The 72,089-nt window shown below is 39.1% G+C and overlaps 1 protein-coding gene across 1 annotated transcript; it reads right to left on the reverse strand.

Annotated features, from left to right (window-relative positions):
* Positions 1-22,444: 22,444 nt before the first annotated feature.
* Positions 22,445-59,962, reverse strand: MTNR1A (melatonin receptor 1A). The gene is given in 2 exon segments (XM_021694169.1): positions 22,445-23,313; positions 59,737-59,962. Coding segments are annotated over 2 exon segments (1,095 nt in total).
* Positions 59,963-72,089: the final 12,127 nt, after the last annotated feature.

Raw genomic sequence — 72,089 nt, forward strand, 5'->3', positions numbered from 1 at the left:
GGTATTCATATAACTGGAATCCTACAATATTTGTCATTTTATGCCTGGCTTATTTCACTTAGCTTAATGTCCTCAAGATTCATCCATGTTGTAGCATAAGTCAGAATCTCCTTCCTTTTTAAGGCTGAATGATATTCCATTGTATGTATAACCACATTTTGTTTACCCATTCATCTGTCAGTGGATACTTGGGTTGCTTCCACCTTTTGGCTACTGTGAATAAGCTGCTGTGAACATGGGCATTTAATTATTTAGGACACCTACCCCAAAATGGAATTGCTAGATCATATGGTAATTCTATTTTTAATTTTGTTTTTTTCATAGTGGCTGCACCATTTTACATTCCCACTCAAGGAAAAACTTAAATTTCCAAGTAAAACTGTCAGTGAAAGTAGAGTTGATAAAAAGTATATGTATGTACATATTATATGCACAGCTCTTTGAATAATTCTATAGTCTCTAAATTATTCTAGAGGAATAATCAAATTACATAAACTAAGACTTAAGCAATCATGTCTTTAGGGACACTCATTGAAGCAAATCCAATTTTTTTAAAAAAATGAATAGAGTACATGGATTCTAAGAACACTAAGATTCTCGTGCAGATGAATGGAACAGCAAACAGGGCCTCTGTGCTACACTGGGGAATTATACATGTGGGAGATTGGCTTTCCTGGGAGATGGAGGTTGGTGTGCAAGAAATCTTAAAGAAGTATGGTTAGAGGGGCGCCTGGGTGGCTCAGCCGTTAAGCGTCTGCCTTCGGCTCAGGTCATGATCCCAGGGTCCTGGGATCAAGCCCCGCATCGGGCTCCCTGCTCTGCGGGAAGCCTGCTTCTCCCTCTCCCACTCCCCCTGCTTGTGTTCCCTCTCTTGCTGTGTCTCTGTCTGTCAAATAAATAAATAAAATCTTTAAAAAAAAAAAAAAGAAGTATGGTTAGAATCAGCACCTCTGGGTAAATGAAAGAAGCAGGAACGTGCACTGAATTAACATCACAACAAAGGCCTTGGGCAACCCCACAGACGGGGGTTGGATTTGGGATGGGCCTTTAGAATAGTCTCAAGTTGGCCCAAGGGACCCAGGCCTCTGTACTCCAGCAGTCATAGGACTTGGGTTGTGCTTCAGGAAGAAAGCATAATAACGGGTGAGGCCACCTCTCCTTAGTCTATGGCATGGACCCAAAAAGAGAAGCTGCTGAGAAGTGTCAACTGCTACACTGCAGTCTCAGGATGGCATGCTGCTTGGCCCACCTGACCTTAGGACCCAGTCAGTCACAGCTCCTGATGAGCAGTTCTGGGGGTGTTGTCTCTGGATGTTCCGTGGGCAGCGTGTCATCGTTACTGGGGATTAGTAACAGGCCAGGAGCTCTTTTGCAAAAAGTATAGTGTTCTGCACTGCAGATAGCCTGGATATGCTCCAGACCCTAGGGGTCTAAACTGTAATTATCCTACTGGGGGCTGCCATAAGCTATCCTACTGGGGGCTGCCATAAACTACGCCAGCTCCCTGTTTTTTTCCACACCAGCGGTACTTCTGCCATAGCGTCTGCCAAGTTGTATGACCCTCACAGCAGAATCTCTGGTCCTGGAGCCTGGACCTGCTAGAGAGCCGTTTTCTGCTCTGGAAACCACACAAAGTTGGCAGGCTTGCTTGTTTATCAACTCGTGTATGGGGTAGAGTAGTAGTCCCAAGTAAAAAGTGAGCTGCCTCCAGAAACCGGAGTTGTGTTTTCTTCTTAGTGGTGAGAGTTGCAAAGTGTAAATGTGTCCTGTATTATTGAGGGGATGTCCTAACATGTCTCAGACCACTGGACCAGTAAAATCTTCACTTCTGTGGTCCTCTGAAATACATGGCTATTGTCGGGTGATCCAGTGTGCTTGCCACTTGGTGCTTACTTGGTCCATTTAACATAATACGTCAATAGAGTAGATTTAGTAGGTTGATGTGATGTTCTGTAGGATGTCCAGGTGATCCCAATCCACTTAGACTATATTATGGGGGAGGGGAGATGAGCCCTGGTTAATGCAACCCGTAAAACAGGTAATGCAAACTGTTCCTGATCCTTTTTTATAATAGGAATGGGGAATATTGCATTGATTAGATTAGTGGCTGCTGACGAGGTACCTGAGCCATGTCACTCTGTTCCAACTCTAGCACAGCTGTTGCAGTGGGCTACAGCTAGAGTTTGCAGTAGTCCATTGTCATCTTCTTGAACCTGGCTGGCTCTTGGTAGGATCTGACTGGTGAATTTAACACATCCCTGACAGGGATATATTGTGCATTTCCTGCATCCTTTAGGTTTTTAAGGCTGGCACTAATTTCTATTTCCTCCTGACTTAAGAGGATTCAACCTAAGACTTTTTGACTTCACAGGGGTGTGAAAGCATTCAGTAGAAACCATACTTCAGGCTCGCAATATGCTCTATGATCCTCGCTCATGATGCTGAACAGCGGCAGTGAATTTCAGCTCCCAGTCAGCCACCCAGTCACGAGAGTCAGCAACCAATACACAGACAACCATTCTGCACCCCTACAGTCATTCTATTTTACACTTTCAGTACAGTATTCAATAAATTACACGAGCTGTTCAACACTTTATTATAAATAGACTTTGTCTAAATTGATTTTGCCTAACTGAAAGCTAATGTAAGTGTTCCGAGCACATTGAAGTTGACTATGCATTTCCCATACCTAACCCACTGACATCATAGATCATAGATGTTCAGTAGGTTAGGGATAGTAAATGCATTTTTGACTTACTATTTTTTCAATTTATGATGGGTTTATTTGGATGTAACCCCACTATAAGTTGAGGAGGATCTGTATTGTTTTGATTTAGTATTTTGGCTTAGGGGAGGAGGGTCAAGGACAGTTTCAGATTCTTCTGTTTGTCTTTTCCCACTATAATAGCTCCTACCACTGGCCAAGGGACCAGTGTTGCGATTCTGTCAATTACAGCGTCTGTCCATTCCAGGTATATGTGCAGAACAGAGGAAATGACCACTTGATGCCCCCCCGCCTTATGTTCACTCTAAGAGGGAGCATTTATGACACCTTGATGACACATATAAATGTCAGCTAGGACCCTGTATCCAATTCTCCAAATGTCTGTATATTTCCTTTTCCCCAGTGCACCACTGATTAAGTAAATGATTGCAGGTCTCTTTGGAAAATGAGTGACAGAATCATTACCATATGTATCTGCTGAGGTGTTTCAGGTCTGCTCCTCCTGAGAATCAGACTCTCCTTTAGTCAATGGGTTCAGAGTCTGGATTCTAGTGTGGAAACTGAACAAGGGACATGGCTTTTTATTGAGCCAGCTCCCGATCATCCATCTTTAATTCCTTTTGATGTATAGATTGGCCAATACCTTTGCTGGCTGATGCTGTGTTCATATTAATCATGACCGTAGCCCTCTGTGGGCCAGGCAGAAAGGGTGACTTTCCAACTTTGCCATGTATTGCAATGATTGTGCCCACCTTGCTTCAGAGGATTTAGTGCTGCCACCTGAGCCCTATTATTTTAACATCCTGATACTCCCATTGCTGTCAGAGAGTCCAGTTCTCTATTGGCATTTCCTACCATCTGCTGAGCCTACAGATCTGGAGGCCTACACTGAGCTTCTCCATGATGCCCTTCTCACCAGTGAATTTCTACTTATAGTTTTGGTATATGATGTTTGGTTCAGGCATTCCCATAGGGCATGGTCATCTGGTAGGTTTTCTGCCCAATAATATAGCCAGTCTATACCCATTCTCTGAATCCTTTCATACCTTCTCACAGCATTTGCAAAGAAAAGTTGAGCATTCTGTCTCATGCTTGCTATGAGCTATCACTTTCTTCAAGCTTCCAAGGGCCAGACTATCAATTAGTTAGCACCATCTCCTTGGTCTTTGCCAAGGTGTTAAATGTTCACCCAGGAAAACAGGAGGATGTTGTTATGTTGATAAGCTCTCCCTTTCACAACTTAATGTTTCAGTTCCCTTGAAACAGCAACCTCAGGATCCATGTGTACTCCCTGGCCCTTGCCCATACTTGGGCAAACTGCCCTATGGTTTTTGGGGGGAGATAGTCTCTTTTCTCTCTTACTATTCCTAGCATTTTCCTAACCTACTTTTGGTGTGTTTTAACTCTAATTATAAGTCAAGTGGACAGGAGAGAAGATGTGGGTAAATCCTCAGTGGGGCATTTGTTGTCTTGCAAGGCAGAGGCTCCTGCATCACCTTTAGGCAAGGGAGGAACAATAGATTGAACATGAAGAGTGGACCATTTCTTCATGCCTCACGGAGTTAGGGGATCTGAGAATGATAAGCAGCTTCTAAAATGGCTTCCAGTAATTCCCACCCCCGGCTGGTAGCCATGCCCTTGTGTAATCACCTATCTTGAGTGTTGGCAGGACCTAGTGACTTGCTTCTAATCAATAGCATACAGCAAAAGTGTTGAGATGTCACTTTGGAAATGAGATTCTAAAAGATCATGACTTCTTTCAGTGTGCCTTCTCCCTCTCTGGTTCTGTTCACTCGCTTGTTCTCTTGTGAGCTTCTCCATGAAAAAGGAACCCATGACAAGGAATGGAAAGTGGCCTCCAGACAAGAGACAATGAGGAACTGACACACTCAGTTCGAACAGATTACATAAAGTGGATCTTGCCAACAATTCAAGTTCAGAAGTGAATGTTTTCTCCAGTCAGTCCTTGAGATGATTGCATCCTCACGGGACACTTCATTATAGCCACGGGAGAGACCCTAACCTAAAGACCCAGCTTTGACCAGCCCAGCCAAAGACCAGAATTACTGACCCACAGAAACTGAATTAACAAGGGTTGTTGCTTTAAGCCTGTAAGTTTTGGAGTAATTTGTTACACAGCAATGAATGACTGATATGCTGATGATTCAAGATATTTGAATGGACTGACCTAGATGTCCCTATCCTATTTTCTGTGTTTCACCCCTTCTGAATCACGGTCCCGACGTTGGCATAGCAAAGCTATTGGGGTTGAGAGTCCTACCTCCTCTAAAGCTCTACTACTCTCATAATTAATTCCTGAACCTGATCCTAAGTGTTTTTCGGTCTTCCAGGTAAAAGAGGTGAGTCTTGACATTCTGCCAAGGTGTCCTCTGGCTTTTACAGTTAGCTTTCAGTTGGTGTTTAACTTTTCATTGTCTTTCTCCATATTATAGATTGCTCCACCGACAGTGATCCAATTCTGTATTCCTTATAATTTCCTTGTATTTCTTAAACATCTGATACATTGCATCCACCAGTGCATTCCCTCAATAACTCCTTCAAATGCACAGTAGGAAGCAGCTACAAAAACTCTAAAGACCCAAAAAAGCTATGCTTCCAAAGTTGACTTTAGATGTGGCTATTTCAGTTAGCGAACAAGAAAGAAACTCACAAAAGAAAACAGCAATCCGTATGTCTTATATCTGGAGAATCATACAAGATGCAAAAATTGCTCAGAATGAGCAACGATCAATTCTTGGAGGTTCATTTTAGTTTGGTTTTCTATGCAGGGGTTTTATTCACATGTAGTAGGGTTTGAAGCACCTGCCGGTTCTATATTTGAGGGTGGGTTTTTGTACCCAGGCTGAGTGCTCCGTGCAGGGCTCAGCTCCTGGGAAGATGGTTTATGTTCTGCAGAGAAGAGCCACCTCCAAGGTCCCTAGCTTATGCTTACCCGTAAGTTCATTGAGACTAGAGTGTTATGTGAACATGAAGTATTTTCTGATAAAACTGAATGGTGTATTTTTACCTACTTCTGGAGAGGGTAAAAAGAGTATAAAGTCTATTAAATTTAAGAGTTCCTATTAATACCCATCACCAGGCTGGGTATTAAGGAGGCATGTGTTGTGATGAACACTGGGTGTTAAACGAAACTAATGAATCATTGACACTACATCAAAAACTAATGATGTGCCTTATGGTGGCTAACTTAACATAATAAAAAAATAGTCAAAAAAAGAGTTCCTATTAAGATTAGTTTATGGGAACTGAAGAGTACATATCTAACAAGGAAATCTAACAAGGAAAAAAGAACTTAAATGGAAAAGAAATTGAACTATTTTTTAACTTATGATGGTCCTTTAAAAAAAATAAAAACCTTTTCACAAAAGCTAACAAACCAAGAAGTGCAGCCACTAGTTGCAAAAATAATAATAAATAATGCACTAATAAATCTGAAACACTTCCAAGATGGGTAAACAAATGGATAATTATATTTGCATCTAGATTCATTTAATACTTTTAATTAATATGAATCCTTGAACAATCTTCATATCTTGGGTTGGGGTGAAAAACATTCATTTTCCCATCAAAATTACTGGAAATATGTTTTTTAATTTAATGGCCTTTCAGTAGAAGTGGGGTTTTGAGACACAGTTAACACAATTAATCACTGTTTAAGCAAGGAATAAATATAATATACTCCCATATTTTCATTATCCCTTTAGAAAATAAACAACTTGAGGTAAATTGTGTTTCCTCTGTGAGCCCACCCACCTTCTCACCTCTGCATTCTGATTAAAGTAAATCACAGATATATCACTTTGTGTGCAACTACTTTATTCTGTGTCTCTAAAAGACATTGCTTTTTACTTTAACTTAAAACACCATTATCACATCCTTTAAAAATGATTAATTATACTTTGTCAGTATTTAGTGTTTGCCTTTTAACTTTGTCTTATATAATTTTAAAAATTTTAGGTCGTTTTAAACAAATCCATTTATTACAAGTGGTTGACATATCTCTTAAGTCTCTCTTAATATTTAGGTTCCCCCTGTATCTTTTTTTTTTTCTTTTAATTGTGTGTTAGAAAACGTATTTTTTTCTGTAGATTTTAGTATAGTTTGAATTTTGCTGATTGCCTCCTGTGATGTTAATATGTGCACCTGTTCCTTATATTTCCTGATAATTTCTAGTTACATCAGATTCAGTTTTGAGTTTTTGGAAGACAAGACCACTTCACAGGTGCTGTGCTGTACTTTCATCTAGTTGTCTCTTTATGATGTTAGCTGCCGTATGACCTACTAATTATGTGTTACCATGCCCTTCCTATGACGTGGTGAGCCCTTTCGAGAGCAAATACTGTAGTATTCATCACTTTATCCCTGTTACCTAGCACAGTTGCTCAAATATAATAGATGCCCAATATTTCCTAAATGTTTAGTGAATCCAGGAGCTCATGGCTCAGTTCAGCTCTAACTCTTTGTAGGTCATTGGCAAGACAATTAATTTTTAATGAATCTCATTTTCATGGTCTATAAAATGAAGGGATTGATTTAAACATGGCCTCTAAGCTTCCTTCAATGATTATATGAAATGGTCAAAAATATAAACTATCTTGCCCCCACTGAAGGTTGTAAGAAGAGTTAAAGGAACCCAACCCATGCACACACACTAAGAAATACTGTTTTCTAGTTTTTTTTAAAAGAAGCTTTTTACAGGAGTACATTTGCTAAATAGTGCAACAAATTTGGAATAGAATATAATTTGTCAGTTGCTTCTATCAAGCTGGACCAAATAATGTTCAATTAAATTAATACCTTCTGTGATGGATAAGAATATATAAATTCATGATACATGAACACATATGAATAATGGTTTCATTGATCTATTGCTTTTTTAGTTTCTCTCTATCATTTATTTCTACTCTAATCTTTATTATTTCTTTCCTTCTGCTTGTTGTTTGTTTGTTGTTCTTTTTCTAGCTCCTTTAGGTGCAGGGTTAGGTTGTTTGTTTAAGATTTTTCTTGCTTCTTAAGATAGACCTGTATTACTATATTTCCCTCTTAGAACTACTTTTGAGGCAGCCCAGAGGTTTTGAATTGTTGAGCTTTCATTTTAACTTCTTTCCATATACTTTTTTATTTCTTCTTTGATTTCTTCATTGACCCATTCATTGTTTAGTAGCATGTTATTTATTTTTTAAAATTTTTTATTGTTATGTTAATCACCATACATTACATCATTAGTTTTTGATGTAGTATTCCATGATTCATTGTTTCTGCATAACTCCCAGTGCTCCATGCAGAAAGTGCCATCTTTAATACCCATCACCAGGCTAACACATCCTCCCACCCCCCTCCCCTCTAGAACCCTCAGTTTGTTTTTCAGAGTCCATCGTCTCTCATGGTTCATCTCCCCCTCCAATTCCCTTCCTTCATTCTTCCCCTCCTGCTATCTTCTTTTTTTTTTTTTTCTTAACCTATATTGCATTATTTGTTTCAGAGGTACAGATCTGAGATTCAACAGTCTTGCACAATTCACAGCGCTCACCATAGCACATACCCTCCCCAATGTCTATCACCCAGCCACCCCATCCCTCCCACCCCACCCCCCACTCCAGCAACCCTCAGTTTGTTTCCTGAGATTAAGAATTCCTCATATCAGTGAGGTCATATTATACATGTCTTTCTCTGATTGACTTATTTCGCTCAGCATAATACCATCCAGTTCCATCGATGTTTTTGCAAATGGCAAGATCTCATTCCTTTTGATGGCTGCATAATATTCCATTGTATATATATATCACATCTTCTTTATCCATTCATCTGTCGATGGACATCTTGGCTCTTTCCATAGTTTGGCTATTGTGGACATTGCTGCTATAAACATCAGGGTGCACGTACCCATTTGGATCTGTACATTTGTATCTTTGGGGTAAATACCCAGTAGTACAATTGCTGGATCATATGGTAGCTCTATTTTCAACTTTTTGAGGAACCTCCATACTGTTTTCCAGAGTGGTTGCATCAGTTTGCGTTCCCACCAACAGTGTAGGAGGGTTCCCCTTTCCCCGCATCCCTGCCAACATCTGTCCTTTCCTGATTTGTTAATTTTAGCCATTCTGACTGGTGTGAGGTGGTATCTCATTGAGGTCTTGATTTGGATTTCCCTGATGCCGAGCGATGTTGAGCACTTTTTCATGTGTCTGTTGGCCATTTGGATGTCCTCTTTGGAAAAATGTCTGTTCATGTGTTCTGCCCATTTCTTGATTGGATTCTTTGTTCTTTGGGTGTTGAGTTTGATAAGTTCTTTATAGATTTTGGATACTAGCCCTTTATCTGATATGTCATTTGCAAATATCTTCTCTCATTCTGTTGGTTGTCTTTTGGTTTTGTTGACTGTTTCTTTTGCTGTGCAAAAGCTTTTTATCTTGATGAAGTCCCAATAGTTCATTTTTGCCCTTGCTTCCCTTGCCTTTGGCGATGTTTCTAGGAAGAAGTTGCTGCGGCTGAGGTCAAAGAGGTTGCTGCCTGTGTTCTCCTTTAGGATTTTGATGGACTCCTGTCTCACATTGAGGTCTTCACCATTTTGAGTCTATTTTTGTGTGTGGTGTAAGGAAATGGTCCAGTTTCATTCTTCTGCATGTGGCTGTCCAATTTTCCCAACACCATTTGTTGAAGAGACTGTCTTTTTGCCATTGGACATTCTTTCCTGCTTTGTCAAAGATGAGTTGACCATAGAGTTGAGGGTCCATTTCTGGGCTCTCTATTCTGTTCCATTGGTCGATGTGTCTGTTTTTGTGCCAGTACCATACTGTCTTGATGATGACAGCTTTGTAATAGAGCTGGAAGTCCGGAATTGTGATGCCACCAGCTTTGCTTTTCTTTTTCAGTATTCCTCTGGCTATGTGGGGTCTTTTCTGGTTCCATACAAATTTTAGGATTATTTGTTCCATTTCTTTGAAAAAAGTGGATGGTATTTATATGGGGATTGCATTGAATGTGTAGATTGCTCTAGGTAGCATTGACATCTTCACAATATTTGTTCTTCCAATCCATGAGCATGGAATGTTTTTCCACTTCTTTGTGTCTTCCTCAATTACTTTCATGAGTATTTTATAGTTTTCTGAGTACAGATCCTTTGCCTCTTTGATTAGATTTATTCCTAGGTATCTTATGGTTTTGGGTGCAATTGTAAATGGGATGGACTCCTTAATTTCTCTTTCTTCTGTCTTGTTGTTGGTGTATAGGAATGCCACTGATTTCTGTGCATTGATTTTCTATCCTGCCACTTGACTGAATTCCTGTATGAGTTCTAGCAGTTTTGGGGTGGAGTCTTTTGGGTTTTCCACATAAAGTATCATATCCTCTGCAAAGAGTGAGAGTTTGACTTCTTCTTTGCCAATTTGGATGTCTTTGATTTCTTTTTGTTGTCTGATTGCTGTGGCTAGGACTTCTAATACTATGTTGAATAGCAGTGGTGATAGTGGACATCCCTGCCACGTTCCTGACCTTAGGGGGAAAGCTCTCAGTTTTTACCCATTGAGAATGACATTCGCTGTGGGTTTTTCATAGATGGCTTTTATGATATTGAGGTATGTACCCTCTATCCCTATACTCTGAAGAGTTTTGATCAAGAAAGGATGTTGTACTTTGTCAAATGCTTTTTCTGCATCTATTGAGAGGATCATATCATTCTTGTTCTTTCTTTTGTTAATGTATTGCATCACGTTGATTGATTTGTGGATGTTGAACCAACCTTGCAGCCCCGGGATAAATTCCACTTGGTCGTGGTGAATAATCCTTTTAATGTACTGTTGGATCCTATTGGCTAGTATTTTGGTGAGAATTTTTGCATCCATGATCATCAGGGATATTGGTCTGTAATTCTCCTTTTTGATGGGGTCTTTGTCTGGTTTTGGGATCAAGGTAATGGTGGCCTCATGAAACGAGTTTGGAAGTTTTCCTTCCATTTCTATTTTGTGGAACAGTTTCAGAAGAATGGGTATTAATTCTTCTTGAAATGTTTGGTAGAATTCCCCTAGGAAGCCATCTGGCCCTGGGCTTTTGTTTGTTAGGAGGTTTTTGATGACTGCTTCAATTTCCTTAGTGGTTATAGGTCTGTTCAGGTTTTCTATTTCTTCCTGGTTCAGTATTGGTAGTTGATACATCTCTAGAAATGAATCCATTTCTTCCACGTTATCTAACTTGCTGGCATAGAGTTGCTCATAATATGTTCTTATAATTGTTTGTATTTCTTTGGTGTTGGTTGTGATCTCTCCTCTTTCATTCATGATTTTGTTGATTTGGGTCGTTTCTCTTTTCTTTTTGATAAGTCTGGCCAGGGGTTTATCAATCTTGTTAATTCTTTCAAAGAACCAGCTCCTAGTTTCATTGATCTCTTCTACTCTTCTTTTGGTTTCTATTTCATTGATTTCTGCTCTGATCTTTAGTATTTCTCTTCTCCTGCTGGGTTTAGGCTTTATTTCCTGTTCTTTCTCCAGCTCCTTTAGGTGTAGGGTTACATTGGGTACTTGAGACCTTTCTTGTTTCTTGAGAAAGGCTTGTATTGCTATATACTTTCCTCTTAGGACTGCCTTTGCTGCATCCTAAAGATTTTGAATAGTTGTGTTTTCATTTTCATTGGTTTCTATGAATTTTTTAAATTCTTCTTTAATTTCCTGGTTGACTTATTCATTCTTTAGTAGGATGCTCTTTAGCCTCCATGTATTTGAGTTCTTTCCGACTTTCCTCTTGTGATTGAGTTCTAGTTTCAAAGCATTGTGGTCTGAAAATAGGCAGGGAATGATCCCAATCTTTTGGTACCAGTGGAGACCTGACTTATGACCTAGGATGTGATCGATTCTGGAGAATGTTCTATGGGCACTAGAGAAGAATGTGTATTCCGTTGCTTTGGGGTGGAATGTTCTGAATATGTCTGTGAAGTCCATTTGGTCCAGTGTGTCATTTAAAGTCTTTATTTCCTTGTGGATCTTTTGCTTAGATGATCTGTCCATTTCAGTGAGGGGGGTGTTAAAGTCCCCCACTATTATTGTATTGTTGTCAATGTGTTTCTTTGCTTTTGTTATTAATTGCCTTATTGAATTGTCTGCTCCCATGTTAGGGGCATAGATATTTACAATTGTTAGATCTTCTTGTTGGATAGACCCTTTAAGTAGGATATAGTGTCCTTGCTCATCTCTTATTACAGTCTTTGGTTTAAAATCTAATGTGTCTGATATAAGGATTGCCACCCCAGCTTTCTTTTGGTGTCCATTAGCATGGTAAATGGTTTTCCATCCCCTCACTTTCAATCTGGGGGTGTCTTTGGGTCTAAAATGAGTCTCTTGCAGACAGCATATCAATGGGTCTTGTTTTTTAATCCAATCTGATAGCCTTTGTCTTTTGATTGGGGCATTTAGCCCATTTACATTCAGGGTAACTACTGAAAGATAGGAATTTAGTGCTATTGTATTGCCTGTAAGGTGACTGTTACTGTATGTTGTCTGTGTTCCCTTCTGGTCTATGTTGCTTTTAGGCTCTCTCTTTGCTTAGAGGACCCCTTTCAATATTTCTTGTAGGGCTGGTTTCGTGTCTGCAAATTCCTTTAGTTTTTTTTGTCCTGGAAGCTTTTTCTCTCTCCTTCTATTTTCAATGACAGCCTAGCTGGATAGAGTATTCTTGGCTGCATATTTTTCTCATTTAGTGCTCTGAATATATCCTGCCAGTCCTTTCTGGCCTGCCAGGTCTCTGTGGTTAGGTCTGTTGCCAATCTAATGTTTCTAGCATTGTAGGTTACATATCTCTTCTCCCAAGCTGCTTTCAGGATTTTCTCTTTGTCTCTGAGACTCATAAGTTTTACTATTAGATGTTGGGGTGTTGACCTATTTTTATTGATTTTGAGAGGGGTTCTTTGTGCTTCCTGGATTTTTATGCCTGTTTCCTTCCCCAAATTAGGGAAGTTCTCTGCTATGATTTGTTCCAATATACCTTTTGCCCCTCTCTCTCTTTCTTCTTCTTCTGGGATCCCAATTATTCTAATGTTGTTTCATCTTATGGTATTGCTTATCTCTCGAATTCTGCCCTTGTGATCCAGTAGTTGTTTATCTCTCTTTTTCTCAGCTTCTTTATTTTCCATCATTTGGTCTTCTATATCACTGATTCTCTCTTCTGCTTCATTTATCCTAGCAGTTAGTGCCCCCATTTTTGATTGCACCTCATTAATAGCCTTTTTGATTTCAACTTCGTTAGATTTTAGTTCTTTTATTTCTCCAGAAAGGGTTTCTCTAATAACTTCCATGCTTTTTTCAAGCCAGCTAGTATCTTTAAAGTGATGAATCTGAACTCTAGATCACACATCGTACTAATGTCTGTATTGAGTAGGTCCCTGGCAGTCGGTACTACCTCTTGTTCTTTTTGTTGAGGCAATTTTTTCCATCTTATCGTTTTGTCCAGAGGAGAATAGATGAATGAGAGAACAAAATGCTAACAGGGTAACAACATCCCCAGAAAATATACTCTAAACAAATCAGAAAAGATCTGAAGCCAGGGGAAAAGAAAGGGAAAGAAAGAAAAAAGAAAAGAAAAAAAAAAGAAAAAGATAAAAATAAACAAAAACAGAACAAAACAAAAAAAAAACAGAATATGATCAAATATGATCAGGCTGGTGCATAGATCAGTGCCACACACTAGATTTTGGGTGGATTTTGATCTGTCAGAAGAAAGTGCCTCCCAAAATTTTAAAGAAAGAAAAACTTATATATGTACAAAAATTAGGGTTGATATGATGAAGGGATGGAATATGACTGTAAAGATGAAAATTATAAAAAATTTTATAAAAGGAATTGATAAGAAGTTGTTTGAAAAAAGAAAGAGGATTAAAAAAAAAGGGAGAGAATGTGATCAGGCAGGAGACTAGAACAAAGCCATACACTAGAGATTTAGGGCATATTTTGATCTGTTAGAAGAAACTATCTCAAAAATTAAAGAGAGAACAACTTATATATATATATATATATATATATATATATATATATATATATATATATATATATATGCCAAAAATACGGGTAACTACTATGAAGGGATAGAATATGACTCTAAAAATGAAGAATAAAAATGTTTTTTAAAAAAGGGATTGATAAGATGTTGGTTGAAAAAGGGAAAAAGAAAAATTCAAAAAAAAAAAAAGACAGTTAAAAAAAATTAACTATGAAAGACTAAAGAATTATGGTAAAAAAGCCATGGATTCTATGTGCGGTATTCCCCTAGCGCTGGAGTTCTGCCATTCTCATTGATCGATAAACTCGGCCTTGGCTGGCTGTTCTCTCTGATCTTCTGGGGGAGGGGCCTGTTGCCATGGTTTCCAAATGTCTTTGCCGGAGGCAGAATTGCCCCGCCCTTGCCGGTCAGGGCTAAGTCATCTGCTCAGGTTTGCTCTTGGGAGCTTTTGTTCCCTGCAAGCTTTCCCTACAGCTTTGGAGGAGGAGAGTGAAAATGGTGGCCTCCCAATCTCCGCCCCAGAGGAGCCGAGAACTCGGCCCCGCTCCTCAGTGCACCCCCAGAGAAAAGCCGTCAATCACTCCCGTCTCCCCAGTCTCCGGCCGCACTCCGTCCTCACCCGGCCTGTGACCGAGGGTTTCTATCTCTGGCACCCGACCCCATGTGGGGTCTCCAAACCCCGCAGATCCCTGCAGTGCGCTCCCACACCACTCCTCCCAGGGGAGTAAGGGGAGTCTCCCTGGATCTGCCGTTTGTTGGGTCCCTGCTGGAGGAGCAGTGGCCCGACTGAGCCGCGGATCATGGTTTATGGCAACCCGGAGCTGAGAGCCCGTGCCTGGGCTCCGCCTCTGCAGCTGGCTTCCCTGCTCCAATCCCTGGGAGCTCTGCTGCACTCAGGCACCCCTGGTCTTTCTGTGACCCGAGGGTCCTGAGACCACACTGTCCCGCGAGGGTTCCACCCCCCACTTAGCCACTGGAGCAACGTCCCTCAGTGGAGCCGACTTCTAAAAGTTCCGATTTTTTTTTTTAAAGATTTTATTTATTTATTTGAGAGAGAGAGAATGAGAGACAGAGAGCACGAGAAGGAAGAGGGCAGAGGGAGAAGCAGACCCCCTGCTGAGCAGGGAGCCCGATGCGGGACTCGATCCCGGGACTCCAGGATCATGACCTGAGCCAAAGGCAGTCGCTTAACCAACTGAGCCACCCAGGCGCCCTCGATTTTTTTTTTTTTTATTTGAGAGAGGGAGAGTGAGAGAGAGAGAGAAAGCACATGAGAGGGGGGAGGGTCAGAGGGAGAAGCAGACTCCCTGCCGAGCAGGGAGCCCGATGTGGGACTCGATCCCGGGACTCCAGGATCATGACCTGAGCCGAAGGCAGTTGCTTAACCAACTGAGCCACCCAGGCGCCCCTAAAAGCTCCAATTTTGGGCCCCGGGGCTCTATCACTTGCAAGAAGCGGCGGTCAGAGGCCCCTTCCCCGCTGTCTCTCCTCCCGAATATGGCCTCGGATTCACTTCTCCGCATGTCCTACCTTCCAGAAAGTGGTTGCTTCTGTTCAGAGAGTTGCTATTCTTTTCTTCGATCTCCTGTTGAGTTCGTAGGTGTGCAGAATGGTTTGATCCCTATGCAGCTGAATTCCTGAGACCAGACAAAATCCAGCTCTCCTACTCCTCTGCCATCTTGCTCCACCCCCTAGTAGCATGTTATTTAACCTCCATTTATTTGTGGTCTCTACAGATTTTTTTCTTGTAATGACTTCTTATTTCATAGTGTTGTGGCCAGAAAAAATGCATCGTGTGACTTGATCTTCTTGAATTTGTTGACCTTTGTTTTGTGGTCCAATATGTGACCTATTCTGGAGAATGTTCTCTGTGCTCCTGGAAAGAATGTGTATTCTGCTGTTTTTAGGATGGGATGCTCTGAATGTATCTGTTAAATCCATCTGTTCCAGGGTGTCATTCAAAGCCATTGTTTCCTGGTTGATGTTCTGTTTAGATGATCTGTCTGTTGTTTGTTGATGTAATGATGTAGGTGATGTAAGTGGGTGTGTTAAAGTCCCCTACTATTACTGTATTATTATCAATTAATTCCTTTAGGTTTTTTATTAATCATTTTATGTATTTAGGTGCTACTGTGTTGGGCACATAAATATTTAATAATCATCATATATTCTTGTTGGATTGTCCCCTTTATTATTATATAGTGTCCTTCTTTATCTCTTCTTACAGTCTATTTTAAGGTGTATTTTGTCCAATATAAGTATTGCTACTCTGGCTTCCTTTTGACATCATTTGCATGACAGATGTTTCTCCATCCTCTCACTTTCAATCTGAAGGTGTCTTTAGGTCTAACATATGTCTCTTGTAGGCAGCATATAGATGGGTCTTGCCTTTTTATCATTCTTCCACCCTATGTCTTCTGATGGGAGTGTGTCATCCCTTTACATTCAAAGTAATTATTGATAAATATGTACTTATTGCCATTTTCTTACTTGTTTTGTTGTTGTTTCTGAAGATTTTCTCTGATCCTTTCTTGTCTTCCTCTCATGTTTTGCTGATTTTCTTGATTTATATATCTGGATTTCTTTCTCTTTATTCTATGCAAATTTATTAGTGGATTTGATATATGCTTACCGTATGTTTGTATTTAACATCTTCTGCATATAACAGTCTATATTAAGTTGATGGTGTTTTAAATTTGAACCTATTCTTCTCTCCTTTCCTCCCCACATTTTAGGTATATGTCACTATGTTTTATATCATTTTTTGTGAGTTCCTTGACTAATTTTTACAGAAATATTCATTTTTACTGCTTTTGTGTTTCCTATATTTATACTGTCACTTTTGGTCTCTCCTTTCCATTCAAAGAGTCCTATTTAATATTTCTTGCAGAGTTGGTTTAGTGCCCACAAACTCCTTTATCTTTTGTTTGTCTGGGAAATTATCTCTCCTTCTGTTGTGAATGATAGCCTTCCTGGATAGAATATTCTTGGCTACAAAGTCTTCCCATTCAGCGTTTTGAATATATCATGGCATTCTCTTCTGGCTTGCCAAATTTCTGTTGAAAAATCTCCTGCTAGCCTTATGGGTTTTTCCTTGTAAGTTAAGGCCTTTTTTTTTTTTTTTTTTTGCTGCTTTTAAATTTTTTTCTTTTTCACTATATTTATAAATTTAATTATAATATGTTTTGGTGTCTGTCTGCTTTTATTGATTTTGATGATTGATCTCTGTGCCTCCTGGATCTGGATGTCTGTTTCCTTCCACAGGGTAGGGACGTTTTTAGTTATTTCTTTGAATAAATTTTCTGTCTCCCCTTTCTCTCTCTCCTTCTTCTGGAGCTCCTATACAATGTAAGTTACTACATTTGATGGAGTCATTGAGTTCCCTAAGTCTGTTCTCATTTTCCATAATTCTTCTTTCTCTCTTTTGTTCAGCTAATTACTTTCCATTACTCTGTCTTCTAAGTCACTAATTCGTTCCTCTCCTTCTTCCATCCTGCTGTCCATTCTGTCAAGCGTGCTTCTCATTTTATTTATTGTACCCTTTATCTCTACTATGTCATTCCTTACCTCTGTTTTAAAGGTCTCATTCATGTCTTCCACTCTTTCCTCAAATCCAGTGAGTATCCTTATGATCATTGCTTTAATGTCTTTATATATCAGGCATGTCCTTATATCTGTTTTGTTTAGATCTCTGGTTGTGGCCTTGTCCTATTCATTCATTTGGGATAAACTTCTCTATCGCCTCATTTTGTCTGCCCCTCTGTGTCTGTTTCTGTGTGTTAAGAAAGTCAGCTGTGTCTTCTCCTCTTGAAAGTAGTGACTTTATGAGGAGGAGACCCTGGAGTGCCCTGCAGTGCCGTGTCCCCCGTTCACCAGACTCTGGCCCTTCAAGAGCGTGTTCTGTGTGTGTTCTTTACATCCTGCTGTTGTGTCTGGGTCACTTTTTCTTCCTGTGCAGTCAACTGCACTGACTCTCTGCCTGTTGAGGGCTGTGCTTGCTGTCCGTTAGTGGGACCCAAGCAGATGAGCTCTCAGGGGGCGTGCCACTGGGGAACTTGGGAGCAGAGCAGTTGGTGTTAGCAAAAGGCTGCTGGGCCACTAGTCCCCTACCAGGCTCCTGGTGGCCAGTGGCTGCATGCCAGCACACTCAGGGCCATGCCACTAAGCATGGTGGGGTGGTTTGACTCATATTGAACTGTTTTGAATTGTTTAAACATTGATTCTCTAGCTCAATGGTCACAGAGTCGGTGAGGCACCAGTCCTCAAGCATTCTTAGAGATTTGTTGAACTCATTATGGAAATAGAAGTACAATCATTTTTCTATTCCAAACAAAACTATTTTTCCACTCTGTTTTAATAAACCAGATATATTTGCATCACTCACTGGAAAGTCGCAGTTCTATCAGAAATTAGAGCACCTGATTACCACAAGAAAAGGCAGGATTGGTATCTGATACCTAAAAGCAACAATAATCAATTGGTTTTGAAATGGGCATATTAATCATAGACTTTCTGTCCTCAAAACACAGAAATGTGTCCTTGTAATAAACTGTTCCCTAGGGTCAGAGCATTATTACTAAAAATGTAGAACAAAATCTAAATTTTTTTTTTATTCTTTAAAGCTATGGATGCTGTTCATATTCTTGAAAATCATCAACTTTAAAGATAACACAAAAAGCAGCCTATTGGCTAAAACACACAATATGCACAGGTACACATAAACACCCATACACAAAAGTGTTCTCCCATATTAAACTCTCCAACGGTAAAAAATACTGCTTGAGTAATTGCTTTTATTAATTTAAAATGTTTCTGTTCTAGAGATGGTCAATATTACAAAATATGATAAGGCTTATGATTCTAACATCATTATATGTTCCTTTATGATTGATGTCCCATAGTTGAATTTAAATTTCTCTTTGCCACTTTAAAACAAGGTGATTGCACAAGTGACTCCATTATCCTTCAGTGGTAGACAAGCATGATTTGACCTCATATCCAATTAGAATAAGTCCCAGGATTTCAAGATTTGGCACAGCTAAGATGACACTCCTCTAAACATTATAATTACCAGACAACCTCCTGGTACCCATTTAGTTTGTTACTGAATTTTTACCATGTTTGTTATTGTTACATTATATGTACACTAAGATTTGATTAAATATCTCACCATTTTGGTCTTTTCCTATATCTTACAAATCTAATTTACATTCAGTCTTTGATGTTCCAAAGACCTCAGCTAAAATATGTACTCACTTATCAGCAACATAAATATTGAATATGATTAAAATCACTTTCTTTTCTTCTCTAGATTTTCATCAACCCACAGTTTTAGGAGATTTACAGAAGTTGTGATCAATATATACCATTGTGGAGAACATAGCACTTTTTGTACTGTACAAGATAATTTTTTTAATGGAGATTCTTTATTTTCTATGCATAAAAGTAGAGAAAAGTAAAAAGTGGGAAAAATAAATTACAAAAATTATTTTTAAAAAGAAAACACTGCTTATGCTTAGGCAATTCTTAAATATAATAATTTAATAATTTAAACTGACTAGAAATGTACCTATTTTATTCCAAATGTGTTTGCTTATTCACAGCGAAATATTTGATGATGCATCACAGACAGTCCAAAAAATGGTCAAAATTATTACTCATTACATAACATTCAGGCTGAATGTGTTTACTCAATGAGCAATTATGGATTTAATATCCAAGATTGGTTATCATCTCATATAACTTGCCAGAATATTTAAAATCAGGTAGTTCTGCTGCTTTGTCAGAAAAAAAGTCATATTTATACATGGAAATGATTCAAACATAAATATTTGGAAAGGAAATATACAATAGAATAGACAAACTGAAATCATTCCTCTCTCCCCCCAAACCATTATCAGTTTTAAACAAATAAAATTACATTTTATGTGATTATGTAGCTTATATAGTAAGGTATAGACAGTATGTCCCAAACTAATCTGTTCCAACAGGTATAATAAATAAAATAACATATGTTTAAAAGTGACATTCTCTGGTGGCAAAAAAAGAATCCTACATGATTTAAATTTTTCTTAAAAGAATATGATTGAGGCAGTCCTTCCAGTGGTAATATTCAAATGATATATTTAAATTAGGATGGTCAGATTCTTTGGTCTATCGACTTCAACTGGATATTAGTGTAGGATCTTAAATTGTATAATGCTAACAATTGCACATAATTCTAGCAATTGATTTTAGAAAAGACAATGATAGATGTTTTGCTATCCTTATTCCAAATCAAATGGCCTTGTGTAGATTTGCCTCTCCAGAGTTTCAGATTCCACTGAGTGCTTTGTAAAAAAAGACATTTCCTCCCTGGTATTATCACAGATACTGTTTTTAGCCTCACAAAGTGTCCAGCCAATGCAGTGAAATCCAAGCTATAGGCAAGTACAAATGTTCCTAAAATTTGTAAATATGCCACTCAAAATGTTATTTCTTTTCATTTCCAACCCTCACGTCACCACCAGAACTCCGATAGACAGAGGGAAGGCTAAAAAATTATTACATTGGTAAGTAACTCTGATAGATTAAAGAGGTTTAATTTAACAGAGATTTATAGCTGATTAACACAACACAGCAAATTTCATTGAATTTGTTTTGAATAATGCAGCACATGTTCGGTCATGCTACCCACATATCAATTTGTACTAAGCAACAGTCATTTGATAAATAGTAATCTCGTAGTCTTGAAAGAGTTAATATTCCAGTGTACAAAATAGTTTGTCCACTGGAAATCAGGTACAACTGATGATATATTTGAATTTTTCGGGAGGAAAAAAACATATTTAGCTAAGGACTTTCTACTTATTAATATTATATTGAGGAAGCCAGTGATAATATTTTGAATGTTTATAAAACTTCTACATTGAGATTCCATTAGAGGAAATCTGAGACTTTGGTCTTTATGAGTTGCTATTTCATTGTCAATATTTTACTAGATAGTATTTTGTTGTAATGAAAAACATTTAAACCTTTAAGTTACATATCTGATTTTAAGATGAGATACTCTACTTGGCACACAGTTTTTAAAGGACACAGTTTCTGTTAAGTGTTTTTGCTATTGTATAAATTAAGAAACAAAATTCTATAAAGAGCAAAGGAACATATAGTTAGCAACATAGTAGTTTACCCCCAGCATCAAGATAAAAGTATCCTACCTTTTAAAAAGAGTTTAGGTTACCATGGTTAATTTTTTAAGGTTCAATTATCTGAAATCTGGAACACAGGTTTAAAAATTATCTATACTATTTAGTGTTGGTTCTGACTAGAACATTTACACATAAATGACTTGATGGGTAAAGTTTGAGATAACTTACAAACACACACACGCATACAAACACATACACACACACACCTTCACTCTCCGCCACAAACTATAATTTAGTGTTTCCCAAATATGCTTGATGAAAACAGTTATCAGAGGGACCTTTTAAAACAAATGATAGAACTTTCCAAGGAGATTCTGATTATCTAGATACAGAGATATTCACAAATATATCTTATATAGATGCAAATCACCAACTCTTTCTACTATGTTATAGTTTTGTTGAAGAACTTTAAAACACAAGAAAACATGGCTCTAATTTCTGCAAAGCACTCCAGTAACAAACCTGAGAGTGGCCCTAAATAGCTTTTTTGGAGCAAACTAGAGCCATAGTTTATGAAACATAGTTTACCTGTGCATTTTTTCTTCTCCTAGACTTTTAGGATTATTAAGGCAATCAAATACTGAAATGAATTATTAAAGAATATTGCTTTGAAATATCTATAAAAGAAAAACTATCTGGTTTAGATATTTACTTGTCCAAATAGATTATCAATCTAGGACACATTCAGCACTGTATCTAAGGATCTATAGCTCTTTGATTCTTTATCAATTATCACTAAACCGATTAGATGACTTCATAAATGAACAGAGAACAGTTCAAAACAGTTTGTCAGTAACACGAATAATAATGATCTTCAGTGACAAAGTAATAAAGCCAATGTCTAATAAAGTCAAATAGAGTTTTATGTTTCACTATTGTTTTCAAATACTATGGTTATTGACATCTGAAAAAGAGTTCCGTCATATACTTAGCTCTTTATCTAGTTGAATGTGCAACTTTTAATAGAGAGAGACCACATTTATGATCCTGACTATGGTTACCCAGTGCTACCGACTGCCAACTGAAAACTTTGTTACGGTTGTTGCTATAAACCAAGGTATTCCCTGGTTTATTTTCAGCCTTTCACTGTGTAATGAATCAATCATCCCACTTGTTTGTTTATAACTATGACACATCATTTGTTTTCCAATGAGAAATCTTCAAAAAGTATAGGAAAAAAGCAATTATTTTGTGATACTCATTTGCAATAAAAGTTTGCACACTCTTTCTCCACTTGAATACACTTAGCATTTTTATTTAAAATTACTGTCCCCGCCCCGTCCCTGAACCATATTCTTGAATTAACATGTAACTCTCTATATGTTCTGTATTTCTTTTCATAAGCAGAATTAGAGACTTATTCAAAAGGCTGATAGCATATGAGCTCATAAACGAGAGGCAACCTCTTAGAAGTGCAAGTTTTCTCAACTATGCTGTGTTTCTAGGCATCTGTCAAGAAGGAAGCAAACATGAAAATGAGTAAGACCTTGAGCAGTGTGTGTATATCTTGCCAGCAGTGCTTTGTATTTTAAACAGAGTCCACTTTTATTAGGTTATTGTTGGTCATTAATGGAGAGGGTTTGCACTTAACCCTATGTGCTGCATCATTCGAACTATCCACAAAGAATATTCTGGCTGTACACAGTGAGACTATAATCCTTCTGTATTCCTTTCTGAAATTTTGGTTCAGTAGTCCATATATAATTGCATTGAGGCAGCTGTTGAAATATGCCATATAGTAACTGGCCACAAATAGCCACTCTGGGACCCTGGGCTCCATGCTGACAGGGTCTGAAGCCACAGCGAGACCAATAAAGTTGAGAGGAGCCCAACAGATGGCAAAAAGGACAAAAACCACAAACATGGTGACAAAATTCCTCAAGTCCTGTGGTTTCATTTTGGGTTTATTGTCAGGTTTCACCCTCCATCTGACCTGAAGAACCAGGATCCATATTCTTAGGTAACAGAAGATGACTATGGTCATGGGAACTATGAAATGGAAAACCACTACGGCTATGGTGTATGCTGAACTGATAGACTATGCAAAGGTGCAGGAGTAGATCCTTGGGTCATACTGCAGGGTTCCAGTTCGCAAGTTGGGCATGACCGCCACGAGCGTCAGCATCCATATCAGAAACACGTGGCAGAGGGAATTCTTGTTACTGTACACCTTGTCGTACTTGAGACTGTGGCAGATGTAGCAGTAACGGTTAATGGCAATTCCAGTGATATTGAATATGGAGCCAATGACACTGAGGCCCATCAGGAAACCACTGATTTGGCAGTGCAAATAGCCCAGATTCCATCCATTGTTAAATATAGATGTCAGCGCCAAGGGGTATGGGTAAACAGCCACCGCCAGGTCTGCAACTGCAAGGCTCACCACAAATATATTTCCTAAAAGAGAAAGGTTTAGGAAGTACGGGTTATCACCAGTTTTATATGGATTGCATTGGTTTTCTTTCAAAGTTATTATTTTTTTAAAGAGCTGTTTCTGCACCTCCGGTAACCTGGCATCACAGCTACTGCCATATTACAACTGAAATGGAGGCCATTTTCATCAGGAAGCAAGCCCACTGTTGCCCCTTGTCAGACCAATTCTCCTGTTCACAAATTCCTGCATTCCTAAGACAAGGCATAGTCCATGTTCAAAACTGTTGTTTATCAAACTGTTTGGTTGCTATTCTTGGACAGCAATGAATCCTTGACCCTTGGTACAATAGTTAAGAGAAAAAGGGTTTTTGCATCGACTGTCTGGGCTAGAATATTGACTTCACCCCTTCCTAGCTGTCTAAATGGGGCAAGTTATATTATCTCACCAAATGTCAATTTCCTCTTCTGTAAGATGGGGTTAATGACAGTACCCTCTTGATAAGGCTATGATGAGGACACATTGAGGCAATCTGTGTCAAGTGTTGAGCAGTATCTGTCACATAAGTGCTCAATTAATGTTGTTGGTATTCTACAACACTCTCACCTCAATCCAAAGGAAAAGGTAGAAATACTTCTAGATTTCATAAAGAACTTACGGTATAAAAAAATTAAACCCTAAATATTTTCTATGTTAATATAATAACACATTTGAAAGTATAAAAACAAGGAACTCTAGTCAAATTTTCTAAGATAATCTGCAAAGTATGTTCTTTACTTTTGTAGCTCATTTGCCTTAGTTTCTTACTATTCCTTCTGCCTTCAATGGCTCTTCTAATTTTTAAAATGCTACCCATTTTCCCAAATCCATCTTAAATGGAAATGCCTCAAGCCTTTACTTATTTGCCCAACTACATGGAAGACCTTCCTCTTTCGCAGGCTTCTAAATCACTTTATTTGTACCACATTTAATTTAGATTAAATTGTAATAAATTTCAATAAAACCTTATTAAGTGCATTCAGTAGGTACTGGATAAACAGGAAAGAACAGACAGGGATCCTATGATCCTCAAACTGAGAAAAAATTAAAAGAGAGAAAGAAGTGTAAGAGTATGTGTAGAAAAAAAGGGAGCAAGGAATGGAGTGAGCTAGGAAGAAGTGGGGAGGAACATTCCAGGAGGAGTGACCATATATTTTGCCTTTTGTTATATTTATTCGTAAACTTAAGTTTCCTGTATTTCTATACCATAGTACCCTAAGAGTGTGTCCTCCTTGTAATCGGATCTTGAATAGTAGTTCCCAGTGAGACTTTTGCTCAAATGCTTGATGGCAGATATTAAATTGTCATCTCCCAATATCTGAAATAAAACCACCTTTGTATCTGAGGTTCCTATTTGATTAATTTTATTCCACATCCCTCCAAAAATTGCAAAGAAATGAAGTAAAAAAGCAGGTGTGCCTAAAAACAAAGGGAAGGTTTTGACATATAGGTAGGAATTTCAGATAAATTGTTGTAAAAACAATTTCTTGAAAACTGGTTACATGAGACCAAATGAAAGCAATAAAAACATATTTATTTTTCCCCACAGAACAATTTCAATCACCAATGAAATATTTAAATTCTCAAGTGGTTTTGTTTTAATGAATTTTTAACTCAAAATGCATAATACTTAAAAAATACTTATAATATATGAAATTCAGCTACAAATTATCATCGAAGCAGTCCATTTTTACCCAGAACGCTATGATGACAAACTGACATAGATTTATTTTTAAAGAGCTTAAAAATAAGATCATAAACAATGTCTTCTTTCATAGCTTTAATCTTCTGTTCCATTTAGTTTATAACAATTATGCTTCTTTTTTGTTCAAGTCATTACATTAATTAAATGATTAGCTTTCTTTGAACTAATCCCCTTTTACAAGTGTCTGGAGAAAAAAAAAATTAAGCCATAGACTCTACTACACAGATGTGGCTATCAGGTAACTCAGCTGGAAGCTTTATCATATCTGCAGGTGTGTGTGTGTTGGGGAGGAGGAGGAATGATAAGAGTAATTAACTTCATCATGATTATACACATGATAAAATCATCTCTTCTATCTCAGCTCTATGTACCTCCAGATAGATAGCGATCCATCCTTTACAGGCATCCAACACTCCCTACAACCAGCACAGCAATGCATTCTGAAACTTAAAATAATTTCTGTTCATGGCTAGCAATTCCTTTTTTTTTTTTTAAGATTTTATTTATTTGACAGAGAGAGACACAGTGACAGAGAGAACACGAGCAAGGGGAGAGGGAGAGGGAGAAGCAGGCTTCCAGTGGAGAAGGGAGCCCGATGCAGGGCTCGATCCCAGGACCTTGAGATCAAGACCTGAGCCAAAGGCAGTCGCTTAACTGACTGAGCCACCCAGGTGCCCCTAGCAATTCCTTTTCTGTTGGATTTACTTCCAGTCCTTACCACAGAGGAATTATGGACTCCTAGGATGTTAAGATTGAGAGGAATATTAGTGATCATGCAGATTAATTCCTACTTTTTAGAGATGAGGAAAACAGAAATGCAGAGTTAAATTGGATGAAATCATACAATTAATGCAAGACTGCAACAATGCTGTTTGTTAATGTTGCTCAGTGCATTTCCTTAAGAAAGTTCCTGTGGCCAGAAATATGTGAGTGTTGGATATTGGGCCCTCTGGCCAGGCAGGCCCGGGCTTAGAGCCTCTTCAGGCATAATTCCAAAAAAGCATCTTAGAACCAGAATGAGGGGGAAGGGTAGGCAGTTCGAGGTCTCTCTTCTGGTAACAAGAAGAAACAGCTGACAGCCTCACAGTGACTAAAGACACAAGCAAATTATAAAATGCTGAGCAAACATTCATTCTGGTGAATAAAACCTTAAATTGTAGGGGAAATATGGCACAGATAAGAATAAAATCAGTTATTAGACAGCTGAAAAGTTGCCTTGTCTAAACTGCTTCCTTCGGAACTAGTCCCGGGACTTCCCTCTGGGAATGGCCAAAGCAAGGAGCCATTGCTTTTCTAAGTATTTCTCTTCTTCTCACCATCTTCCCATACCTCAAGCTATTAACAGTGCCCATGAGGGCAGTGCCCATCTGAGATGTCTTTCTCCCCCTCCAATAAGACCTGGCATCGAGTTATATCTTTAAACAAAATGCAGAGTGGATGTATATTGTATGGACTAAGCTGAAAGGATGTTTGAATGCAGGGTTCCAGGGTGAGGTTCCCCAGCAGAGACAGCTGCGTGAGATGTAAGAGGTGGAAATGAAGGGCAGTCAGGCTCTCTCCGCATTCCGAAGCTCGGCGTGCAGCTCCAGGCACCATGGCGGCTCTGGCTCTTTGACTCCTATCCACTGGCCTGCAGTGATGGTGGGGGTGGGGTGGGGGGAGGTAGGGGGCTTGGGGCTGCAGCGTGCCCACAGCTCCTGCTCCTTCTCTGAGGTCCACCCCGGCTTGGGGAAAGTGAGAGACTGGCAGGAATTCAGTTCATCCTCCTGGGTTCCAGTCCTTCCTCCAAGGTTCTCCTTGCTTTCCATTTTGACATCCATCGATTCTTCTCAGCTGCCTTATCTATGGACTTGAGGCTTGTGATGGTTAATTTTATGTGTCAACATGACCAGGTCATGGGGTGCTCAGAGAGCTGGTTAAACATTACTTCTAGATATGTCTATGAGCGTGTTTCCAGAGGAAATTAGCATTTGAATAGGCCTGGTAAAGTCGATGTCCTCTTCATTGTGGGTGAGCATTATACAGCCCATTACGGGATTGAATAAAACAAAAAAGTTGGAGGAAAGGGGAACTCACTCTCTCTGCCTGACTACTCGGGCTGGATACCAGTCTTCTCAGCCTGTGGACCGTAACTGACACCATAGGTGCTCCTGGACCGTGGACCCCCAAGTGGTGGTGTGATCTGAAAGAGCTCTTATAGACTATGTATTGTCTGAGCCACCCGATCATAAAGTTGGCATGCACAGCATCAAATAGAAGTGGTATAGACAAAATCTGGCTCAAGTATATACTGAGGTCCCAAGTAAATTGCATGAGCAAGTGTCACAGATGCCCATGGCCCACATTCCTGCATCACTGCCCCCTTTTTCTCAGCCTGCACCTATGGCCTCATGAGAAGTCCCCTTTGGTCAATTAATAAGGAAGAAAAAAATCTTTTGGCATGCTTTGCAGATGGGTTTTCATGATAGGCTGGTGCTGCCCAAAATTGGACGTTGTAGCACTAGAGACAAGGTCAAATCCAGGGAGAAGGATAAAGGAAAATACTCCTAGTGCAAAGAACTTTGAACAGAACTTCAAACTGGTTGTTCATTTTGCCTGGACAGAGAGACTGTCACAGGTACATGTTTACATTGATTCATGGGGAGTGGCTAATGGTACAGCTAGACAGTCAAAGGTTGGAAGGAACAGGTTTAGAAAACTGGTAACACAGGAATCTGGAGAAGGGGTAGGAGCACACACCTCTCAGCATGGGCACTGAGTGTGAAAATGCTTGTGTCCCACACGAACACTCACCAAAAAGCAACCTCAGCAGAAAAGGATTTGTTTTTGTTTTGTTTTGTTTTGTTTTATTAGCAGAAGAGGATCTTAATGTCACAACCTGTGGACATTAATCTTTCCTCGGTCACCACTGTCCCTGACCAATAAGCTCACTAAGTCATCATGCAGCAGAAATTTAGGAGTTACTAATGGGCCCAGCCACAAAGACTACTACTCATGAAAATGATCTGGTTATAGCCACTGCTGTCCTGATGAATGCCCAACCTGTCAACAACAAAGACCAACACTGATATGGCACTGTTCCCCAGGAATATCAGCCAGACAATGGTGGTAGATTGATTACATTGGACCACTTCCATCATTAAAGAGGAAGTACTTTGTTCTCAGTGGAACAGAAGCATATTCTGGATATGGATTTGCCTTTCCTACCCTTAATTATTCACCAATCTGACATCCATAGAATTACAAGGTGCCTTTTTCTTTATGATAAAAACAGTGCTCTGACTGAGGAACTCAATTTGTAGCAAGTGAAGCAAGACATTGTGGTAGAATGGCTTATGAAGGTTTAGTTTCAGCACCAGCTGAATGAGCAGAGGGTGATGTCCCCCAGGGTGTAGTATGTGTTATAAATCAAGGACTAGAGTCACAGATCAGAAAATCAAGTGTGGGAATGGTCATTTTTCCTCTCATAATTATCCTAGTGACACCCTAGCAAAATATTTCCTTCCTGTCCCCACAACTAGGTTCTGTTGTTCTAAAGTCTTGGTTTCCAAGGGAGGAATGCTCTACCAAGAGACATAATAGTGGTTTCCTTAAACTGGAGGTTGAGACTGCCACCTGGCTACTTTGGGCTCCTCATTCCAGGGAATCCATAGACTAAGCGTGGGGTCGCTGTCCCAAGTGGGGTGATTGATCCTGATTATCAAGGGAAAATTGGGTTGTTCCTACCCAGTAGGAGCCAGCGTGTGTATGTCTGCAGTGCAGGAGCTCCCTCCCCTGGAGCGCCCCGGTACTGCCATGCCCTGTGATTAAAGCCAATGGAAAACGAAGCATCCCAATTCAGGCAGGAATGCCAATGTGCCGGAGCTTTGGGAAGGGAGGTTTGAGTCACCTGGACAGGCAAGAAATCTATCTCCCCATCTCACACTGTACAAAGTTGGGGCCTTGAGTTTGGTCTTCATCAGCACGTTTCTATGGCTCTAGCTATCTAGTTCCTAATTTGGTAACCGTTGAATCTGTGTGATGATTTCACCTGAGGACAATTCATTTACTTGTGTGGGCTGCCCTCAAAACTCTGGCTGGGGGTGCCCATTACTATGGCAAGCTGGTTTCTGGGTTGTTTCTCACATCCTGTCTGTGTCCTAGGCGTTGGAGTAGATGCTGCCAATACCTTTTCCAAGTGCCCTCTGCCAGGCAGGTGCACTTACTACTGAATTTTGATGAGTCTTGGGTGCCTCCATTTACTTGCAGCTGCCTCCGCCAGAGAATTGCCCTCAGTTGAGTAGACAATGAATGACCAATTGACAACAGAGTAGAAAAGGCCAGTCCCTTCACCTTTAGTGGTTGCAACTTTGTGGTCAGATTTATTTATTTTTTTTTTTAAAGATTTTTTAAATTTATTTATTTGAGATAGAGAGAATGAGAGAGAGAGAGAGCACATGAGAGGGGGGAGGGTCAGAGGCAGAAGCAGGCTCCCTACCGAGCAGGGAGCCCGACGCGGGACTCGATCCAGGGACTCCAGGATCATGACCTGAGCTGAAGGCAGTCGCTTAACCAACTGAGCCACCCAGGCGCCCTGTGGTCAGATTTATAACCAGAGGCCTCGGCTTGTTGGATTGGGCCAAGTCTAGGCTTCGCCTGAGATCCCATCCTTGCTTGACGCTTCCCCTGCCCTCGGCAGCTTCTCTCACCCACTACAGGTTCCCCCTGAGAGCACTCCCTCAATAAAGCATGAGTAGCGAAACTGCCACCGCCCTCTCAGGTTCTGTTTGTAGGCAACCTAAGGTGGACCTTCAGCTCTGTGATGAGGTTAGGTGGTTTTCTAAAGAAGTCACCCACTTCTTAGAATAAAAGAGGGACCACTTACTATGCTGTCTTACAGAAACAAACAAACCAGCTGAAGTTCCAGACTTAAATGCTTCTTGGTCTTGCTTTTTAGTCTTTTCGTCCTTGCTATTCGTATGCATGCTTCCAACATCAAACCAACATGTGACTCCACCCATGTGCAAAGAAGTCTGTCTCCCTCTGAGACCTCTTGAGGTCCAGGACTCTGACAGCACAGTGCCTGGCACATAGTAGGTGCTCGGGAATGGTTTGCTGGATGAACTTAAGTCTCTAAACTCCACTCATACAAAAGTAGAAATTAGTTGCTTTCTTTGCACTTATTTGCCAGGATGTTAGTTTTTTTTCAACAGGCCAGTATTCATTTCTTCTTTCATTTTAGCCTGGACTTGAACTTGGAAAGCAAGATTAGAGACCCACTGAATTATTGTTCATAACTTAAAAAATAAAACCCTGGGATGCCTGGGTGGCTCAGTCGGTTAAGTGTCTGACTCTTGATTTCAACTCAGGTCATGATCTCAGAGTTGTGAGATCGAGCCCTGCATCAGGCTCCACACTGAGCGTGGAGCCTCCTTGGGATTCTCTCTCTCCCTATTCCTCTGCCTCTCCCCCCTCCACTCCACTCACACATGCTCTCTCTCTAAAAAAAAAATAATAATAACAAAATAAATAAAACCCTGACTGTGCCTGAACTGTGCCCAACATCAAACAGAGATAAAGACGTTTAAACAGGAAAACCTTGGCTAGTCTTGAAAACATTTTTCATGTGTTTTACATAGCAAATCCACAGACTCAGATCTAAAAAATTTGGCTTAAGGAAGAATCTATTTATTTTGTACATCAGAGCTCACAGGCAATGTCTTACATTCTTAAATTTCAAAGGACTATATTTGAGAAACTTGTCTTTGCAGATTGTTGAGGCAATGTGGACCTTAAGTTTAGAAACAAACACATCTGCATTCAGATCCTGGCTATGACACTTGCTAAATGACCTTGGGTAAGTCGTAGCTTCCCAGAGCCTCAATCTCTTAATATGTAATAAATCAAGATAATAATAATGACCATGGTGAGGGGGTGCCTGGGTGGCTCAGTTGTTAAGTGTCTGCCTTTGGCTCAGGTCATGATCCACGGGTCCTGGGATCGAGCCCCGCATGGGGCTCCCTGCTATGGCGGGAAGCCTGCTTCTCCCTCTCCCACTCCCCCTGCTTGTGTTCCTGCTCTCACTGTCTCTCTCTCTGTCAAAATAAATAAAATCTTAAAAAAAATAATAATGACCATGGTGAGGGTTTGAGAGAGTGCATAGAACACCTTTGGCTTTAGATAATTACTCATTCCTTCTCTTCCACCGTGATGGAAACTGCATATCGTGCTTCTCAGAAGGCTCCTCCCCTGGTCAGATAGCCCCGGCTGAGACAACATCTGTCCCTGCAAAGGCTTGCTCCTCCCCTAAGCCCTATCATCTTGGAGAGCTCTCCCTTAGCGAATAAGCCTCCTTTTATCCTCCTGTCCTTCTGGCTATCAGCCCTTTCCTCTCCGTTCAAACATATCAGACAAGACTGTCCCTCTGTTTCCTTCCCACCTATTTTAAATTTATCTTCCTATAATATCTGGGTTCTACCCACATCACATTGCTGAAACTTCTCTCCGGTCATCAGTGCCATTCTTCCTGAGCCTTCTCTCAGCCTTCATCCTCCTTAAAGTCCTGAAACATAATACCCTATTCATGTAACACTTGTCCACATACTACCACCCTGTGTGAATAGTGGAAGATACTATGCATGTGGTACTGAGCACATCTACGAACCTCGCTCTGTTGCCTCCTTGACCCCAGTTGCCTCCCTGGCTCTTCAGTCTCTGTATCTCACTGTCTTCCCTGACCTACTCCCTAGCTTGGTGGTGACTCCCTAATACTGTAAGCATAGTTGATTTATGGGTTGTCTTGACTGTTCTGTTACTGTAGCATATGTGCAATAAAAGAGGCTAAGAAAACTTCAGTATATAATAAACAACACACATAACCCTATTGCTCTAGTTCAGTTTTCAATCAATTTTTTAAAGTGTGAAATCCTACCAGGAATTCTTCTCATTTTCTAGATCTGGTTACTCTTTTCTCAGAAGGGTGGTTTGGGGGGATATTTGTAATATGTGAATATCCACATTACAGCCAGATTGATTCAGCCTTTCATCTGTAAGCTAAACACAAACTACTGATGTCTGTAGGGAGCTTGGGAAGATGGCAGAGTAGGAGGACCCTGAGCTGACTGCATACCACGTTTACAACTAGATACCATCCACATCCAAGTCAGTAAATCAGAGAGCGACCTGAAGGCTGCAGAACAAACTCCACAACTAAATATGGAGAAGTTGCATCTGAAAGGTTAGGAAGGTCAGAAAGGCAGAGAGAGGCTACCTGCAGGAGAGAGGGAGCTGCATATACACAGAGGGCATAGAAATGGGCCCTTGCAACAGGGAGCTCACTCAGCGAAAACTAATCTCCACAAGGTTTGGCTTTAAAACCAGAGGGGCTGAATTCCATGAGTTTGTAAAACCAGTGAGACTTGGAACCTGGGCTTTAAAAGTCAGTCGATTCAGCACTGGGTGAGCCAGGAGGGCAAGTGATAGCCAGGTGGCCATCCTTAAAGAGACAGCAGCCTGCATGAAGAGGCAACATAACAATAGCAGTTTATACAACACTGGGGGCAAATGGGAGACATCTGTTCATAATAATTTGGGAGCATGTTGGGGGACTTCTTTGAAAACAAGGGAGCTGGCAGATGCCACTTTCCTCCCCTGCCCCCCAGCATAAACACAGAGCCACCTACAGGAGGCAGGACTTCACACACATGTCTAGCTTCAGCAGAGGGCTCAAGGCAAATTTTATTAAAGCTCTGCACATGCCCTACCCCATCAGCAGGGCCACAGCTGCCGCTGGGTCCAGCTGCTGCTGCATGCCTAGTAGTGCATTCCCAGCCACCGTCGCACCCGGTGCCCAGACACTGGGTGCATGGCTACCTCCACACACCATGTTCCATGCCCAGCTGTGCACTCAGCATACAGCCGCTAGCCACCACTGTGCTTCAGTGGATCCAGCATAGAACTAGTGGCCCAATGCAAATTTTGCTAACATTGGTGCCCCACTCCCAAGTTCCCTGCAGACATGCACCCTCAGAGCTGGGCTGCCGGGCATGCACCCTCAGCGCTGGCCAACCAACAACAGGCAAAGAGTCAGTGCAGATTACTGCATGGAAAGGAAAAGTGACTCAGACACAATAGGATGTAAGCAACACACTTAGGTCACTCTCCTAAAGGGCCAGGTTTTGGTGAACAGGGGACACTGCACTGCAGGGGACTCTAGGACCTCCTCTTCATAGTCACTACCTTCAAAAGCAGTGTCATAGCTGGCTTTCTTCACACAAAGAAACAGACACAGAGAGGCAGACAAAATGAGGAAAAATTTACTGCAAATAAAAGAACAAGACAAGGCCACGGCCAGAGATCTAAGCAAAACAGATATAAGTAACATGCCTGATAAAGACGTTAAAGCAATGATCATAAGGATATTCACTGGACTTGAGGAAAGAGTGGAAGACATGAGTGAGACCCTTAACACAGAAATAAGGACTGCCATAACAGAGATAAAGGGCTCAATAAATGGAATGAGAAACACACCTGATGGAATAAATAGCAGGATGGAAGAAGCAGAAGAATGAATTATGACCTAGGAGACACAATAATGGAAAGTAATCAAGCTGAAGGGAAGAGAGAAAAGAATTATACAAAATGAGAATATAATTGGGTAACTCAGTCACTCCATCAGACATAATAACATTTGTGTTATACGAGTCCCAGAAGAAGAAGAGAGAGAAATGGGAGCAGAAAATTTATTTCAAGAAACAATAGCTGTAAACTTCCCTACCCTGGGGAATGAAACAGATATCCAGATCCAGGAGACACAGAGAATTCCCATCAAAATCAACAAAAGCAGGGGTACCTAGCTGGCTCAGTCAGAGGAGCATGCAACTCTTGATATCTGAGTTGTAAGTCTGAGCACAATGTTGGGTGTAGAGATTATTTAAAAGTAAAGTCTTTATTAAAAAATCAAAAGCAGAGAGACACCAAGACATTTTAATTAAATTTGCAAAATACAGTGATAAAGAAAAAGTCTTAAAAGCAGCAAAAGAAGTCATTAACTTACAAGGGAAAAATCCATAAGGCTAGCAGGAGATTTCTCAACAGAAACTTGACAAGTCTGAAGGGAGTGGCATGACATATTCAAAATGCTGAATGGGAAAAATCAGCCAAGAATCCTCTATCCAGCAAAGTTATCAGTCAGAATAGATAGAGAGAGAGAGTTTCCCAGACAAACAAAAAGTTCAAGACCACTGAACCAGCCCTGCAGGAAGTATTAAAGGGGACTCTTTGAATGGAAAGGAGAGACCCAAAATAACAGTGTAAAGGTAGGAAACACAAAAGCAGTAAAAAAGAATATTTTTGTAAAAAATTGGTCAAGAAGCTAAACTATAACATATACCTAAAATGTGGGGAGAAGAGTAGAAAAGAATAAGTTCAAACTAAAATGACCATCAAATTAATATAGACTGCTATATGCAGAGGAGGTTATATACAAACCTAATGGCAACCATGTATCAAAAACCACTAATAAATATGCAATGAATAAAGAGAAAGTAACCCAGTTATATCATTAAAGAAAATCAGCAAAACATGAAGGGGAGAAAGACAAGAAAGGATCAGAGAAAATCTTCAGAAACAACCACAAAACAAGTAATAAAATGGCAATAAATACATATATATCGATAATTACTTTGCATGTAAATGGACTAAACCCTCCTGTCAAAAGAGAGTCACAGAATGGATTAAAAAAAATAATATTGATCTATATGCTGCCTATAAAAGATTCATTATAGACCTAAAGACACCTGCAGATTGAAAGTGAGGGGATGGAGAAAACTCTATCATGCAAATGGATATCAAAAGAAAGCCAGAGTAGCAATATTATATTGGACAAAATAAATTTTAAAACAAAGACTGTAAGAAGAGAAAAAGAGGACACTATATAATAATAAAGAGGAAAGTCCAACAAGAAGTTATAATCATTGTAAATATTTATGCACCCAACATAGAAGCACCTAAATACATAAAACAGTTAATGACAAACATATAGGAATTAATAATAATACAATAATAGTAGGGGACTTTAACACCCTGCTTACATCAATGGACAGATCATCTAAACAACATCAACAAGGAAATGATAGCTTTGAATGACACATGGGAACAGATGGATTTAACAGATATATTCAGAACATTTCATCCTAAAACAGCAGAATACACATTCTTTTCAAGTGCACATGGAACATTCTCCAGAATGGATCACGTTAGGCCACAAAACTAGCCTCACCAAATTCAAGAAGATCGAAGTCATACCATGCATCTTTTCTGACTGACCACAACGCTATGAAACTAGAAGTCAGCCACCAGAAAAAAATCTGGGTAGACCACAAATACATAGAGGTTAAAGAACACACTACTAAACAATGAATGGGTAACCAGGAAATAAAGGAAGAAATAAGTAAGTACATGGAAACAAATGAAAATGAAAGCACAATAGCCCAAAACCTCTGGGATGGAGCATATGTAGTTCTATGAGGGAAGTTTATAGCAATACAAGCCCACCACAAGAAGCAAGAAAAATCCCCAATAAACAACCTAACCTTGCACCTAAAGGAGCTAGAAAAGAACAAACAAAATCTACAGCCCGCAGAAGGAAGGAAATAATAAAGATTAGAGCAATAATCAAAGAAATATCAAAGAAAAGTAAAAAAAAAATATATAGAAAATATCAATGTAACCAAAAGGTGGTTCTTTGAAAAATCTATAAAATTGATATACCTCTAGCCAGACTTACCAAGAAAAACAGAGAAAGGACTCAAAGAAATAAAATCACAAATGAGAGAAGAGAAATAACAACCAACATGACAGAAATACAATCATAAGAGAATATTATGAAAAACTATATCCCAACAAATTGGACAACCTGCAAGAAATGGATAAATTCCTAGAAACATATAAACTCTCAAAACTGAAACAGGAGGCTGGGGCGCCTGGGTGGCTCAGTCATTAAGCATCTGCCTTCGGCTCAGGTCATGATCCCAGGGTCCTGGGATCGAGCCCCGCATCGGGCTCCCTGCTCGGCGGGAAGCCTGCTTCTCCCTCTCCCACTCCCCCGCTTGTGTTCCCTCTCTCACTGTGTCTCTCTCTGTCAAATAAACAAATAAAATCTTTAAAAAAAAAAAAAACTGAAACAGGAGGAAATAGAAAATTTAAACAGACTGATAACCAGCAAAGAAATTGAGTCAGTAATCAAAAAAGTCCCAACAAACAAAAGGACCAGATGGCTTCATAGGCACATTCCACCAAATATTTAAAGAACAGTTCATACCTATTCCTATACTATTCCAAAAAAATAGAAAAAGAAGGAAAACTTCCAGCTTCGTTCTATGGGGCCAGCATTACCTTGATACCAAAACCAGATAAAGACACCACTAAAAAAGAGAACTATAAGCCAATATCCATAATGAACATAGATGCAAAAATTCTCAATAAAATACTAGTAAACTGAATCCAATAATACATTAAAAAAAATCATTCATCACAATCAAGTGGAATTTCTTCCTGGGTTGCAAGGGTGGTTCAACATTCACAAATCAAACAATGTGATACATCACATCAACAGGAAAAAGGATAAGAACAGTATGAGCATTTCATTAGATGCAGAAAAAGCATGTGAGAAAGTGCAACATCAATTCATGATAAAAACCCTCAGTGAAATAGGTTTAGAGAGAACATACCTCAAGATAATAAAGTCCATCTATGAAAAACCCACAGCTAACATTATCCTTAATGGGGAAAAAGTGAGAGCTTTCCCCCTAAAGTCAGGAACAAGACAAAGATGTCCGCTGTCACCACTTTTATTGCACATGGTACCAGAAGTCCTAGCCAGAGCAATCAGACTACAAAAAGAAATAAAAGGAATCCAAATTGGTAAGGAAGAAGTAAAACATTCACTATTTCCAGATGACATGATATTCTATACAGAAAACCCTAAAGACCCCACCAAAAAACTGCTAGAACTGGTAAACTAATTCAATAAAGCCTCAGGATACAAAATCCATGTGCCGAAACCAGTTGCATTTCTATACACCAATAATGAAGCAGCAGAAAGAGAAATTAAGAAAATAATCCCACTTACAGAAATTAAGAAAACAATCCCACTACTAATATATACCCAAAACAATAAGATACCTGGGAATAAACCTAACCAAAGAGGTCAAAGACCTGTATTCTGAAACCTATGAAATGCTGATGAAAGACAGTGAAGATGACACAAAGAAATGGAAAGACATTCCATGCTCATGAATGGGAAGAACAAACATTGTTAAAATGTCTGTACTACCCAAAGCAATCTGCACATTTAATGCAATTCCTATCAAAATACCAACAGCATTTTTCACAGAACTAAAACAATCCCAAAATTTGCCTGGAACCACAAAGGACCCCAAATAACAATAGCAATCTTGAAAAAGAAAAGCAAAGCTAGAGGCATCAGAATTCCGACTTCAAGTTATATTACAAAGCTATAGTCATCAAAACAGGATGATATTGGCACAAAAATAGACCCAGATCAATAGAACAAAATAGAAAACTCAGAGTCAACAATTATATGGTTAATTAATCTTCATCAAAGAGGAATAGAATATCCATTGGGGAAAGGACAGTCTCTTGAACAAATGGTGTTGGGAAAACTGGACAACTACATGCAAATGAATGAAACCGGACCACTTTCTTATGCACAAAAATAAATTCAAAATGGCTTAAAGACCTAAATGTGAGACCTGAAACCATAAAAATCCCAGAAGAGAACACAGGCAGTAATTTGTTTGACACTGGCCATAACAACTTTTTTCTAGATTTGTGTCCTGAGGCAAGGGAAACAAAAGCAAAAATAAACTATTGGGACTTCATCAAAATAAAAAGCTTCTGCATGGCAAGGGAAACAATCGACAAAACTAAAAGGCAACCTATGGAATGGGAGAAGATAATCAGATAAAGTGTTAGTATCCAAAGTATGTAAAGAAGTTATAACACTCAACACCCCAAATACTAATAATCCAATTAAAAGATAGGCAGAAGACATAAACAGACTCTTCTCCAAAGAAAACATCCAGATGGCCAACAGACACATGAAAAGGTGCTCAACGCCACTCATCATCGGGGAAATGCAAATCTAACTACAATGTGGTATCACCTCACACCTGTCAGAATGGCTAAAATCAACAACACAAGAAACAACAGGTGTTGGCGAGGATGTGGAGAAAAAGGAACCCTCATGCATTGTTGGTGGGAATACAAACCGGTGCAGCCACTCTGGAAAACAGTGTGGAGGTTCTTCAAAAAGTTAAAAATAGAATTACCCTACAATCCAGCACTACTGGCTATATCCAAAACAAAAACACTAATTCAAAGGAATACTTGCACCCCTATGTTTATAGCAGCATTATTTACAATAACCAAGATATGGAAAGAGCCTAAATGTCCATCAATTGATGAATGGATAAAGAAGTGTAATATTAATTATATATAATATGTATAAGTATATATGGAATTATATTAATTATATTGATATATTAATATATAATTATATAATGATATATAATAATATATTATAATGTCTTATAATTATGTTAATATATATGGACTATAATATATAAATTATATATATATTCCATATTATACAATATATAGGAGAGGGAGTTTGCTTCTCCCTTCCCCCTTCATGCTTGCTCTCTCACTCTCTCAAATAAATAAAATCTTTAAAAAAAAAAGAACTCTGTTAACTCTATTTTGAGATAGTAGTCTTTATTTCCTTAGACACTTTCCTTAATCTTGAAGAACTCCGTGAAAGCTTATATAAGCAAATGAATGGCACTTAATAATATTTCTATTTAATTAGACAAGAGCTCTAAATTGCTAAATTCCAAAAGAGAATTACTGTCTTATTTAAACAGGTACAATCATATTATTGCCCTATTTATACACTAACATTAAATGGGAGGAGAAATGAAATAAAAGTTAACACTACAAAATTATAAATTAAGATTTTCATAAAGTTCATTTTAGAGAATCAAAATTTGACTCTATTTTTAGGGTCTTAGAATTTAAATACCTAAACCTGTTAAACATTGTACTCTGCCTTAGAAGTAAAAATATATTCACCCATCTTAATTCTACCCAAATACTAAATAACAAAGAATTTACTGTGTTTCCCATTATGTTATATTTAAAGCACAATGAACTTTAAGTGACCAATCCCGTAATCCTTACAGTTATTAGTAGTGTCCTAAATTAAAAAGTGAAGAAATTAAACAAGTAATTTGCTCAAGGTCATACCCATTGGATGACAGAGCCAGGATTTTATACCAGGTCCTATGGTTCCAGAGCCCACACTATTCAAAGGGTACATATCACCCCAAAAACTTGAGTCTATAATAGAACTAATTTTCCACGGATAAGGATTATTTTGTATATAAAGTGTTGTATATAAAACAACTTTATGTATGTATAACCTTTATGTTGTATATAAAACAACTTTATATATGTATAACCAATATAAAATATAACTTGTTTTGTAAATAGGCTTTTTTAAAAAACCTATGTGGTAAGGGGCACCTGGGTGGCTCAGTTGGTTAAAGTGTCCAACTCTTGATTTTGGCTCAGGTCATGATTTCAGGGTTGTGAGATCGAGCACTGTGTCGGGCTCCACACTCAGAGGGGAGTCTGCTTAAGTTTCTCTTCCTCTGCCCCCCCCCAAATGAATAAATAAATCTAAAATAAAATAAACCAGTTTGTGTTGTAAGAGAATATAATACCTATACACACAGCCCAAAAATGAAAATAGCTCAAGGTATTACAAACAAAAATATAAGAAATAATTAAAGGTAAACTAATAGGATGAATTAAATAACAAAGGCATAAATGAAAATAAAGCTATTTTTTTAATTGGCAAATAAAACTCTTAAAAGTAAAAAATTAAAATTTAAGCCAAATCTTAAAATAAGAATGAATTAACTGGAATAGCATTTGTCTTGCCACAGAACTCTGTCTCAAGCTCCAAAATTATCCCAGACCTGGCACAGAGGAGACGTTCAACAGGCACTTAAAAAAAAGGGGGCGGGGGGCGGAATGAATGCATGAAGGATAAAAGCACATTACCATTTACAAGATCACATAAGAAGAGAGTTTTATATTTTGAAATGTGTTAAGAAAATTATAAAAGAGGAAATACTAGTTACTGATTAAAATATTTATCATCTTCCATTTAATAACTATGTGAGAAAATGTTTTAAAATTTAAGTTAGCAGGCTGGTTGTCAAACCTCCAAGTGGTATTTTCCCAGGCTATATTGCTTTCTTCAAAAGATACGGAGCCAATGTATTATTTGCCGATAGCTATGTTTTGTCTCCATTATTAACAATTATTTTGAAGCTCTCTCCTTGATTCTGCCCATGTGTGAAGTAGCTTTCATATTTCCCTATTTATTACCTATTCTTTCATCCTGATGTTAATATTAACATCTTTTATTTGTGTATTTTTAATTTGAATTTTAGCTATACTGCAAATAACTTTTTTAATTATTTTAAATTTTTTCATTTTTAATTGACGTATAGTTGACGTACAATATTAGTTTCAAGGGTACAAGATAGTGATTCAGCATTCACGTATGTCACAAAATGCTCACCAGGCTGAGCGTAGTTACCATCTGTCAGGCAGCATCTTTTAAAACAACTCATGAGTACTTCATCTACCAACCAAGTTTCAAATTTCTCTCGAAAAATTTTTCTGCTAATGTTTGTCTTATTTTTTATTTGAAAATAAAAGAATTTTAAGTGCCTTGATTGAAAGTAATCTCTTTGAAAGTAGGATCCATGTTTTACACAAGCTTAGCACGTTGTCTTGTATTTTGACAAACCAGCAAGAATTTGCTGACAATTTATATTCCATCTTATACTGTAGGTGTGCAATAAATATTTATTTAAATGAATATTCAATCCAGTAAGCCCCAAAAGTGCTCCAAGATCAGAGCAGGTAATCATCCTTTTAAGCCAGAAGCTCCACAACTCAAATTCAGTAAGTAGCCTGAAAAATATTCAGCACAAGGATTTATTTGTTTTTCTTTTTCTTTTCCCTTTTTCTAAAACTAATGCCTTCAGTGTGATTGCCAAAAGTGGATAGCTCTATAGAAGAATAAATCTTAGAGCACCTCAACCAGAAAATCCAGAATTTTATTCCCCAATTGTAGCATCATTGAATTTCACTGAAATTTCTTGAGATGTCACATAGAGCTGTCATGTGTCCGGTCAACTTGGTTAACCAACCTATCTGAAAGGTGAGGAACTTAGGATGCTGATTAAGGAAGCATCTTAAGACTCTTTAGGAGAGTGGATGATACTGGTGATACCATGCAGAGTTCTGAGCATGAACAACTGCTTCTTTAAAAGCAATTAATTGGGACACCTGGGTGGCTCAGTCAGTTGAGCATTGGGCTCTTGATTTCGGCTCAGGTCATGATCTCAGGGTCCTGGGATTAGCCCTGTGTCAGGCTCCACACTCAGTGGGGAGTCTTCCTGAGATTCTCTCTCCTTCTCCTTCTGCCCCTCCCCCTGCCTGCTCACGTGCGTGCTCTCTCACTCTCTCTCAAAATAAATAAATCTTTAAAAAAATAAAAGCAGCTAATTGCCTCTGGTAGCCTAGAAAATCCTGAGAGTGTGTGTATTTCATTTTTAGAAAATAGGGCATTTCTGTCAGCTAGGCAACTTAAAACTCCTTAGGAAAAGGGAGGAAATTCAAGCCACCTTATAAAGACCTTAGTATTCACCTCAAATATTCCAATTATCGTTTTTTAAGGATACTAATAAAGAATGAGCAGAACAAGGTACAGAGACTCTATAGAGTTTTAAAATGAGTTCCAAAGCAGATATTTTTCAAAACAGGTATTTTTTTTCCAATGGAAGTATAGTTGACACACAATGTTACGTTAGTTTCTGGTATACAATACAGGGATTCAGCAACTGTGTATGTGATGCTGTGCTCACCCCAAGTGTAGCTACCATCTGTCCCCATACACCATTACAGTACCATTGGCTACACTGCGCTGTGCCTCTCATTCCATAACTGGACTCCTGTACCTCCCATTCCCCTTACCCATTTTGCCCATCCCCCCATTCCCCTCCTCTCTGACAACCACCAGTTCTCTGTATTTATGGGTCTTTTTCTTTTTTTTTAAAGATTTTATTTATTTATTTGATGGAGAGAGACACAGCGAGAGAGGGAACACAAGCAGAGGGAGCAGGAGAGGGAGAGGGAGAAGCAGGCTCCCCGCTGAGCAGGGAGCCCGGCACAGGTATTGATCCTGAGACCCCGGGATCATGACCTGAGGCGAAGGCAGACGCTTAACGACTGAGCCCCCCCAGGCGCCCCTCTGGGTCTTTTTCTGTTTTGTTTGGTTTTGTGTTTTTTTTTTTTTTTTAGATTCCACATATAAGTGAAATCATATGGTATTTGTCTTTAACTTATTTCACTTAGCATAATATCTCCCTAGGTCCACCCATGTTGTCACAAATGGCAAGATCTTATTTTTTTTATGATTAATATTGCATTGTGTGTGTGTGTGTGTCTGTGTATGTGTGTGTATATATATATCCAGATACACTACATATTCTTTATCCATGCATTTGTCAATGGACACTTAGGTTGTTTCCACATCTCAGCTGTTGTAAATAATGCGCAGTGATTATGGGGCATATATCTTTTCAGGTTGGTGTTTCTGTTTCCTTTGGATAAATATTCCAGAAGTGGAATTGCTAGATTATATGGTAGTTCCATTTTTAACTTTTTGAGGAACCTCCATACTGTTTTCTACAGTGGGTGCACCAATTTACATTCCCACTAATAGTGCACAAGGGTTCCCCTTTCTCCACATCCTTGCCAACACTTGTTATTTCTTCTTTTTGATAATAGCCATCCTAACAGGTATGAGGTGATATCTCATTGTGGTTTTGATTTGCATTTTCCTGATGATTAGCAATGTTGAGCATCTTCTCATGTGTCTGTTGGCCATCTGTATGTCTTCTTTGGAAAAATGTGTATTCAGATCTTCTGTCCATTTTTTATTCAGATTGTTTTTTTGATGTTGAGTTGTATAAGTTCTTTATATATTTTGGATATTAACTCCTTTTTGGATGTATCGTCTGCAAATAACTTCTTGCATTTGGTAGGTTGACTTTTAGTTTTGCTGATGGTTTCCTTCTCTGTGCAAAAACTTTTTATTTTGATATAGTTCCAATAGTTTATTTTTGCTTTTGTTTCCTTTGCCTTAGGAGACATTCCTAGGAAAATGTTACAAGGGCCAATGTCAGAGAAATGACTACCTGTGTTCTCTTCTAGGATTTTTATGGTTTCAGGTCTCACATTTAGGTCTTTAGTCCATTTTGAGTTTATTTTTGTGTATGATGTAAGAAAGTGGTCCACTTTCATTCTTTTGCATGTAGCTCTCCAGTTTTCCCAGAACCATTTATTGAAGAGACTATCTGTTCTCCACTGTATATTCCTGCCTCCTTTGTCATAAATTAATTGATCATGTAAGTGGGGGTTTATTTCTGGGCTCTCTATTCTGTTCCATTTATCTGTGTTTATTGTTGTGTTAGTACCGTACTGTTCTGATTATTACAGCTATATATTATATCTTGAAATCTGGGATTGTGATACCTCTAGCTCTGTTCTTCTTTCTCAAGATTGCTTTGGCTTTTGTGGCCTTTTGTGGTTCCATACAAATTTTAGGATTATTTATTCTCATCCTGGGGAAAATACTATGGTGTTTTGATAAGGATTGCGTTGAATCCGTAGATGACTCTGGGTAGTATGGACATCTTAACAATATGAATTATTCTAGTCCATGAGCATGGAATATCTTTCCATTTGTGTCATCTTCAATTTCTTTCATCAGTATTTTATAGTTTTTGAAGTACAGATCTCTCATCTCCTTGGTTAAGTTTATTCCCAAGAATTTATTCTTTTTGGTGCAATTGTAAATGGAATTGTTTTCAATTCAGATATTTTTCTTTTTTTTTTTTTTTTAAAGATTTTATTTATTTATTTGAGAGAGAGAGAGTGAGAGACAGAGAGCATGAGAGGGGGGAGGGTCAGAAGGAGAAGCAGACTCCCTGCCGAGCAGGGAGCCCGATGCGGGACTCGATCCCGGGACTCCAGGATCATGACCTGAGCCGAAGGCAGTCGCTTAACCAACTGAGCCACCCAGGCGCCCCAGATATTTTTCAAATCAGGTATTTTTAAAAAACAGAGCCATCAGGTGTTAGTACGAACTAAATGCAGGAGGTGTAATTTAGGACATTTTACCTTTGATTAACTTTCAGAACTGTCAAGAGAAAAATGATTGTGCTAAGCTCCATCTTATCTGTGATTAATTTAATGCTAAAAACTGCTACTTTCTTATGAGATGAATAGCTGGAAGATCCAAAGATCAGATCCAAATTTAATCATGTAGACCCCCAAATCAATGATGTATTTAGGAGTCTTAATCCACTGTCATAAGACTTCCAAGCAGTTTTGAGGATTGCTTTGGCAAATTTGGATAAAATTTGGAGTTCAATAATAATATACTACACAGACCAGAAAAAAAAGTCATGAAACTTTAAACAGTGGCTAAGAATGCAAAGGGAAAAAGTCAATATAATGTCTTTATAAATAAAAAATTGCCTTGAATCAATAATTTCAAATCTCATGAAGAGCTATAGGAGGAAAACGTCAACAGTACTGACAAGAACTCTATCAGATTAAGTATTATATTAAACATTGACTTTGTTAGCATGAAATCATTTTCCAAGTCTGTACATACAGTTAGGTCATAACTTTTTGAATGGTAACATACTTGTCTGAGAAAGTAATTGCAGCTTCCAGAGCTGATTCATTTTAAATTAGAGAACAGCTTGGATATTGAAATAATCAGCCTCTCAAAGGCTGGATATTGAAACAGTCAGAATCTTGGTCCTACTTGCTGTGGAGAGAAAATGTTTATTATGAAAGGGAAAATGGTAACATCAGAGAATTTGTGCAATTTCCATAATGCTGCAAAAGAGAATTAGATTCTGACTGATTTCACTTCTTACTGTTCGTATTGTCCACTTACTTAAAAAATACATTTAAAAAATAAACATAATATGAAAACTACTAATTATAGAATATATACTAATAATAACATAATAATACCATTATTTCTATAGTGTTTTGCAACTTCAAAGCGATTGGTAGATGGACAGGATGGGCAGAATCTAAACCCTGTGAGAAGAGTACCCCGCTGGACAGATGGAGAAACTAAGGCTTAGAAAGATTGAGTAACTAGATCCCACACATAGTACAAATAAAGGTATTGCAGATATGAAAGACTCAGCCTGGGTCTGATTTTAATTCCTGTGCTCCTTCCACTCTCACACTGGGTTGTGTGCTGGAGTAAGAAATACTGATCATTTATCTGTGAATTTGGGGTTTTAGTTTTTTTTATCTACCTGAGGAGTTTTTTATAAGGATGAATAAAACATAATGTGGGAAAATGCTTTGAAAACTGAGAATCACTCTGTGTACATAAATACAAAGCACTAGACATTCCAAATAAGAAGTTATTTTTCTACTTCATCTACAGAAATCAGATCAAAATAGTTGTCTGTGAAAAGTAAACCACAAACTACAATTTCACCAATTGCTTACTTTAATTTTCTCAAGTTTGAAAAATGTTTCAAACACAAATCAATAAATTTTTTTTTTTAAGATTTTATTTATTTGACAGAGAGAGACACGAGAGAGGGAACACAAGCGGGGGAGTGGGAGAGGGAGAAGCAGGTTTCCGGCTGAGCAGGGAGCCCGACGCGGGGCTCAAGCCCAGGGCCCCGGGATCATGACCTGAGCCGAAGGCAACCGCTTAACGACTGAGCCACCCAGGAGCCCACAAATCAATAAATTTTTAAAATAAAATTGAAGGATTGAAAAATTAAACTCCTTTAATAATTGGGGTTAGGTTGATAAGGGTGCTATAAAATACTCATAATTTTTAAAAAATTTTTATTGTTATGTTAATCACCATACATCATTAGTTTTAGATGTAGTGTTCCATGATTCATTGTTTGTGCATAACACCCAGTGCTCCATGCAGAATATGCCCTCTTTAATGCCCATCACCAGGCTAACACATCCTCCCACTCCCCTCCCTTCTAGAACCCTCAGTTTGTTTTTCAGAGTCAGTCGTCTCTCATGGTTCGTCTCCCCCTCCGGTTTCCCCCCTTCATTCTTCCCCTCCTGCAATCTTCTTCTTTTTTTTTTTCTTAACCTATATTGCATTATTTGTTTCAGAGGTACAGATCTGAGATTCAACAGTCTTGTACAATTTACAGCGCTTACCAGAGCACATACCCTTCCCAGTGTCTATCACCCAGTCACCCCATCCCTCCCACCCCACCCCCCACTCCAGCAACCCTCAGTTTGTTTCCTGAGATTAAGAATTCCTCATATCAGTGAGGTCATATTATACATGTCTTTCTCTGATTGACTTATTTCACTCAGCATTAATACCCTCCAGTTCCATCCACGTCATTGCAAATGGCAAGATCTCATTCCTTTTGATGGCTGCACAATATTCCATTGTATATATATAACACTTCTTCATACATTCATCTGTCGATGGACATCTTGGCTCTTTCCACAGTTTGGCTATTGTGGACATTGGGGCTATAAACATCGGGGTGCACTTACCCCTTCAGATCCCTACATTTGTATCTTTGGGGTAAATACCCAGTAGTGCAATTGCTGGGTCGTATGGTAGCTCTATTTTCAACTTTTTGAGGAACCTCCATACTGTTTTCCAGAGTGGCTGCGCCAGCTTGCATTCCCACCAACAGTGTAGGAGGGTTCCCCTTTCTCCGCATCCCTGCCAACACCTGTCATTTCCTGACTTGTTAATTTTAGCCATTATGACTGGTGTGAGGTGGTATCTCATTGAGGTTTTGATTTGGATTTCCCTGATGCCGAGCGATGTTGAGCACTTTTTTATGTGTCTGTTGGCCATTTGGATGTCTTCTTTGGAAAAATGTCTGTTCATGTGTTCTGCCCATTTCTTGATTGGATTCTTTGTTCTTTGGGTGTTGCGTTTGATAAGTTCTTTATAGATTTTGGATACTAGCCTTTTATCTGATATGTCATTGGCAAATATCTTCTCCCATTCTGTCAGTTGTCTTTTGGTTTTGTTGACTGTTTCTTTTGCTGTGCAAAAGCTTTTTATCTTGATGAAGTCCCAAGAGTTCATTTTTGCCCTTGCTTCCCTTGCCTTTGGTGATGTTTCTAGGAAGAAGTTGCTGCGGCTGAGGTCAAAGAGGTTGCTGCCTGTGTTCTCCTTTAGGATTTTGATGGACTCCTGTCTCACATTGAGGTCTTTCAACCATTTGGAGTCTATTTTTGTGTGTGGTATAAGGAAATGGTCCAGTTTCATTCTTCTGCATGCGGCTGTCCAATTTTCCCAACACCATTTGTTGAAGAGACTGTCTTTTTGCCATTGGACATTCTTTCCTGCTTTGTCAAAGATGAGTTGACCATAGAGTTGAGGGTCCATTTCTGGGCTCTCTATTCTGTTCCATTGATCAATGTGTCTGTTTTTGTGCCAGTACCATACTGTCTTGATGATGACAGCTTTGTAATAGAGCTGGAAGTCTGGAATTGTGATGCCACCAGCTTTGCTTTTCTTTTTCAACATTCCTCTGGCTATGTGGGGTCTTTTCTGGTTCCATACAAATTTTAGGATTATTTGTTCCATTTCTTTGAAAAAAGTGGATGGTACTTTGATGGGAATTGCATTGAATGTGTAGATTGCTCTAGGTAGCATTGACATCTTCACAATATTTGTTCTTCCAATCCATGAGCATGGAACGTTTTTCCATTTCTTTGTGTCTTCCTCAATTTCTTTCATGAGTATTTTATAGTTTTCTGAGTACAGATCCTTTGCCTCTTTGTTCCTAGGTATTTTATGGTTTTGGGTGCAATTGTAAATGGGATGGACTCCTTAATTTCTCTTTCTTCTGTCTTGTTGTTGGTATATAGGAATGCCACTGATTTCTGTGCATTGATTTTATATCCTGCCACTTGACTGAATTCCTGTATGAGTTCTAGCAGTTTTGGGGTGGAGTCTTTGGGGTTTTCCACATAAAGGATCATATCATCTGCAAAGAGTGAGAGTTTGACTTCTTTGCTGATTTGGATGCCTTGGATTTCTTTTTGTTGTCTGATTGCTGTGGCTAGAACTTCTAATACTATGTTGAATAGCAGTGGTGATAGTGGACATCCCTGCCACATTCCTGACCTTAGGGGGAAAGCTCTCAGTTTTTCCCCTTTGAGAATGATATTTGCTGTAGGTTTTTCACAGATGCTTTTATGATATTGAGGTATGTACCCTCTATCCCTATACTCTGAAGAGTTTTGATCAAGAAAGGATGCTGTACTTTGTCAAATGCTTTTTCTGCATCTATTGAGAGGATCATATCATTCTTGTTCTTTCTTTTGTTAATGTATTGTATCCCATTGATTGATTTGTGGATGTTGAACCAACCTTGCAGCCCAGGGATAAATCCCACTTGGTCGTGGTGAATAATCCTTTTAATGTACTGTTGGATCCTATTGGCTAGTATTTTGGTGAGAATTTTTGCATCCATGTTCATCAGGGATATTGGTCTGTAATTCTCCTTTTTGATGGGATCTTTGTCTGGTTTGGGGATCAAGGTAATGGTGGCCTCATAAAACAAGTTTGGAAGTTTTCCTTCCATTTCTATTTTTTGGAACAGTTTCAGAAGAATAGGTAGTAATTCTTCTTGAAATGTTTGGTAGAATTCCCCTAGGAAGCCATCTGGCCCTGGGCTTTTGTTTGTTGGGAGGTTTTTGATGACTGCTTCAATTTCCTTAGTGGTTATAGGTCTGTTGAGGTTTTCTATTTCTTCCCGGTTCAGTTTTGGTAGTTGATACATCTCTAGGAATGCATCCATTTCTTCCAGGTTATCTAATTTGCTGGCATAGAGTTGCTCATAATATGTTCTTATAATTGTTTGTATTTCTTTGGTGTTGGTTGTGACCTCTCCTCTTTCATTCATGATTTTGTTGATTTGGGTCATTCCTCTTTTCTTTTTGATACGTCTGGCCAGGGGTTTATCAATCTTGTTGATTCTTTCAAAGAACCAGCTCCTAGTTTCATTGATCTGTTCTACTGTTCTTTTAGTTTCTATTTCATTGATTTCTGCTCTGATCTTTATTATTTCTCTTCTCCTGCTGGGTTTAGGCTTTATTTCCTGTTCTTTCTCCAGCTCCTTTAGGTGTAGGGTTAGGTTGTGTATTTGAGACTTTCTTGTTTCTTGAGAAAGGCTTGTATTGCTTTATACTTTCCTCTTAGGACTGCCTCTGCTGCATCCCAAAGATTTTGAATAGTTGTGTTTTCATTTTCATTGGTTTCCATGAATCTTTTTAATTCTTCTTTAATTTCCTGGCTGACCCATTCATTTTTTAGTAGGATGCTCTTTAGCCTCCATGTATTTGAGTTCTTTCTGACTTTCCTCTTGTGATTGAGTTCTAGTTTCAAAGCATTGTGGTCTGAAAATAGGCAGAGAATGATCCCAATCTTTTGGTACCGGTTGAGACCTGATTTATGACCTAGAATGTGATCAATTCTGGAGAATGTTCTATGGGCACTAGAGAAGAATGTGTATTCCGTTGCTTTGGGATGGAATGTTCTGAATATGTCTGTGAAGTCCATTTGGTCCAGTGTGTCATTTAAAGTCTTTATTTCTTTGTGGATCTTTTGCTTAGATGATCTGTCCATTTCAGTGAGGGGGGTGTTAAAGTCCCCCACTATTATTGTATTGTTGTCGATGTGTTTCGTTGCTTTTGTTATTAATTGCCTTATAGAATTGGCTGCTCCCATCTTAGGGGCATAGATATTTACAATTGTTAGATCTTCTTGTTGGATAGATCCTTTAAGTAGGATATAGTGTCCTTGCTCATCTCTTATTACAGTCTTTGGCTTAAGATCTAATTTGTCTGATACAAGGATTGCCACCCCAGCTTTCTTTTGGTGTCCATTAGCATGGTAAATGGTTTTCCATCCCCTCACTTTCAATCTGGGGGTGTCTTTGGGTCTAAAATGAGTCTCTTGCAGACAGCATATCAATGGGTCTTGTTTTTTAATCCAATCTGATAGCCTTTGTCTTTTGATTGGGGCATTTAGCCCATTTACATTCAGGGTAACTATTGAAAGATAGGAATTTAGTGCCATTGTATTGCCTGTAAGGTGACTGTTACTGTATGTTGTCTGAGTTCCTTTCTGGTCTATGTTGCTTTTAGGCTCTCTCTTTGCTTAGAGGACCCCTTTCAATATTTCTTGTAGGGCTGATTTTGTGTTTGCAAATTCCTTTAGTTTTTGTTTGTCCTGGAAACTTTTTCTCTCTCCTTCTATTTTCAATGACAGCCTAGCTGGATATAGTATTCTTGGCTGCATATTTTTCTCATTTAGTGCTCTGAATATATCCTGCCAGTCCTTTCTGGCCTGCCAGGTCTCTGTGGCTAAGTCTGTTGCCAGTCTAATGCTTCTACCATTGTAGGTTACATATCTCTTCTCCTGAGCTGCTTTCAGGATGTTCTCTTTGTCTCTGAGACTTGTAAGTTTTACTATTAGATGTCGGGGTGTTGACCTATTTTTATTGATTTTGAGAGGGGTTCTCTGTGCTTCCTGGAATTTGATGCCTGTTTCCTTCCCCAAATTAGGGAAGTTCTCTGCTATGATTTGCTCCAATATACCTTTTGCCCCTCTCTCTCTTTCTTCTTCTTCTGGGATCCCAATTATTTTAATGTTGTTTCGTCTTATGGTATCGCTTATCTCTCGAATTCTGCCCTCGTGATCCAGTAGTTGTTTATCTCTCTTTTTCTCTGCTTCTTTATTTTCCATCATTTGGTCTTCTATATCACTGATTCTCTCTTCTGCCTCATTTATCCTAGCAGTTAGTGCCCCCATATTTGATTGCACCTCATTAATAGCCTTTTTGATTTCGACTTGGTTAGCTTTTAGTTCTTTTATTTCTCCAGAAAGGGTTTCTCTAATAACTTCCATGCTTTTTTCAAGCCCAGCTAGTATCTTTAAAGTGATGATTCTGAACTCTAGATCCGACATCGTACTAATGTCCATATTGAGTAGGTACCTGGCAGTCGGTACTACCTCTTGTTCTTTTTGTTGAGGTGATTTTTTTCCGTCTTGTCATTTTGTCTTCCAGAAAGTGGTTGCTTTTCTGTTCAGAGAGTTGTTGCTATTCTTTTCTTCGATCTCCTGTTGAGTTCGTAAGTGTTCAGAATGGTTTGATCCCTATCCAGCTAAATTCCTGAGACCAGACCAAGTCCAGGTCTCCTACTCCTCTGCCAGCTTGCTGCACCCCTCCCAAAATACTCATAATTTTAAGTGGAAATGTTCACCAAAAGATGACCAGTGGCTTTTGCAAAATCAGTTATGGACGAGAATAATTAAAAAAAAAGACTTAAGTTTTATCACAAAAGGTTAAGATTTTCAATTAATATAGCAGAGCAGATTGTTGAGGAATACTGTCTATCTGTTTTAATTGCCCATGTCCCAGAAGTGAGACCTTTGTTACAATTCTATTTACCTTTTATCTGATGTCCATGGATATTAAGTGAATCACAGGAAAGCATTACTTACAGTAAGAAGAGACTATAGGATGCAAAATGAATCTTTATGAAGAAAGATTTCTGAAAGGATAAACTGCCTTATTAATAGTGTTGTCCAAAACGCATTTTCTTTTTCTTTTGGGATTTGGGCAATTGGTTCATATACAGATATTTTATTTTGTTTTATGTTTTTGGCTTTAACAATCCCACAGAACACTGGTTTTTAAATCACCAGTAAATCATGTAACTAGTCACCTTTGGACCTCAATAGAGACATCGTGAATTGATTCTACAGGAGACATTGTCTGATTCTTTATTTTATAATGTGGTGAAGGGCTTATCTTCCATAAACTTTTGAACACCTAAGTGAGAGTGACGTGCTCACTCGAATGAACCCCCCATGTTCTTTAGATGTTTGTCATCACAAACGGAATGGCCAGGCTGGCTGCCAATTTAGGCTGTTCCTCCTGAGTGGTTACATTTTGAAGGGGCAGGCCTAGAAGAGCCTATCTGACCATAGGATCACTCCCCCGAAGAGGAGTGTTCACTCACACACACCACATGTCAGCTCATCATCAGTGTCCCCACCTCATCCTACCCAAACTCACAAAAACCTGCCTAAGTCCCAGAGGACCAACCCATTGCTTCTGTGTAGTTGGTTACTTCATTCTCTTCCAAGAAGGGAGAACTATATGGGAAATTTCTAAAACTTGTGTACATTTCTTGGGAAATAAAACAGGGAAACGAGATGTCTTTTCCTGCAGAGGTCTTCTTCTCTAGCAGATATGAGACAAGTGACCCAGATAGTTTAGGACAAGTGAGGCACACTTTCATGTGCACACCATTTCCTAGGTTTGTGGTGTCTGTCATCACTGCATGTGTCTGTGTCATTGTACCCACAGTTCTTATTGCTAGTCACTTTCATTGAGTTCTAATCTCCAACTCCATACTGAGTTTAATAATCATGTAAATACAAGGATACCAGAATCAAAAAGGACTCCAGATTTTGTCCAACCCCATTAGTTTACTGATGTGAAAACAGTCCAGGGAGATGATGATTTATCTGCAGTCACAAATCCATTCAGTAAAGACCTGGAGTCCAGTTTCTGGATCCATTCTCTCTACAAACTCCTCCCACACTTCCCTGGAGGATCTGGTATGTTTGTCCCCAACACAGGAGCACTCGACTCTGAGCAAATGGGTATACTTATACTTGTTTCCACCCCATCTCTGATGCTAAACCCACTCTATCATCATGTCTTGCCCCTGAGTTATGTGCTGACATTTCTAAGTTAGGAAAGGAAGCTTCTACCTGTCCCTTCCACACCACTCTTCCTCATTCTCACAGGATCCCAAAAGGGTCAGAACTTAGAACAAGGCAGCTTGATTTCAGGAGCTCATGAATGTCCTGTGACCCAGCAATTCCAAGTATTATGTCAGCCATATTATTAGTTTGAATAATTTTCTGATCCAGCACTGAAGCCAAATACCGTATTATATATTCTTTAAGACATTTATAAGTGAACTTCTAGAATAAAATATGTTTGTAAGTTTGGGACTATCTTTTTTGCTGATACACAATAGACACAATTAGGAAACATACACATGTGACCTCTACTAAGAGATCAAATCTAATGATGGTGATTAAAAGGTATTGAAGAACAGGGAGTAAGAAACAATGGGGAAGAAGAAAAGAAAAGGCAAAGGACAAGAAGGAAAGAGAGCAAAGAAAAAATGAAAGCCAGGATACGGTGAACAGAATGGTGATGGGGGGCGCCTGGGTGGCTCAGTTGGTTAAGCGACTGCCTTCAGCTCAGGTCGTGATCCTGGAGTCCCAGGATCGAGTCCCACATTGGGCTCCCTGCTCAGCGGGGGGTCTGCTTCTCCCTCTGACCCTCTTCCCTCTCGTGCTCTCTGTCTCTCATTCTCTCTCTCGCAAATAAATAAATAAAATCCTAAAAAAAAAAAAAAGAATGGTGATGGGCTCAGTCAAGGCAGCTATGAAGACATTCACTGGGACCTTGTTCCAGTCAAGTGCACAAAACAAAGACCCTGCTTGATGTATTTTTCCTTATGTATGTACACGTTGACCATCACTTCTGAGAAATGAAATGAGGCTGTTGGTAGATGGTAGTAGTATTATTCTGTCCCTTCCACAGCACTCCATGACCCATGGCCACTCTCACCATCAGTTCACCAGTACTCCAGGCTCCAGGCTATACTGGTGAACTGATGGTGAGAGTGGCCATGAGTCATGGAGAAGGCAGTGAGCCTCTTCCTTTAGTATCGAGCAGTGGCTACAGAGAGAGAAAGAGCCAAGTTCAAGACAGACAACCATCTGCTTGCAGTTGGTAAAAGAGAAAAATGGACATGGGTGGTTTCCAGTACTTAGACTGGGCATAAGTTCTTATTCAAGTTGTGAATAATAATACTACCATCTACCAACAGCCTCATTTCATTTCTCAGAAGTGATGGTCATGTGTACATACATAAGGAAAAATACATCAAGCAGGGTCTTTGTTTTGTGCACTTGACTGTGTTATGCCTCAATTTAAAAACAGCCTTTTTTCAGTAGGCAAGCATGGCTGAGACTGTAACATCTTAAAAATAGCCCTGGGGTATCCCTTCAGATCTCTGAGACCCTAAGTCCATGTTCTCTCCATACTCTTTGCAGCTTCTCTGAGTAGAAATGCAGGATGGAGAGAGAGAACATTCAGTGTAGGCCTGAAAGAAACAATTGCAAGCATTTTTGCAGCTAACAAGAGCCACAATCAAGCACGTAACACAGTGCTGACGCTCCAGTCTTATGGTCATTCTGGGGAACTTTTTATTTTCTTTTCTTTTTTTACAATACTGAGAGTCTACCCCACTGCGTACCAGATTTAAAAATAATAAACTACTTTAGATAGGTAACTTTCTAAAATCTTATGGCCCTGTCTTCTTAAAAAGAACACACTGGATGTGACTGGACCTTTCCTTGAATGCTCAGGATCACAATTAATAAATACATTATTGGACTATGTGTTTTCAGGAGCAGTTAAGGGTGAGCAGTTATTTGCTTTACAACTTGCCTCCCAAAGGTTGTGCTTGTTTTTCAGACCTCCTTTTAATGAGTCTATTTCAACCCATGTTGTTTGCTACATGTGCTGTTCCTTTAAATGTGTCAGTCATCCTCCTAATTTATGACAATCTGGACACTAGCCTCACTCTGTAGGGTACTCTACAAACACATCAGCTGTGGGAGAAAGCCTGTTATTTTTGCTTATTTTCATTTATTGGCTGTATTCTAGATAGGTTCGATTGCCAGATAATTGAATTTTGAATAGACAAGATATTATTGTACTCCTGCTTTATTTTTTTAGTAAAAGTTTTAGTTAAGCATGATGTACATAGAGAAAAGTATACAAATCATAAGTCTACAGTTCAATTGTTTTTAACAGATTTCAACAACAACAAAATAGGTTGTTTGGGAGCGCCTGGGTGGCTCAGGCTGTTAAGCGTCTGACTCCTGATTTCGGCTCAGGTCATGATCTCAGGATCCTGGGATTGAGGCCTGTGTCCAGCCCCACTTCAGGCTCCATGCTCAGTGGGGAGTCTGCTTGAGATTCTCTCTTTCCCTCTCCCTCTGCCCCTCCCCACGCACACTCTCTGGCTCTCTCTCTAAAATAAATAAATAAATCTGTTTAAAAAATTAAAGTTGTTTTTGGGACACCTGGGTGGCTCAGTCAGTTAAGCGTCTGCCTTCGGCTCGGGTCATGGTCCCAGGGTCCTGGGATCGAGTCCCGCATTGGGCTCCCTGCTCCGCGGGAAGCCTGCTTCTCCCTCTGCCTCTGCTCCCCCTGGTTGTGCTCTCTCTCTCTCTCTCTGACAAATAAATAAAATCTTTAAAAATAATTAAAGTTTTTTTTAATATACCTTTGTTAGGTATACCTAGGAAAAAAGAGCACATAACATTACCTACTTTGTCCTTTTCAAAATATGCATCGTTTTCCATATGCAAAGTATCTTTTCCCATATGTGCGAGGCTAAGAAAATAGATATTTTCTGTATTTGACACATGTGCAAAATAGAGGCTTGGATCACTGATTTCTCAGATCACAGAGTAGAGAGCAAGGATATTAATCCTAATGTTCCAGTGCAGGAATCTTCCCATTACTATTGCAATGAAATTTACTCAGAAGGAGCAAATATGGTATCAATTCTAGTATCAAAATTTGGACAGGAGGGAGCAGACATTCTGCCATCACCTAAGAGCCTGGTGGGCATTTGAAGCCTTGTCTTCTCTGATTGACCAGTGTCCCTGACATACAGCTGTTAAACATTTTGAATTTCTTCTCTGGGGAGTCGAATGTCAACATGCTCTCTTGAGGGAGGGTGGGGGCATAAGTAACCATTTATGGATATAACCATAATCTACCATTATGCCAGATCTCCAAAAGAAATTTCAAAGCTTAAGATGACTTAGCATTCTTATTTCCTTATCTCATTTCTTCTATTCTCTTCTTTGCATCTTTTATCCCTAATGCCAACACAATAATTTAACTGAAAGGGAAGGATTGAACAATCATAAGAACTTTCGATAACCATCCCAAAACTCATTGGAATCAGCTATTTCTCTCCCTGTTTCAAATTACCATCCATTCTAGAAAGCCTCACATGGTTTGAATTGGAACAGTGGTACGTCTGAATAAAAAGTCCCAATTATACAAATATGAAAGTTCAAAAGCTTCACAAACTAAAGCTCACTCCAAGTCTCCCATTAGCTACAGAAAGGCATTTTATAGACTGTCCTGCTGAAAAATTGCTTAACACATAACAGAATACAAAATACACAGTAGTGTGGAAGGTGCACTTTTTATCATTCTTTTTCATAAAACAGAAGAAGTAGAATTATTTTGGGCATGTGAATATTTTTTTAAAATGAAAGTTCCTGCAAGATTCAAACTTTCCAAGTGCTGCAATTGTTGCTACTAACAGAGCAGAATGAGCTCTAGGGGCAAGCTCTGTGTATTTTCTACCCTGCTCCACCACTTAGGGGATGCAGGACCAATCTGTGTCCTCAGTTCCTCCTTTGTGAAGAGGCTCACAGTGGCATTTCCCACCACAGGGCTTCCCCGAGAATTCAGTTAACATAGCCTTCAGAACTGTGTCTGGCCCACAGAAAACTGCTTTTAGTGCCAGAAGGGAAGGAGCCTCTTTTTTGTTTGTTTTGACAAGGGAACAAAGGAATGCATCAGACAGGTCAAAGCAAAAATCCTATTATCAAATCCTAATCTAAGGAATTAAAATAAGCGGTAATGCAACATGGAGATTGCAAAGCAGATTAACCTGTCATAACACAGCCAGCTCTCCCGGACCCCAGAGATAGAAGGTACAGTGGAGACTGGCAAGAAATCAGCCATGATGAAAAAGCAGGCCTTCCCCACAGCTTCGCTCCTGGGAATGAGACAGATAATTCTTTTTTTTTTTTTTTTTTTTTTTAAGATTTTAAGTAGTCTCTCCTCATCATGGGGCTCGAACTCACAACCCCAAGATCAATAGTCGCATGCTCTACCCACTGAGACAGCCAGGCGCCCCAAGACAGATAATTCTTATACCATGCTCCTAGCACTATGTTCTCTCATACCTTCTTTTTCTTTTTCTTTTTTTCACCCAATGTGTTTAAACTAGACCAAAAGCAAAACCAACTCACCCATTTCATCAATCTATATCTATGAGCTTGTTTTTCTATTTTTTATTTCTTAGATTCCACATCTAAGATTATATGGTATTGGTCTCCCTCTGACTGATTTCACTTAGCATAAAAATGCCCTCAAGGTCTATCTGTGTTGTCACAAATGGCAAGATTTCATTCATGTATATATATAACTTCTTTATATATGTATGTATATGTGTGTGTGTTCATATATGTATGTGAGTGTGTGTATATATATATAAATATTAACATTTTCTTTATCCATTCAACTGTTGATGGACACTTAGGCTGTTTCTGTATCTTGACTATTGTAAATAATGCTACAGTGAACATGGGGGTACAGATATCTTTTTGAGATAGTGTTTTTGTTTTCTTTGAATAAATACCTAGAAGTGGAATTCCTGGATCATAGGGTAGTCTCCTGTTTTTAATTTTTTGAGGAACCTCCATATTGTTCCACAGTGGCTGCAGCAGTTTGCATTCCAACAATTTACAACAGTGCATAGGGGTCCCTTTTCTCCACATCCTCACCAACACTTGTTATTTCTTCTTTTTGATAATAGCAATCTGATGGGTGTGAGGTGATAGCTCATTATGGTTTTGATTTGCATTTCCCTGATGATGAGTGATGTTGAGCATCTTGTCATGTACCTGTTGGCCATCTGGATGTCTTAAAAAAAAAAAATGTCTATTCAGGGGCGCCTCGGTGGCTCAGTTGGTTGAGTGGCCAACTCTTGATTTCGGCTTGGGTCCTGATCTCAGGGTCCTGGGATTGAGCCCCTGAGTCCTCTGCACTCAAGCAGGGAGTCTGCTTGAGGATTCTCTCTCTCTCCCTCCACCCCTCCCCGCATTCAAGCTCACTCTCTCCCCTCTCTCTCTCTCTCAAAAAAAAGGTCTATTCAGATCTTCTGCCCATTTTTAAATCAGATTTTTTTTTTTTTTGCTGCTGAGGTGTGTGATTTCTGTATATATTTTAAATATTAGCCCCTTATCAAATATGATTTGCAAATATCTCCTCCCATTCAGCAGGTTGCCTTTTCATTTTGTGGATGGTTTCCTTTCCTGTGCAGAAACTTTTTAGTTTGATGTAGTCCCACTTCTTTATTTTTGCTTTTGTTGTTTTGGCTTTTGGTGTCAGATTTAAAAACTCATCACACAGACTGTCAAGGAGCTTACTGCCTATGTTTCTTCAAAGAGCTTCTTCTTGAAGGCAGAATTCCTCTAGTTTAAGCCAATCATATATGAAATGAGGTTATTAAATGGACTAACTCAAATTCAGTTCATGTTATCAGGTGACAATGAAGTTACTTCTTAAGCTACTCACTGTCCCAAGCATTAAAATGAAAAGGGAGGCCCTCTTGGGAGAAAGCTAAAGAAAAATCACAGCATTGATCAACTACCTACCTTATTAGAAGAAAAATAATGCTTTTGACAAACATACGAGTGCATGGTTCCTCCTCCTCGTCGCCCCGACCTCCAAAATGTCAGCTTCTAAATAACTAGGCACCTAATCATCTCTTAAAGATCTGAACATCCAGTGTCCTATGGAAAATCATCCCTGGCCTCCCACCCAAGAGAAACCAATTTCAATTCATTGCTTGGAGGATAAAGCAAGTTTAATTCAAACACAAAATTAGTTTTAGTAGTATATTATAGGTAAATATACTCTTTACTGTAGCATTTCTATTTTTAAAATGGAAACTTGTTTAACTTGGAGGAGTAATAATCATGTTTAGGGGCCTTGGGAGTCTTTTAAATTGCACGCTAAAAACTGAAAACTACTCCTGACAACAAAACTAAAGTAAAGCTTCTCATTTCACAGGCTTGATTATTTTCTCCTATTTTAACCAAGTTGGGGGGAAAATTATATGCAAAAGCAAGCAGTTGGTAAGTTCACTGATCTGATTTGAAAGACTTCTTGAACTTTCTGCAACCTGTATCTGATATCTCTCAAGCCAATAAACCTCAGAAATTGATCATTGTATAGTGAGGTTTTCCCCTAAAATAAAGAGAACCTGACTCTGGCAAAGTGTTCTATCCCTTAGGGACTTAAGACTCCTAGTTTCATTGTGGGGGGTAGGGAGGAGGGAGAGAAAGAAAAAAAAAACTTACACAGGCAGGTTAAAGGAAAAGTAAACTCACAGTCTTCTCCCTCTGGTGGGAAAAAGAACTCAAAGTTCCCAGTTTTTTTTAAGAAAGAAGTCACTTTTTTAGAAAAAGCTAATTGACAGCTGAGGAGGGGGTTGTGTTCTGGAAAGTGGCCCCGGAAAGGGGGGGAGGCGGCCGCCGGGTGAACGTTGGGGGCTGCCCGGCCCCGGGAGCCCCTACCTGCGTTCCTCAGCTTCTTGTTCCGATACACGGACAGGATAACCAGGAGGTTGCCCAGGATGTCCACCACGATGGTGAAGATGAGGATGAAGGCGAGCGTGCAGGCCACCCACGAGGGTCGCGGCCCCGCGCCCTCCCCGCCGCCGGGCGCCCACTGAGAGGCATTGAGCAGCACGCTGCCATTGCCCCTCGGGGTCCCACCCGGCGCACCGCACGGCCCGTCCATCGCGCCCTCGGAGCGCAGCGCCAGCCACCCCTTTCACCACGGCTTATGGCTCCCCGCACCTCTCCCCGCGCCTACTCCCCATTGCAAGTGCTCCTTCGCCGCCGCCCTGCCCGCTCCGCCACCTGCCGGGCGGCGGGACTCTGCACCTGCAGCCCCAGCCCCGCCCGGTGACACCTGGCATGTGCCTGGAGGCTTCTCGGCCTTGGGGCTCCCTTCGCATCCCCGCAGCCCGTGCCGACAGCACCCCCGTGCGGGGTGCCTGCACCGTGCGCCGCCTGCGCTCTAGCCGGCCAGGGAGTCCAGGCGAGCCAGAGGTGAAAGAAATCAGGGAATTTTCTCAGGAATTGCACCATTCCTGGAATGGAAATCATTCCCTCCCCGCCCCCCGCCGCCCTACCCCTACCCCATAGACTGAAAAGGCCAGCCAGATTTTTCATAATCTTCCCCCAAAAGCTCCTCTTCTTTTGATATTTCTTGAACGCTGTCCTTAAAATTTTAGTATGCCAACTATATTTCAATTAAAATAAAAATAAATTTTCCAATTTAAAAATTCCAAGTTCTTGTCCTCAACCTCTGTGCATGCCCCTGGTTGCTGCCCCAAGTAATCAGAAGGAGAATGAGGACACTTGAAATGTCAGCTTGAGATGACAGAAGAGTCTACTGGGCAGGCAGATTCAAAGCAACTCTAAACTTTTCATTTCGATTTCAAATGTCAATGGATTGAATAGTTTCAAAGTAGCCACAGTCTTGCTTCAACACCCAACACAGGCAGATATTCTCTAGCAGATTTCTTCCAGGAGTAGTACAGATCTGAGACACCTTTAGCCACCACACCCTGCTCGCTCTCCCTGTAGACATCCAAGCTTATCTCCTCCTCCTCCCTTTCCCCCTCCTCCTCCTTTTTTTTTTTAATGAACTGAAGATCTTTTTAATACGGACACCAACACACTCATCTGTTTAAAACATGTACATGTTAATCCCATGCATATATTTAGAAAAATCTAAAAACCCCACAACATTAATAAAAAACTAGTACTTATATATGCAAATTTGATATAAATGACACTTTTTGACTTTGGCATTTCTGAGTGGAAGACCTGTCTTTATAAAGTCTCACTCTGGAACTGGGGCTTTTTTTTAACTTTATTTACAATGCCCTCTCTATTTTTTTTAAATAATAGCTTTATAGAGATACATTTCACATGCCATATAATTCACCCATTGTTGGATTCAGAGTCATGTGATCATCATCATAATCAGTTTTAGAACATTTTCATTACCCACCCCCCAAATTCGGTATCCATTGGCTATTACTCCCCATTTCTTCCCAGCCCTCCCTGACCTAGAAAACCATTTTCTGTCTCAATGGATTTGCCTATTCTGGGCATTTCATATAAATGGAACCCTACAATATGTGGTACTTTGCAACGGGCATCTTTCACTTAGCAAGATGTTTTCAAGGTTTGTGGATGGTGAAGCATCTATTGGTACTCCCTCTTGTTTATCACCACGTGATACTCCATTGTACGGATATACCACATTTACATATCCGTCCATCAGATGATGGACATTTGGGTTGTTTCTACTTCTTTGCCTATTAACATCAAACATTAGTTTTGCCACCTTGGGAACTTTATATGGTGGATCCATACATATATAAATGTTTGCTTTTGTGTCCAGCTTCTTTTGTTCAATATGAAATTTGTGAGATTGGGGGCGCCTAGCTGGCTCAGTCAGTGGAGCATACAACTCTTGATCTTAGGGTTGTAAGTTCTAGCCCCAAGTTGTCACCCTATAGCTTTTAAAAACAATTTCATTTGATCATTGAAGGTGTCCAGGAAATCTGCAACCTCAATATGTAACTACCAGTCACCAGGTCTTGGAAATCATTCCAAAAGAATTTGAAGTGTGGCAAGATAAGGGCAGCCTGGAACCTTTCAGTAAAGCAGCCAAAGACTGGTATGGTACTTACCGAGGAAATAAATAAATCCCCACCTATCCCAGGGTACTACAGCTTCCACTTTCCCTTTTAGATCTCTCCTGTATCTGTGCCTGAGCAGGACCATCCTGGGTTAAATCAATTCCCTTGCATTCATTAATGTACTTGTTCAGGAAATACTTTACATACGTGGCTCTATGCTCAAAACATAGTCCTTACCCTCCAAATGGCAGTGTGGGTTGTGGATGCAGATGTGAGATGCAGAAGTGAAATGCAAACTCCACAAAAAAGGAGAGCATTGAGGAAGGAATTTAGAAACTAATAGACACATTAAATGAGTTGAATAAGAGGGGTTTTTTTTTTCTTAAAGATTTTATTTATTTATTTATTTGACAGAGAGAGACACAGTGAGAGAGGGAGCACAAGCAGGGGGAGTGGGAGAGGGAGAAGCAGGCTTCCTGCAGAGCAGAGAGCCCAATGTGGGGCTCGATCCCAGGACCCTGGGATCATGACCTGAGCCGAAGGCAGACGCTTAACGACTGAGCCACCCAGGCGCCCCGAATAAGAGGGTTTTTAATTAATTTTAATTTTTAGAACAATTTTAGGCTTACAGCAAAATTGAGAGAAAGTACAGAAATTTCCCATATATCCCCATCCCCACACATGCACAGTCTCCCCCACTAACTACATCCCACACCACGGTGGTACATTTGTGACAATCTGTGAACCCACACTGACTCATTGTCTGAAGTAGTTTACATCAGGGTTCATTATTGGTGTTCTACATTCTGTGGGTTTGGACAATTGTATAATGACATATATCCACCATTATAATATGTCCACTGCCTAAGAATCCTCTGTCCTTTGCCTGTTCTTCCCTCCCTCTCCTCATCCCTCAGAACCACTGACCTTTTTATTTTTTTTTATTATGTTCTGTTACTCACCATACATTACATCATTAGTTTTTGATGTAGTGTTCCATGATTCATTGTTTGTGCATAACACCCAATGCTCCATGCAGAACGTGCCCTCTTTAATACCCATCATCAGGCTAACCCATCCCCCCACCCCCCTTCTCCTCTAGAACCCTCAATTTGTTTCTCAGAGTCCTTAGTCTCTCATGGTTCGTCTCCCCCTCCAACTTCCCCCCCTTCACTTTTCCCTTCCTGCTATCTTTTTTTTTTTTTTAACATATAATGTATTACTTGTTTCAGAGGTACAGGTCTGTGATTCAACAGTCTTACACAATTCACAGCACTCACCATAGCACATACCCTCCCCAATATCTATCACCCAGCCACCCCATCCCTCCCATACCCCACCACTCCAGCAACCCTCAGTTTGTTTCCTGAGATTAAGAATTCCTCATATCAGTGAGGTCATATACGTGTCTTTCTCTGATTGACTTATTTCGCTCAGCATAATACCCTCCAGTTCCATCCGCGTCCTTGCAAATGGCAAGCTTTCATTCCTTTTGATGGCTGCATAATATTCCATTGTGTATATATACCACATCTTCTTTATCCATTCATCTGTCGATGGACATCTTGGCTCTTTCCACAGTTTGGCTATGGTGGACATTGGGGCTATAAACATCGGGGTGCACGTACCCCTTCAGATCCCTACATTTGTATCTTTGGGGTAAATACCCAGTAGTGCAATTGCTGGATCATAGGGTAGCTCTATTTTCAACTTTTTGAGGAACCTCCATACTGTTTTCCAGAGTGGCTGCACCAGCTTGCATTCCCACTAACAGCGTAGGAGGGCTCCCCTTCCTCCACATCCCCGCCAACATCTGTCCTTTCCTGACTTGTTAAGTTTAGCCATTCTGACTGGTGTGAGGTGGTATCTCATTGAGGTTTTGATTTGGATTTCCCCGATGCCGAGCGATGTTGAGCACTTTTTCATGTGTCTGTTGGCCATTTGGATGTCTTCTTTGGAAAAATGTCTGTTCATGTCTTCTGCCCGTCTCTTGATTGGATCATTTGTTCTTTGGGTGTTGAGTTTGATGAGTTCTTTATAGATTTTGGATACTAGCCCTTTATCTGATATGTCATTTGCAAATATTTTCTCCCAATCTGTCATCTTTTGGTTTTGTTGACTGTTTCTTTTGCTGTGCAAAAGAAATAAAATCATGAATGAAAGAGGAGAGATCACAACCAACACCAAAGAAATACAAACAATTATAAGAACATATTATGAGCAACTCTATGCCAGCAAATTAGATAACCTGGAAGAAATGGAGGCATTCCTAGAGATGTATCAACTACCAAAACTGAACCAGGAAGAAATAGAAAACCCGAACAGATCTATAACCACTAAGGAAATTGAAGCAGTCATCAAAAATCTCCCAACAAACAAAAGCCCAGGGCCAGATGGCTTCCCAGGGGAATTCTACCAAACATTTCAAGAAGAATTAATACCTATCCTTCTGAAACTGTTCCAAAAAAAGAAATGGAAGGAAAACTTCTAAACTCGTTTTATGAGGCCACCATTACCTTGATCCCCAAACCAGACAAGGACCCCATCAAAAAGGAGAATTACAGACCAATATCCTTGATGAACATGGATGCAAAAATTCTCACCAAAATACTAGCCAATAGGATCCAACAGTACATTAAAAGGATTATTCACCACGACCAAGTGGGATTTATCCCTGGGCTGCAAGGTTGGTTCAACATCTGCAAATCAATCAATGGGATACAATACATTAATAAAAGAAAGAACAAGAACCATATGATCCTCTCAATAGATGCAGAAAAAGCATTTGACAAAGTACAGCATCCTTTCTTGATCAAAACTCTTCAGAGTATAGGAATAGAGGGTACATACCTCAATATCATAAAAGCCATCTATGAAAAATCCACAGTGAATATCATTGTCAGTGGGGAAAAACTGAGAGCTTTCCCCCTAAGGTCAGGAATGCGGCAGGGATGTCCACTATCACCACTGCTATTCAACATAGTATTAGGAGTCCTAGCCACAGCAATCAGACAACAAAAAGAAATCAAAGGCATCCAAATCGGCAAAGAAGAAGTCAAACTCTCACTGTTTGCAGATGATATGATACTTTATGTGGAAAACCCAAAAGACTCCACCCCAAAACTGCTAGAACTCATACAGGAATTCAGTAAATTGGCAGGATATAAAATCAATGCAGAGAAATCAGTGGCATTCCTATACACCAACAACAAGACCACTGACATTTTTAGTGTCTCCATAGTTTTTGGCTTTTCCTTACACTCCTCTGGTTGGTATCATACAGTATGGGGCCTTATCAGTTTGGCTTCTTTCACTTAGTAATCTACTTTTGAGTCTCCTCAATGCCCTTTCATGGCTTAATAGCTCATTCTTTTTAGTGCTGAATAATATTCCATTGTCTGGATGTACCATAGTTTATTTATCTGTTCACCTAATGAAGAGCATCTTCATTGCTTCCAAGTTTTGGCAATGAAGAATAAAGCTTCTCTAAATATCCATGTGCAGGTTTTGTATGGATATAAGTTTTCAGCTCCTTTGGGTAAATACCAAGAAGCACCATTGCTGGAGTGTATGTTAAGGGTATGTTTAGTTTTGGAAGAAACCACCAAACTATCTTCTAAAGTGGCTGTACCATTTTCCTTCCCCCGCCCAAATGATGAATCCACATCTTCATCAGCATTTGGCATTGTCAGTGTTCCAGATTTGGGTCATTCCAGTAGGTGTGTAGTTGTATCTTATGTTGTTTTAATTTGCAGTTCCCTAGTGATATATGATGTTGAAAATCTTTTCATATGTTGACTTGTCATCTGTGTGTCGTCTTTAGTGAGGTATCTATTCTGGTCTTTTGCCCATTTTTTAGAACACATTATTTGTTTTCTCACTGTTTTAAGTATTCTTTGTGTATTTTAGACAACAGCCCTTTATCACATGAGTCTTTTGCATATATTTTTTTCCAGTCTGTGGCTAATCTTCTCATTCTCTTCATATAGTTGTTCACAGAGCAGAAATTTTTAATTTTAATAACATGTACCTTATCAATTATTTCTTTCATGGATCATGTCTTTGGTGTTGTATCCCAAAAGTTGTCTCCACACCCAAGGTCACTGAGGTATTCTCCCATGTTATCTTCTAGAAGTCTTAGAGTTTTGCATTTTACATTCAGGTCTGTGATCCATTTGCGTTAACTTTGTGAAAGGCATGAAGTCTGTCCAGTTGCGCCAGCACCATTTGTTGAAAAGACTATCTTTGTTCCACTATATTTTGCCTTTACTCGTTCTCAAAGGTCAGTTGACTGTATTTATGGGTCTATTTCTGGGATCTCTGTTCTATTCCATCGATGTACTTGTCTATTCTTTCACAAATACCACACTATCTTGATTACGGTAGCTCTATGGCAAGTTTTGAAGTCAGGTAAGTGCCATTCCTCTGACTTTGTTCTTCTCTGTTAATACTCAGTTGGCTTTCTATCTTTTGCCTCTCTGTATGAATGTTAGAACTGATGTGTCCACAGACACAAAATAACTTGCTGGGATTTTGATTCACATTGCGTTGACTCTATAGATAAAGGTGGGAAACTGACATCTTGACAATATTGAGTTTTCTAATGTACAAACACAGACTATGTCTCCATTTTTTAAGTTCTCCTTGGATACCTCTCGTTACAATTTTATAATTTTTCTCATATAGGTGTTGTACATATTTTTTTAGATTTATACCTATTTCTTTTTTTAGTGGCACTAATGGAAATGGTAAAGTATTTTTTTTTTATTTCAAATTTTGCTTGTTCATTACTGGTATGTGGGAAAGCAATTTAACCTTATAGTCTGCAACCTTGCCATAACCGCTTATTAGTTCCAGGCATTTTTTGGTGGGTGTATTCTTTTGGGTTTTCTACATAGATGATCATGTCATCTGTGAAAAAATACAACTATCATGTCTGTATACCTCTTATTTCCTTTTCTTGTCTTACTGAATTAGCTATAATTTCCAGTATAATGTTGAAAAGCAGTGGTAAGAGGTCATATCCTTGTGTTGTTCCCCATCATAGTAGAAAAACTTCGGGCTTCTTACCATTAAGTATGATGTTAGCTGTAGCTTTTTTGTAAATATTCTTTATCAAGTAGAGAAAGTTCTTTCTATTCATAGTTTACTGAGAGTTTTTGTCATTAATGTGTATGGATTTTGTCAAATTCTTTTTCTGCATCTATTGATGTGATTGATTTTTCTTTTTTAGCTTATTGCTGTGGCAGATTACATTAATTGATTTTCAGATGTTGAGCCAGGCTTATATATACCTGGGATTTATCCCACATATATGCTATAAATTACCCTCTAAGCACTCCTTTCAGCATATTCCACAAATTTTGATGTTTTCCTTTTCATTTAAAATTATTTTTAATTGCTCTTGGGATTTCTTCTTTGACCCATGTATTATTTAGAAATGTACTGCTTAATCTCCAAGTATTTAGAGATTGTCCAGCTATCTTTCTATTACTAATGTCTGGTTTAATTTCATTGTGGTCTGAGAGTAGAAAATGTATGATTTCTATTCTCTTAAGTTTGTTAAGGTGTATTTTATGACCCAGAATGTGTTCTAACTTGGTAAACTTTCCCCGTGAACTTGAGAAGAATGTGTAATGTGCTCTTGTTGGATGATGTAATCTGTAGATGTCAATTATATCTAGTTGATTAATTGTGCTCTTAAGTTCAAAAATGTCCTTACTGATTTTCTGCATGTTGGACCTGTCCATTTCTGATAGAAAAATGTTAAAGTCTCCAACTATAATAGTAGATTCATCTATTTCTCTAGTTTTATTAGTTTATGCCTCATGTATTTTGAGACTCTGTTGTTGGGTGCATACATGTTAAGGATTGTTAACAGTTAAACCCTCTGTCATTATGTAATGCCTCTCCTTATCCCTCAAAACTCTGAAGTCAGCTCTGTCTAAAATTAATATAGCTACTCCTGTTTCCTTTTGAGTAGTGTTAGCATGATATATCTTTCCTCATCCCTTTAATTTTGATCTATATCTTATATTTAAAGTGGGCTTTTTTTTTTATCCTCTCTGACAATCTCTTTTAAGTGGTATAGTTAAACCATATATGTTCACGGTGATTATTGATACAGTTGGATTAATATCTACCATATTCATTATGGTTTTTCTATTTTTTGCATTTGCCCTTTGTTCCTGCCTTTGTCATTTACTCTTTTTTCTGTCTTTTGTTTTAGTTGAACATTTTATGTGATTTCATTTTCTCCTTTCTTAGCATATCAATTCTTCTTCTTCTTCTTTTTTTTTTTTTACTTTTTTTAGTGGTTGTCTGAGAGTTTGCAATGTACATTTATAACTAATCCTTGGGGTGCCTGGGTGGCTCTGTCAGTTAAGCATCTACCGTTGGCTCAGGTCATGATCTCAGGGTCCTGAGATCGAGCCCCTCATCCAGCTCCCTGCTCAGTGGGGAGTCTGCTTCTCCCTCTCCCACTACCCCCTCCCCCGCCTTGTGCTCTCTCACTCTCTCTCTGTCTCAAATAAAAAAATAAAATCTTAAAAAAAAATAATCCAAGTCCACTTTCAAATAACATGATACCACTTCATGGGTGTGTAAGTACTTTATAATAACAAAATATTTCTAATTTCTCCCTCCCATCCTTTGTATCATTGCTGTCATTCATTTTACTTAGATATAAGCATACATAAGTATATATGTGTACATAAGCATACATAATCAAATACATGGTTGCTCTTATTATTTTGAGCAAACTGTAATCTGTTAGATCAATTAAGAATAAGAAAAAGAAGTTGTTATTTTGTCTTTATTCATTATTGGATACTCTTCTTTTCTTTAGGTAGATCCAAGTTTCTGACCTATATTATCCTTCTCTCTAAAGAATGTCTTTTAACTTTTCTTATAAGGCAAGTCTACTGGCAATAAATTCCCTCAATCTTTGCTTGTCTGAGAAAGTCTTTGTTTTGCCTTTGCCTTTAAAGAATAATATCTCAGGGTACAGAATTCTAGGTTGGTGGTTTTTTCTCTCAACACTTCTAATATTTCCCTTTTCTCTCTTTTTGCTTACATGGTTTCTGAAAAGTCAGGTGTAATTGTTATATTTGCTCCTCTATAGGCAAGACATTTTTTTCCCTCTTTTTATCTTTAATTTTCTGCAGTTTGGATATAATATGCCTAGATACTGGGGGCAGGGGGGTTGTTGTTGTTTGCTTGTTTATTGCTGGTGGGAGGAGTGGGGTTTGTGGGGCAGAGGTTGCACTTATCCTGCTTGCTGTTCTCCAAGTTTCCTAGATCTGTAGTTCGGTGTTTGACATTATTTTGGGGGAAATTCTCAGTCATTACTGCTTCAGATATTGTTTCTGTTTCTTTCTGTCTTTCCCTTCTGATATTCTCATCACACATATGTTATGCTTTCTGTAAGTATCTTACAGTTCTTGGACATTCTGTTTTTTTTCAGGATTTTTTTTCTATTTGCTTTTCCATTTTAGAATTTTCCACGTCATATCCTCGAATTCAGAGATTCTTTCCTCAGCCATGTCCAGTCTACTAATGACCCCATCAAGGACATTCTCCATTTCTATCACAGTGTTTTTTATCTTTAGTGTTTCTTTTCTGTTCTTTCTTAGAATTTCCATCTCTATGCCTACATTATCCATGTGTTGCCCCCTTTTTCCATTAAAGCTGTTAGCATATTAATCATAGTTTTAAAAAAATTCTGATCTGATGAATTCCAACATTCCTACTATCTCTGACTCTATTTCTGATGCTTCTTCTCTTCAAGCTGGATTTGCCTTTTAGTATGCCTTGTAATTTTTTGTTCAAAGGTGGACATGATCTGTTTTATGCAATAGAGAAAAGTAACTGTGGTAAATAGGCCTTTAGTAATGTAGCGGTAAGGTGTGAGAGAAGTGTTCTACAGGCCTCTGATTAGGGCTGTTAGTGAGCCTGCACCCCTGAACTGTGAACTTCACTCATGCTTTTCACGTTCCCCAACATTTTGTGGGACAGGATGGCCCGAAGGGATTGTGGATTTGTATTTCCTTTCCCCCACATAGAAGCCTAGAGCTGGCTGGAGTTGAGTATTTCTCTCCCCCCAGGTAGGTTAGGCTTTGATAAAAACCCCAGCAGCTTAGAATCTGGTTAAACAGTTTCTCCTGAGGGCAGGCCTTGTTAAGAAGAACAGAATGCTCTGGCCTATCTCGAAATGTTTTTTTTCCCTGGCCTGTTGGAAGTAGTAGAGAATTTTTCTGTGATACTCTCTGTGAAGGCCTGGAAGGACTCCCGGAGGTAAACTCACAGAAGTGTGGGGGCCCTCTGTAATTGAGTCCTTCTGGCATTTTTAACTCTCAGACTTGTCCACACTGAGCCTCTACTAATTCAATTACAGTTCAGATCTTCCTGTTGCAGCTGGTGGGTTTCTGCTCTGCTGAGTTGTGATTCTCTGTATCCACCTGTCTCTCTCTTCAATTTTGGGGGCATTCGTTTGCCTGTGCCCTCACTTCTCTTATGGCTCTAGGAAGAGTTGCTGATTTTTCCTCTTGTTTAGATTTTTTACTTGCAGTTAGAATGGAGTGGTGACTTCTAAGGTCCTTATATGCCAGAAATAAACAATTATTTACAAAAATAGTTTATTACGGCCAAATGGGGTTAATTCCAGAAACCCAGGGTTTGTAGAGCATAAAATATATTAATATAAGTTACCATATGGATAGATCAAAGGAGATAAACCACACGATCATCTTAATACATGCTAAAATGGATTTAAAAATTCCCTATCCATTCCCAATTTTGAAAAGTTTCTATAACTTCAATAAGAACAGAGTGAATACTATAAAGAATATTTCAAAATAATGTCTGTCTCAGACTTAAAAGAGAAATGAGAGAATTATTTTCCTTTAAGTTGGGAAGAAGAAGTAATGCCTGCTAACATCACACCTATTTAGCATTGTGTTTCTGATAATGAGATGATATTAAAAGAGAAAAATGTAAAAATCAATATTTGCAGATAGGAGTGTATGTACTTTCTTAAATTCCAGGAAAAATGAGAGCACATAATGAGCAGATCTGATATATAATAGTAATCAGTGTAAAATTACTAGAAACTGGCCTCATTAGCAGTGTGCAGGGCAATGTGTAAAATTTTTTTTAAAAAATTCAAAACTTCACTGAGAATCATGAAAGAAACTTTACAAAGGGAGAGACACACCATGTTCCTGGATTGAAAGCCTGAAAATTAATTTCCCGAATACTTTTTGCCAGCCCAACAAAAATACCAATAGAGCTTAAAAAAAAAAAGTCGTGAAGTTCCTTGAAAGAAAGTGTAGCAAAAAGGATTTGAATAAATGAGGGGGAAAGGGTGTTAGTTGCCAATATTAAAACATCCATTAAAAGTTACAATAACCGAAAGCATGTGAACGTCTTCAACAATTGAAGATAATACAAGATGAAGGTTTGATAAAGTTAATGGGGGAGGGTTAGAATATAAAAACAAAGATTCATTTAAAGAAAATGTAGGTAAAAAAATAAAATATAGGTTAAAAAACAAAAGAAAATGTAGGTAAATACTTATGTAACCTTGGTGTGGAAAGAACTCTGGCATGGAAATGAAGATACAACAGAAAATACTCATAACCATAGAAAGAACGGTAGTAGCTACTGTTTGCTGCACATTTAGCATGTTCCAGCTCTAGAATAAGTATTCTCCATGCATTATCCCACACAGTCTGTTAGTGGTCCTAAAAGGTTGGGCATTGCTAGGAGTATTTTATGGGACGAGAGACTGGTGGCTCTAGAAGGTCTTGTGGTGCACCAAAGGCCCACAGCTAATAAGGGGTAGAGGCAGGATTTGTATTTTGGTATCTCAGGCTCCAAAGCATCCACCCTTGTTATTCAGAGGTAGTGTTTCTCAGCCAGGATAGATTTGACTGCACGAAAGTTAAAAGTTCTTCTGTCTTAAAAAAAATGCCATGAATAAGTAAAAGCCAGATAGACCAGGGAAATGATTTGCAACCTATCATACAAAGTATCAATGACCTTAATTATATAGAGGATTTTTTCAAATAAGAAAAATGATAGAAATATATTTAAAGGACGTAATTAGAGAATTAAAAACTAAAAACACACATGCAACCTCTCTTTGAGAAAACAAAAATCAAATGTATGGGAAGTTACCATTCCAGCTACCTCTTTTGAAAACAT

Source organism: Neomonachus schauinslandi, chromosome 2 (genome assembly GCF_002201575.2).
Source record: "Neomonachus schauinslandi chromosome 2, ASM220157v2, whole genome shotgun sequence".
Classification (NCBI taxonomy): domain Eukaryota; kingdom Metazoa; phylum Chordata; class Mammalia; order Carnivora; family Phocidae; genus Neomonachus; species Neomonachus schauinslandi.